This window comes from Hibiscus syriacus, unplaced genomic scaffold, assembly GCF_006381635.1.
Source record: "Hibiscus syriacus cultivar Baekdansim isolate YM2019G1 unplaced genomic scaffold, ASM638163v2 tig00110356_pilon, whole genome shotgun sequence".
In the NCBI taxonomy this organism is placed as follows: domain Eukaryota; kingdom Viridiplantae; phylum Streptophyta; class Magnoliopsida; order Malvales; family Malvaceae; genus Hibiscus; species Hibiscus syriacus.
Window position 1 is genome coordinate 124577 of NW_024062700.1, and position 69749 is coordinate 194325.

Below are 69749 nucleotides of genomic sequence, written 5' to 3' on the forward strand. Positions count from 1 at the left end.
CTTTTCCCCCCAATGACAGTAATAAACAAATATGTATTCGAGTAAAAATGGTGATTAATCCATTAAAACATGAAAATGGATCATGCTTGAAAATCATATACAGAAATACGGTAATCAGATGTCGGTAACCATTATTCAGAAATCAGATATCATGTATCATGTCATAACAATATTTTGAATAATCACCATTCTGAAATAATTCAAATAATATTTTAAAACAGTAAAACAACACTGTCAGGAAACACACCTGTCACAATCTGAGAAATCGGATAGGGAATCCTACTATTGGGTTTGTCGATCACTTTCTGCTGCAGCGATAGATCATACGAATTAGAAAAATCCATATTGGAACCCTAATATAAATAATCTAAATATTATTTAAATAATATACGGAAACCTACGGGTAATTCTCATAGTACGCGGTTCAGGCTGATCTAACGAACGGATAATACCGGACCTAATTGATCCTTGCTCAGGTGAAACACGAGTACCTTCATAAAATATTTTATTGAGTAAATCCTTGACCAAATCTCATTTAAATAATCAAAATATTAAAATATTAAGCCTTTTGGGTTTACAAGCTCGATTCGGGAATTTCGGGTCAGAATTTGGCAAAACGGACTTCGAAATAAAATTCAGGACGTCGAAAAATATAAAGTATGACCTTCCGAAATTTCGAATTCTTGGTCAAAATTAAAGTCAATGGGGTTGACTGACGATTTGGAGACTTTCGGGTTTGAATTTAGCAAAACGGACCCCAAAAACGGATTCGGAACGTCGAAAACTATCAGGATAGGTATTCTTGGTCGAAAACAAAGGTCGTTTAATAGTTGGTCAAAACCGGTCAAAGTTTTGGTCAAAGGAGGTCAACAAACTGTCAAACATTTTACACAAATAGCACCCTTTTAAAAAAAATTACCAAAATAGCACCCATTTCGAATTAATTCCAAAATAGCACCAAAACTGAATTAATTCCCATAATAGCACCGGTCAACGGGTCGGGTCGGGTCAACGGGTCGTGACCGGTCAAAACCGGTTTCCAGCGTTCACTCGCCTGCGGCGGCGCGTGCGACGTCCTCCGGGGCTCTAAAAATCACGGAAAAATTTCTAAAAATTATTTTGAGTGATTTCGAGATACTTACAAAGATCGGTTCAAATTTTTGAACGGCGGAGAGCTCGATTTCAACTCGGCCGAATCTTTGACTGATCCACCTCCCAACGCGCCGGCGTAAACGGAGATCGAGGATGACACCGGCGGACTCGGAACGGCACAAGGAACACGATGGTGTGGGAGGTGTCGTAAAAGGAGCAACGATCGGCGATGAATTTAGGATTTTCTAGGCGATTGAGCTTAAAAAAAAGTCGATGCTTTGACTTGAAATTCACGACGTTTGGCAGCGTTTCGCTTCAATTAAATTGAGGGGATTGTTCCTGACTCGATAACGAACACAATGGTACTTTCAAAACGACGATCGGAATTCGGACGGTGTCAGAATCGTCGTCGAAAGTTGAGGTTGGGAGAGGGAATTTGGGAGGAATTGGGTTCTGATTTTCAGAACCCAATTCACGCATATATCATATATATATATATATATATATATAAACCAAATACCTAATTTTTTTGGGGTAAATTCAGGGCTTGGTCCCTGAATTTTCTTTAACTCTAAAACAAGCTACAAGTTTTAAAAACTTCCAATTTAGTCCCCAAAATCCACCAATTTTTACAATTAAAACCTCAATTCCCAATTAAATATTATTTTGAAATTTTCGGGTTGTTACACATATGTCACTTAACGGGGAAAACTAATGTCGTTTATCGCTCGGACACCTATAAAGGTAACGTTAGACACTTGGATAAGCCAAAAAAATAATATAGGCACCTATTCGGCATAAAAAGTATAGTTTGGGGACTTATTTGGGCATTAATCCATAAATAAATAAAAGAAAAAATGAGTAATTTATTTATAGAGGGCTTTATTATTTCCTTAGATTGGAAATCTCTGCAACAATCTTAAGGACTTATAGCATTATTCAGGTATTCCCAAACTCCATAGCTTCGTTGGATTTTCTCTCTCGTAATCAAAAGTTTCGATGATGTTCTTGTTAATTGTGTATTTGTAGGGTTTAGCTTTACTTTCATGAATTGAATTTCAAAAGATAAGAAAAGAATCATGGCTAATTTATTCGAATTCAAGCTCTCCAATCTATTGTTGATATTCCGAAGTTGAAAATTAAATATATTTAAACAATCATAAAGAAACACATTTGACGGTGGATTTTGCAACGAATCTCTGAAAATTAGCAATTATTATATTTTTTTGAATGAATGGTACTTACTTTCTTATGGGCGAAAACTGTTGTATTTCTTGGATTTTTTTTAATAATCTGTGTAGAACAGGTATGATTGATTCAGCCAAGTGATATTTGCCATTGGTGATTGGACAGATAACTCTATGTACTAATCTAAATATATTTATATGCATGTGTGAGTGAACAGTTGTTTTACAACAGTGAATGTCATTCAAATCTGTAGAATTCAAATAATCTTCATCTGGCCTTATGAAGATAATGTTTTGTGTTCCATACATAATAAGAGATACCTGCACCTGTTTTATTTTGGTTGATGTTGTCATCGATTGTACGCTCCTTCCTTACCATCCCTTATAGATGGAAAGTATTTCTGATTTAAGATGGCTTTAGAGAAGCCTTCCTGCTTATAGATTACAACTCTTGGTTTATGGTAGGAATTTAGGGACAGGGATCAGAACTCTGAGTGTAGGATGCCAGAGAAAGGCTGAAATTTTCTGAGGCAGTGGAATGACAACAAATAAACTCATGGTTTTGCTCTTCTGCTGTGAATTGTACCTTGAGGCATCATAGTAGTAGTAGAGAGAACAGAACAAAGTAGAAATAAGAGAATGGAGTTTCCACGATTTTGCTAAGGTAAACTCAAGTCGACATAAAAGCCTTAATTATTTGTCTAGAAAAACAAAGATTACCAAAAGTCCCTTGGACACCAAAAGCTCTGGTTATTTTGATAAGTTCCTTTCCTAATACCTAGTTAGTTAACATCTTTACTTGGACCAAAATGATTTCTTCATTTATGTGCATCTAAGGATTGTGATATTATCCCTTTGTTTGCAAATAGGATGTACTTTATATAGCCAAGCCATTGATGTGCTAGAAGCTTCATTTTTATTTTGGATTGTTGGAATTGACAGCTTTGATCGAGAAGCTGCAGAAAAGGGGAAAAGGGGAAAAGGGGAAAAGGGAAAATTGTAAAATTGTTATTGGAATATTTAATGTGAAATTCAAGTTAGGGCTAGTTCCTCCTGAATCTTTTCGTTAGGCTTCTGAATCTTCCTGTGATGATTACTACCTTTTTTGCTGGATGCAATTCCCAGACTTCCCATGACTGGTATATGACTTCAATTTGTTCCAAAGGAACCTACCCCATATTCTGAGTTTAGCTTGTGGAATATAAATTTTGGAAGATAGCTGGATATAGTGATAGATAGAGAAAGCCTTATTTTGAATTGGACAAGAGGTTGACTACTTATACTTTTGAGCTACAGTTATATTGACATGGAAACAAACAAGTGATTCCTATTGCTGTTGGCCAGGCTTAGTACTTTAGTGTAGATAAGGATCCTTTTACTGTACGTTATGAGCTTTGATATTCTCTTTATGGCACTTTTTCTTATTTACACGATTGGTTGTTTGGTAAATGACTGCCGTGGATCAACTTTATATCTAATATTCTGGACATTGTGATGATATAATGCTCTTTCAACTTCAAATTTGCACGAGTGAAATGTAATGAACTAGGATCTTGCAAAGGAGGAATCACTTTGATGATAAGTCTAACTTTAATTGTTTACTGAAGTCTTATACTACATGTTCCATAATGTTTTGTCTTTTGAGTTTAGGCTCAATTGTTTTGCTTTATTTATTGCTCCTTGACTGTGTTGTGTTGCATGTATGAACAAAAGTCCCAAAGCATTGCATCAATATTTAATTGTTTTTCATGTCACATGATGCATGAGTAGTTTTCAAGTTTCTTTATGAAATCAAATCAAAGTGGGGACATGTCAGTGCTCTTAGAACTTATAGGTCATATTTTTTTCCTCAGGTCATACAGTAGCAACGGAAAATGGGAAGTAAAGGTCAAATTCCACCCCCTCATATGAGGCATCCTCTCCCTGGCCCTGGCATGGTACATTCTGACCCATTTGGTCTAGGAATTCCACCCCGTCCAGTTCCTTTTCCACATTTTGATATGTTGCCACCTCCAGAAATCATGGAACAAAAGCTTGCTGCACAGCATGTGGAGATGCAGAAACTTGGTACAGAAAACCAGAGAATCGCTGCTACCCATGGGACATTGAGACAGGAACTTGCTGCTGCACAGCATGAATTGCAGATTTTGCATGCTCAGATAGGAGCCGTAACATCTGAAAGAGAACAACAAATGAAGAGCCTTACGGATAAAATAGCTAAGATGGAAGCTGAATTGAAGGCAGCTGAGCCTGTTAAGACAGAGTTGCAGCAGGCACATTCTGAAGCTCAGAATTTGGTTTTAGCTAGGGAAGAACTTTTGTCCAAAGTGCATCAATTAAATCAAGAAGTTCAGAGAGCTCATGTAGATGTGCAACAGATACCAGCTTTGATGGCAGAACTTGAAAGCCTCAGACAGGAATATCTGCATTGCAGGTTTTTGTTGTGCTCTTATCTATAGGTGTTTTTGGAGCAAAGTTGAGAAAAATTAAAGTACAGCGACTGGTATTGAACAGAAAATTAATAATAAAACATTTTTGTATTGTTTGGAAGTCCGCTGTAGTTTTTTTTTTTTAATTTTTTTTGGAGCTAAGTTAAAGTTCTTTCAATCTTTTCTTTTTGGAGATGTTTAAGTTCCATGTGTCACAATTATGTGATAACCTATTCTTGATCATGCAGGGCTACATTTGACTATGAGAAGAAACTTTACAACGATCACCTTGAATCACTTCAGGTGATGGAGAAAAATTATATGACCATGACAAGGGAAGTGGAGAAGCTTAGAGCGGAGCTGACGAATGCTTCTAATGTTGAGAAAAGAATCGGTATCCTTTCTTCTGATATTTTCTTTTTGATATTTTTATCCCCCCCCCCCCCAACCCAAACAATTACCAATGTAGATGGCTCATATATGGAACCAAATGCAGTTGGGCAATATGGCAGTGCTGCAGGAAACAATGAGAATGATGCTTATGGACATCCTGTGGGACAAAATGCATATGAAGATGGTTATGGTATTGACCAGGTGTGTAATCTTCTTCCATGATGGCATAAATCTTTCTTTGCTGAAGTATGAATGGGTTATGAGTATGGGTTCAACTGCTAGTATAAATTTCATTAAATCAAAGTTCATACTTATTTATATAAACATGGATTAATTAGCATTTTTTAAAGTATGAAACAGTAACTGCACAAACAGCAGTAGAGTTCCTCTTACTATGCCTTTGTGGTTGCTAATTCCAATGCATCTTTGATTCAATGTATTGAGAATTATGTTTCTTCTGCTAATTCTTCCATCTTGTAGTTTAATGGCATTCTTCTCATTCTGCATTACAGAGACATGGCTCTCTACCACCTGCTGCTATGGGTGCAAATGTAGGTGCGAGTTATGTTTATGCTGGAAGTCAATCCGGGTCAGGACCTGCACCTACAAGGCCCGGGTACGAGATGTCTAGAGGACGTGCCAATGATTTTTCGAGAACGACTGATTATGAATCACAAAGGGTGCCAGTTTATGATGTACAGAAAGGACCTGGTTACGACGGTCAAAGAGCCCATGTCTATGATCAACAAAAAGAAGCTGGCTATGACACCCAAAGAAGCTCTGTAAATGATCCATCCAGTGGTGCAACCTATGATGCAGCAGCAAGAAGCTTTGCAGTGCCACGCGGTCAAGGAGCACCCCAGAATAACGGACCTTATGGATCTGCAACACCTCCTGGTCGAGCTGGAAACGCATACGGTGGAAATCCTGCTAGGAGGTGAGAATAATATCATTCAAATTTTTCACAGGGATGGTAGATGGCATGAATCTGATATCATTTTCTTTCTTCTTTAGCCATTATTATAATCATGTTTGTATGGAACAAAGTACGCAAGTGTCCACTGACCCTGTCTATTAAAGCTTAACCGAGTCTTGTAAGACAATGAACTAGTTTCATGCTTCTTTCGGCCTTATAAAGAATGATATTAGAAAAACGTTATTCGAATCCGGGGCACATAATGCAACTTGACAGCAAATAACTGCCCAAGCAGTTTAGTTGAGTTTTAGTTCAGACACGATTCATGCTCTTTTGCCTCCTATGTTTGTTGTGATAACTACCAAAAGAGCAGTTCAAATGTTGTTTTGTTTAAGTGACCACATCAAAACAAAGCATTTACAATAATCTTTTTTTATGGACAGCTTTTGGCGATGACATTTGTTTTGGGTACCTTTCGTGAGGATATGTATATAATTAAAGCACGATGTCCCATCATTGAAACATCATATTAATGTGGCCAAAATTGCCAAATCATGGCCTCATGTAATGCACATTTCCCCCCATCCTCCGAGTCATAATGTTGCATTGAAAAAGCAGTCTCCTAGGTCTCGTCATTTGTTCTTTGGATGCTGCCTTTTCATATTGTTCAAAATGTATATCTTAGCTTCTGACCCAACACTGACCCAGAAGGTTTGTGGAAAATTAGCATCATCCCATTACACGATGCAGAGCTTTTGCTTTTAACATTGTAACATCCTTCCATAGCCATTGAGGGTTTGTATTTCAAGCTCACCACCATTCTTCCTCCTGTTGATTAGAAAAACAGAAATCCATCAGAGGAGAGAAAGACCCAAAAGGAGTGGGAGGAATTTACCTCAAGAAAAATGAAAAGGAAGGGGAGAGTATGTGCAATTTGAGAGGTAAGAAGGCACACCACGCATTTCTTAACGTCTCCTTTCTTCTTTATATATCATGTGGAGAGTATTGCTGGCACTTAGGACAATGCCAACTGAAGATTCATGCCCACTGCCCTCACTGTCCTCTTCTCACAAAATTAATATGGCTCGTACCAACCTTGATATTTGTTGTGTGGGGCTTCAACTTTACTTATTGGGCTTTCAATTAGTGTGAATTTTGCAACCGTGAGTTAGAATTAGAGATTGCATCTGGTCGATTTAAGTCAAATTTTTGGTCAATTCAATCTGATCCAAAAAATGCATAACTTACATCCAAATTTGATCTAATTCAAAAGATATATATCCTACATCTAATTTGATTCGAAGAGTATATTTTCTCTATCCGAATCGGATTCAACCCAAAATTTTAAAGTATAAACTCGATTTGACCCAACATAAAATAAGAATCTAATTAAAATAACTATATATAGAGGGAGTATTATAGTAATTTTTTTATCAATTTATATGAGAAATTACACCATTACTTTTGGGTACATGTTTTTCGTCCTCCACTTAACCTGATTTCACCCTATATGAAATCTGACTCAAATTTTATTTGTTAAAACTATTTTATCAAGCCGAATGATATCAAAATCTATTGATTTAAGTTAAATTATCATCCTAATTAAAAATCAGCATAATTAGACCCCCAAAAAAACTCATGTCACTTGTAAGTGAATGAGATTGGGGCATGCCATATAAATGATAGGGAATTATACCATTAATCACTAACATTATTTATCATTCCGTTAATAATGATTGTTATATGAATTATAAAAGTCTAGTGTAATACTTTTAAAACAAGACTGTAAGATATTTGAGCGTTTTTAAATGATTGAAAATTTTATTAATATGGGTTAAGTATAAGATAATATCTATTTAAATATAACGCTCAGACATTTGACATTGAATGCTCTTCTGACATTCCTAGTGTTCGAATTCAAGACTTTCAAGAATAAAAAACAATTTTTTTTCTATTGAAGTTTCATAATTGTGAGATGATTTTAAATATGAATCTAATAATTTTACTAATTATGAACTAATTTAATATATTATATTAAAATTTAAAATTTTAAAATTAGAAGAAATAAATATAGAGGATAATCGATAAGAGTTATCAATATAAAATTTATAAAAGAATAATTGATAAGAAAACTTAAAAGCAAGAACCAAGTGGCTAACATGTGAAAACCGTGTTGATAGAGGGAGAAGACGAAGCATAGCAGAAATCAAGGAATAAGTGTCTACTCTCTTACCTCTTAAGCATTCACAATCAATGTTCCTTCCTTTGCCCTCTAATCGACTTTTATCAATTTATTTATTTATAAACAATTTTGGATAATTTCATAAGAAAATTTGGAATGTTAGACGATTAGGAATCATATCAAACCCTTGTTCATCGTCTTCACCTTAACTTGGGATACAAACCAACCTTGTTTGGATTTGATATTGTTCTTGAAAGACGTAGCCTGCAAGCCAAGTCCCTTAAACCCTCCAGCATTATATATATATATATATATATATATATATATATATATATATATATATATATATATAAAAGTTGAGTTTCCCTGTCGATCATTAGAGTTCGCCAAACAGAAAATTAGAGAGGGGTCAAACTACCCCCTATTCCCGCCCACTTTCCATCCAAATTTATGTTGAAAAAACTCACCAAGCCCTTTAAAAGGCCTCATAAACCCCCAACACCAGCACCAGCACCTCCTTCTCCTCCGCCGTTATCTCCGCCCATGGCTCCTCCTCATATTCCCCAAAAAATCCAACCTTTCCTCTTCCCCAGCGTCCAATCCTCCGTTCTCCCTGACCCTTCACGTTTCTTCTCCCCGAAGCTCCTCTCGTCCCCTCTCCCCACGAATTCCTTCTTCCAGAACTTCACTCTCAAAAATGGCGACCAACCCGAATACATCCACCCTTATCTCATCAAATCGGCCGACTCTTCCCTTTCCATCTCCTACTCATCTCAGTTCCACAACCCTTCTTTCATTTACAAAATTTTCGTCCCAGATCTTACCGTCTCTGCTGCTGATAAAACCGGCCCTGCCCATGTGATCTCAGTGTTACTTTGGATTTCCCCTATTCGAACCTCCGGTTCTTTCTCGTCCGAGGTAGTCCCTTTTTGACCTGCGCTGTAACGGGGAATACTCCTGTATCGATATCTACTGTTCATGCGGTACTCTCGTTTTCTTCGAACAGTTCGCTCACCAAGCACACCGTTCAGCTCAACAACGGTAAAACTTGGCTTATATATACTTCTTCGTCTCTCAGTTTGAATCATGATCTTTCTTCTATCGGTTCCGGTGGGTTTTCGGGTATAATTCGGATTACTGTGCTGCCCAGTTCTGATCCGATGTATGAATCCGTCCTTGACCAGTTCAGTTCCTGCTACCCGACCTCAGGTGACGCGGTTTTGAATAAACCGCTTTGTTTGGAATATAAATGGGAAAAGAAGGGATGGGGTGATTTGCTTATGCTTGCGCACTCGCTTCATCTTGATATTTTAGCCGGTGATTTTTGTGATGTTAAGGTTTTAGAGAATTTTAAGTATAAAAGTATTGATGGGGAGCTCGTTGGTGTTGTTGGTGATTAGTGGGTGTTGAAACCGCAACAGGTTTCGGTTACTTGGCTTTCGATTAAAGGGGTTGACGAATAATCGAATGCCGAGATTGTGACTGCTCTTGTGAAGGACGTTGAGGCGTTGGATACGTCAGCGATATCGACGACATCGTCTTATTTTTATGGGAAGTTGATTGCCAGAGCAGCGAGATTGGCGTTGATTGCTGAAGAAGTAAGCTATATTGATGTGATTCCTGCGATAAGGAAGTTCTTGAAGGATACAATTGAGCCATGGCTGGATGGAACTTTCAATGGGAATGGTTTCCTGTATGAATCGAAATGGGGTGGCATTGTGACTTAACAAGGCTCGGCTGATTCCGGGGCGGATTTCGGTTTCGGTGTTTACAACGATCACCATTATCACATCGGTTACTTCCTTTACGGAATAGCTGTCTTGGCCAAGATTGATCCGGCTTGGGGAAGGAGGTATAAGCCACAAGCTTACTCACTTGTGGCAGCTTTCATGAACCTAGGCAGGCGAGCGAATTCAAATTATCCTCGTTTGAGGTGTTTCGATTTGTACAAACTGCATTCATGGGCCGGAGGGTTGACTGAATTCGCGGATGGTAGGAACCAAGAAAGCACTAGTGAAGCAGTGAATGCATATTACTCTGATGCACTAATGGGGTTAGCCTACGGTGACAGCCATCTTGTTGCAACCGGATCGGCACTCATGGCATTCGAGATTCAAGCGGCGCAAACATGGTGGCATGTGAAGGAGGGAGATAATCTGTACGTAGACGAATTCAGAAGGGAGAACCGAGTCGTGGGAGTGTTATGGGCCAACAAGAGGGATAGTGCCCTTTGGTTTGCTCCACCTGACTGGAGAGAATGCCGGCTCGGGATCCAATTGCTACCCATATTGCCTATCAGCGAGGTGCTGTTCTCCGATATCGAGTTCACGAGAGAGCTTGTGAACTGGACCTTACCGGAACTGGGAAGGGATGGCGTGGGAGAGGGATGGAAAGGGTTTGTGTATGCGTTGGAAGCAATTTATGACAAAGAGAGTGCTGTGGAGAAGATAAAGAAGCTGAATGGTCATGATGATGGGAATTCACTCACTAATCTCCTGTGGTGGGTTCACAGCAGAGGCAACGAACACGAAATTGAACATGGTGCAGGGGGGAAATATTGCTGGTTTACCCCCTACTGTGGTTGATTTCATCTGTGTTATATATTTGATTTCATTTGAATAAACCAGCAAATGTTGCTTAATACTACGTAAGATGCTTGCACAAAATGATCTTCTCCCTATATACGAAAATACATAGAACTCTCCGATCAAGTTAATCAGCCAACACATATCTGTTCATCAAATGTGATTCAATATGTTTTAAAAGCATCAAATTAGTCGTTTCCAAATAATAGACATGGTTGACGTGTCCCTTATAAGACCAAAATAATGAAGTAATCACGATTAGCCATCTTCTCCTCTGCCAGACCTTTTCGGAAGGGTTGACAAATCGAGCAGAAACGCCTGACACATGTTCTTTTAATACGCTCGCATTATTCAGATATTGTACGTGTCCCAAGTTAAAGTAATCATTTTATTTTGCCCAACTCAGATCTCTATCCGTATAAAGCTCACAGGAAACTCAGTGTCCCTGTGAATTGAGATTTAATTTGTTTGACTTTACTGTCTGTTTAAAGCTGTGGGTAGCAGTTGAGATGTACATATAAAAACATATATCTGCAGCTACATATATTAAAAGAATATAGTTGAGATTTTTAGGCCAATTTTCGGGAAGCTTTTTGTTTTACCCATTGCTTCAAGTTTATCTTATGTAATTATTTTTTTAGGGTCGAGTCTTAAGTTATCACTTAATTTTAACTTTATTTTTGTTTTGATCACTAATACATTAACCTCTTGTTAATATTAATATCCGTTAAAATCAGAGAAAAAAACTGAAGAATTCATCTGATTTATTCAATTATAACAACATTTCATGTACAAATATATACAAGCTCATTATGATTACCTCTGCTAACTAAAGCTGTTAGTGACTAACTAAAAACTGTTACAACAATATTGAACAACTAATGCTAACCAACTCGTAACAATATCATATTGCACGTGTGATTTTAGTGATAAATTAAAATGTTAGAAGTATGAGCGTTCAATATCAAAGAATTAAGAATTATTTTTAAAGAGATAATACCTTATATATTATATCTCAGCGCTGAGAGGTTACAATTGAATTGGAAAATAAGTGCGTTTTGATTGTTTTTATTACTAGCTAGAGTTATATCGGAAATTTCTTTTTAACCTTTTTAGCGTCTCGCTTGCTTCCTTTTATCACACTTCGTTAATAGGCAACCGCACCGGTTTTAGGGCCGATAGTCAGCCGCCGTTTTTCTTTACTTTGTTTTTATAATTTAGTTTTTAATAACATATATTTATGACACATGTTTTTCTGTTTTTATAACATATTTTTTATGTATTTAGGTATGTTTTTGATTTTTTTATACGTGGTTTGACCATCCTTTTAATTTGATTTTTTTAGATGAGATTTGATATCGTCTCGATTGATCAAGAAGATGTTTATTTATTATCTTGTTGATATTTTTTGATTTGGACCCTAGGACTGGTTTTAAATACGCGGTTTGGGTAAGAAGATAGTTTCTCACGATGTTCAATTCTGATTTTTTTATTATCATTAGTCTTTCAATAGTTTCATCCACTGTTGTGGTTCGTTTATCGATACAGTCATCTATATTTGTATCAATCTTTTATTCGAGTTTTTAACTTTTTTTAATGTTATTCTTATATGATCTTAAGTGTCTAGTTTCTTATGTAATAGCTATAGACAAATATCCTAATTATGCATTTAATTCATGCTTATGGATATTTCCTATTTTAATAAGACTAACTACTTCTATTTGCATAAAAAAAAGTTGCAATTGAAATCTTATTTGTCTCCACTTTTGTGTTAAAACTCCATGCAAGGATGAACACATAATTTTCCAGTGTGAATTTCTAAAAGTTTAGGAAGTGACGAGCTTATAAAAGTTTAGTAGGATAAAAATATATTTTAAGTAGAAAATACATAAAAAAATTATCTAAAAGATCTAATAATTTTAAATTTTTAGGAGACAACTACGATAGCGTCGATCCATTCCTCTTGCACGTGAAGTAGCTCGGAAAATTGTGAAACCTGAAAGCCCAAATAAATATTTCATATACGTGTGTTGACGAACCGCGACATGATCAATAAATCCATTATTCTGACTGCACTTACTTACTACCCTCGTGACTGTAACTAATCTTCTCCACCTACCCCACAACACTTTCTCACTTTTCATATAAAATCCTCAGGGCCTTGTCAATAGCTTGAAGAACCAGAAAATGAAGATGGAAGTAGAGGTGGCAACACCGCCACAGTTGGTGCCCATTTCAGGGCAAGAGCAAAAGTGTGTCGGGAATGTATTTCGTTGTAGTTTTATTGCAGGAGAGAAGAAGCTCATATGTGTTACAAGTGGCAACTCTTACTTGGGTTCTTGCGTTGTCAAGGAGCTATTGTCTCATGGTTACCTTGTTCGAGTCACCATTCAACACCAAGTCAATTTTATTTAACCCTATTCTTCAATTTCAAATAAGACAAGGTTCGAGTGTGAATATGCTGTCAATTAACTAAAATATTTATTAACAGATACCATTAAAGTTGTTGACATTGAATTGCGGTTGTTTGAGCAATGGAATTGGAAGAACTGAAAGATGTGGTTGGGGAAGAAGAGTTGAACCTATTGGAGAGTGTGGTTATAACCAAGATGGGAGATTTACAAAGCCTTTGTGATGCTTTTAGAGGCTGCCATGCTGTCTTTCATACATCTTCCTTCATCGATCCGCATGGGATCTCTGGTTATTCAGTAAGTCCATCTTCCTTCAATTGAAAAAATTGAAAGTTCGGTGAGTGAAATAAAAGAGAGTAAAGTTCAGTGAATAAGCATATAATTTACCCTAATTAGTTTTAGAAAATCACAATTAAAAACATATTAAATTTGATTAACAATTAAAGAAAGCAAGCAAAATCATTTCGTCAATCTAATACTCTCACCTTTTTTGTCACCACCGATGCATGACCACCGTCAACGCTGCGAAACTGCAAGAGCTAGTAATATTTTTTTGAATGTTAGGGGCTTAAATTTCAGGTTCCCCGGCTACATCTTTGCAATCTTCGGTATCTACCAGCAACAGCAGTTCCGCCGGAAACCGGAAAGTATGGAGAGGCAAATGTCTTTTACCCGGGACATCGGCCATGCGGCCGCCGAGACTTATCTTATTACGCGGCTTACCTTCACTCTCCTCAGATATCTCGGGTATATAATATAATATAATATAATATAATATCAATTGCATTCTTTTTTGTTCGTTAAAAAAGTGTGATTTTATAGTTCAGTTTTCCGAGGAAGTGGCACTTTTATGAGAATCGAGTTTCTTTTTTCAGTTTAATATTTGCGAATATAGGCTGTCTTTACGTAGACAGTTGAAGGAAAGAAGAGAACCAAATTGAAATAACATAATTTTTCTGAATGGATGATTGGGAGTTTTGAGAAAGTAGGTTGAGTTCCAACGAAGGATCTACGTGTCTATTAGGTTGGACAAATTTCACCCGCTTTATGATTTAATGGAAATGTTGTTACCATTCTGAACCTTGTTCTACCATATTTGAGCTTGGTCGTTCTCAAATTTCCTTGCTGCGTGTGTTGTTGATAATCTTTTTGGTACATTTTACCATGTTACTTGACTCCGGTGTGAATTGTATATAAATATGTGGATCCTGACATAAGCATGTTTAATTTTTGTCAAGTTTTTTCATGCATGTTGAGGGTCCTTAGAGGGTCATATCAAACATATGAGTTGAACACAGATATTAGCCTCGGATACTTCAAGAAATATGAGGAGTTTGAGCAAGGTATATTTTTAGAGAGAGAATTAATTAACAACAAAAATGGTTCACTTTTTATCTTTTTCATATATATATTGGATTTTCAGAGAGAGAAGCAGTGGACAACAAAAATAATTCAACACGCATATATGTATATATGTTATTGTCCATAAATTTATTTTGTATTGCTTTCAATTTTATTAATATATATTGATTTAATCATACATTTGCATTCAGGGTAGGCTACCGGTGGTATACAAGATTAGTTGCTCTTGCTTGTTATGCTTTGCTTCTTATGCCTGGTTTTCTTCAAGGTATTTTCTATATTATTGGTTGATTAAATTTTCTGCACAAACTTGCAAACTTGTTATTAAGAATCGTTTACTTCTCTTTTTACATGAAAATAGTAGGTTATGGTTAAAGTTAAAGTTGAACAAATGGTTGCCTCTTGTAAATCTTCTAAGAAGCAAAAAAAGGTAAATATAAGAATGAGGAAAAGGGAAATGGAAATCAAGGTGTTAGAAACTTGGTATATTTCACATAGATTTATTATTCTTTTTTAATCCTGTGGCATGTCTCATATATATATATATATATATATAAACTTGTTATAATTTCTATAGTTTTCATGTGTGTGTGACCAACACGATCTTTTGTAAAAATTAATTGAATAATTGACTGATATTTCTTTCACAGTGGGTTCATTTTAGAATATTCATTAACAATATATGATTCTAGAGCTTTTTGAATGTTTTGTGACCAAGTGACATCATTGGCTCAGCTGTAACTCTACCCCTATGTGTTTTGGTTCTCCCTCTAATTCAATTCATGGTGACAAGTATCAGTGTGTGATGGGAGTTTCTATCAAGGTTGTGAAAATTGTGATCACACAGCTGTTTGCATGGGAATAAACGACGACGACACAATGTTTGCCTTCATGCTTTGGCAGTTTAGAGATGGTTATATTGTTAAGATTGTAATCATACAGCTGTTTGCATGAGAATAAATTATAGATCTTTCCTATGTCGTTTGCTATGCCAGAAATAGGTATATTTGTAGGTTGCTTTCAAATATCTTCAGATTGATGGAAAATAATTACTTAAGCATTACTTGTTAATCTTCTACAGTTGCATATTATTATTTTTTCTCAAGTCAAGTGCGACGGAGTATTATTTATGGAAATCAACCAAGGAATAGGTATGTGGACATGTGACACAAGTACTTATGGAGTCAGGCCAACAACCATGTATGTTGTTGGTAGAATGTTGGTTGCTTCATTCTAGTGACCAAGGAATCAAACTTGGCACATCAAATGACAAGTAGTTATATTCTATGGCTTGCTTTTCACAGGTTATAGATTAACATTGCTCTTTTCTCTCCTTTGACGATGATTTGACAGATTGGATTTATACTTGCCAGCAAACAGTAATGGCCCAAAGCCAGTTGTGGTATTTGTGACTGGTGGAGCCTGGATAATTGGGTGAGTGACATGACATGAAATTTATTCATGGTGTATCTGTCACATTTTAATGTATGAATGTGGATTAAAATTTAAATATGAAATACATAATATAGCCTTAAAGTTCCTTAATATTTCATTAGGGGGTTCTGCATCAGATTGTCTATTCTTGTAGTGGTCTGTGCTTAGGAATTAGCTAATCATAGATTGAAATATTTTATACGAGCCTATGAGGTCTCTATAAACCTAAAGAAAGTTTAAGGCTAAAAGTGCTCATTCACTTTCAGTGGATTTGAATGATCAGTGTATCAACCACTTCCATATCTAGCTGAGCATTAAATATTTACTGTAAGTATATAACATCATTCATTTTTTCTGTTGATTTAGGTATAAGGCATGGGGTTCACTTCTAGGACTGCAATTGGTGGAAAGAGATGTCATTGTAGCTTGTATTGATTACAGGTATTAGTTTGGTTGATGCCATGACATGGTGTTCAGTTCACTTTTGCCAACAATGCATCCTACGTGTGAAATATTTTAAGGGTCAAATTAAGTACTTGTAACTTCATGAATGAAATACCATACCTCTTGAATGTTTTTGCCTCTATGTTCCATACAATTTATGAGGCCTGTTTCTTTTCTTCTACCGATAACTGTCTTTTCTCGATATTTGTATGCAGGAACTTCCCCCAGGGAACCATTAGTGACATGGTGAAAGATGTATCTCAAGGGGTCTCATTTGTCTGCAATCTCATTGGCAGATATGGAGGTGATCCTAATAGGTGACTGACTGGCTGACTGCTTTCTTTGACTTTGAATGCCTCTCATGCATCCATTTATCTGAATATGCACTGTTGTGGTTATTTTGAATAGAATCTATTTAATGGGGCAGTCAGCGGGGGCACATATTTCTGCTTGTGTTCTTTTGGAGCAGGCAATAAAAGAATCTAGAGGAGAAAGCACCACCTGGAGTGTCTCCCAAATCAAATCTTATTTTGGTTTATCTGGAGGGTAAACTTTTATCTGTTCTTCATTATGAGACTTGCATAAGATATGCTGAATGTGCAGACAGCTGTACTTTCCATTGTTTTGGGCTTAACTAGTACATTTAAGCATCAAGATTAATGCTCCACAAGGATTTTTATACAAGACTAACAAGTTCACATTGCTATATGAATTTTAGACTTTTTTAATACGTTTTGTAAACATTCATATCCTAATAATGAAGAAGCAACATGTTACTTTTTCCATTGCTTATGTAGGGTGCATGACTGTCACATTGAAATTCCGATAGAACATTAATGCTTCAGATAAAATCCAGCTGAAAGACATTTAGCTATATTTTTTCGTGAAAAGTGTTGTCAGTTTGTTTGAAATTTATTATCTTGAATCACAGCTTTTGTTTTGTTTTGTTGGTTGGTTTTAAGTTCATGATGTGCAAATAATTCTCTCAGTTTCCATGTGTTTTTTCGTTGTAGAACTTTATCTTTTGGGTCATAGTTTTCACTCTTTCTGATTTTCCTAGAGGTTGTTTTGCAAGAAAGTATTGCTGCAGTGGGAACAACTCTGTAAAATGCAGTTTGTTTTGTTTGCATCATGCTTCTCCTTTTTTACCTCCTTTTTTCCCCTTCTAAATTTTATTTCCCTCGCCAGTTTTCTTTTGTTATGTTATTTTATGAAGACATTCTATGGTGCACCTGAAAGAATTTTACCTTAGTTACTACACTGTACTTCTGCCTTCAAAATGAGAGAAACATCAATCAAAGTTAGTTAACTAGAATTTAGCAGTGATGCTTCATTTGGTTGTCAATTTACAAAAATAGGGTGTAAATATTTTATTTGACACTTTGCTGTGAGCATTTGCTACGGAAGAACTAGCCACTGAAAACCTATCAATCTTCTCTTTTTGGTTGGTGGAAATATTTCCTAAACTGATTCTAGAACATTAAGGCTTTCTTGAAATGTGAAGATATACATATGAGCAAGCCGCTTAAAGTGATATGCATCTCTTTATATGTTTCGTATGGGCTTGTTCTCCAGTTAAATTGTATAAACAGATTTGACAGTTGTAACCAAATACGTGCTTATTTCTTTTTAAATTGTGATTAGGTACAATTTATTTAATTTGGTTGATCATTTCCACAATCGAGGCCTTTATCGTTCCATCTTTTTAAGGTATTTTACCGATTATATTTTGCTACTAACCATCTGTATATGCTTTTCATTTTCCTTTTTATTATCCCGTGTATCATTTATAAACCGAATGAAGTTCCATTTCAATGTTACAGCACCATGGAAGGGGAAGAATCCTTTGAACAATTTTCTCCTGAAGTAAGAATAAAAAATCCAGGCAATAGAGAAGCTGCCTCTCTTCTTCCCCACGTTAAACTTTTCCATGGAACTTCAGATTTATCAATCCCATCAGATGCCAGGTTAGAACACCTGTTGGCCTAAATGTCAACCGTTTAATGTCTTTGTTTCCTTTCAAACTGCACAAACCAAACGACCTAAGTGGTTTAGGGATTTGTTGTTATCCCTTGAGATCCCGGGTTTGAGCACCGCAAATGCAGGGGTATAAGCATTCATTGTCAAAACAATATATTACTTTGAATTCACCCCAGATATATATAAAAGAAGTCACATTGCTATATTTTTATTCTGGAATCCTAAAATGTATTAAGTAATAATGATTGCAATTGGAATAATTTGAGTACATTGTTCTCAGTAATGATGTATGGTGATGTGGAGACGTACCTCTGCAGTGGATTTGCTGCAATTTTTCACAGAAAAGAAGTCACATTGCTATATTTTTATTCTGGAATCCTAAAATGTATTAAGTAATAATGATTGCAATTGGAATAATTTGAGTACATTGTTCTCAGTAATGATGTATGGTGATGTGGAGACGTACCTCTGCAGTGGATTTGCTGCAATTTTTCACAGAAACTGCTATTCTTGATACTGATTTTTTTGGTGCAGTATAAACCTTGTAGAAGCTCTTAAAGGGGCAGGGGCCGAGGCAGAAGTGATTTTATATGATGGAAAATCCCATACAGATCTGTTTTTACAGGTTAGTGGTTATTTCTGATGCAGATCTGTTTTTACAGGTTAGTGGTTATTACTAACTTTTTTAAATGTCATTATGGGTTTAATATACTTGTTTCGCTGCAGTCTGGTCATCCTAAAATTTTCACATTTCATATTCATTTATATGTCTGCTTGGGATCCTTTTAATCTACGTATAAACTGGGATGACGATGTCAAACGTGCGTTTAGTTTAACAGGGAAACGAATCATCTCCCAGAGATCTTTGTGAATTTAGCTCGAACTGCTTCAAGCTTTGCCGTGAAATAGTAAAGTCAATAGTAGTTATCCTAATAGTATTAGCCACTAGCTTATTGTTTCTGCACTTGAAGGTTTCTTCCAGTTCCTTAGGAAATTAAACTTGTGAAAAAATCGATATGGCATCGACAAACTCTTATTTCCACCCCTAAAATTGAGTACAGGATCCGTTAAGAGGTGGAAAGGATGATCTATTTGATCATATGGTTTCAGTCATACATGCCAGTGATGAGGAAGCTCTTGCCAAGGATGCCTTGGCGCCTCCGAGAAAACGCCTTGTACCCGAGATTTTGTTAAGGTTGGCTCATCATATCAGCCCATTCTAATATTTCTACGTTTCTCAATGTTTGATCAGGCACAACCTTGTTATGCTATTTTTTTTTTATAATAATGCCTTGTGATATCTCCAATTCTTTCTCCATTGGTATTCATTGTAGCACCCCTTGGGTTCTTGATTCTTGTAGGAGCAATATTGTATCAGCCTGCCATGAAAAAGGGCAGCGTTTGGTGTCATTCTAATACATTATTCATGTATTATGGTTTAATCCTCATTTTATTGTACAATTTTAAAACAATACGAATAAATAATATTTTAATTTTAGAACATAAATCGTAAATAATGTCAAGTGTATGATACCTATATTATTTTTGTTAGAATAAAATAAAAGTTTAAGTCGTTTTGGCGTGATAGTCATGTCAACAATCATTAGTCATATTACTGTAATGTCAATCCAATGATATAATTGAAATAAAAATCAAAATTCAGTGGTATAATTAATAATTTTGGAAGGTGTAAACGATATTATGCTTAAGTTTAATGGATGTATAGTGTAGTTTATCTTTTTAATTAAAATATTCTATTGTAATTTATTAATATAAAAGTATATACGCACGTATTCTACCAATAAAGAACTTATAAAATCATTCTTTTGTCAATATTTTTTTATTAATATGAGATAAGTACAAGACAGTATATGTTTAACGATAAGTCTCAATCTTTGAACATTGAACACTCACACCCCTGACATATATGGTGCTCAAACTCGGATCTTCAAGGAACAATAACATTTCCTTTACCACGTATGTCACTTAGTTCGTGCTTATTTAACAATATTAACTATTAAAGTCCCGGTCTTTTTCTTGACTATTTACAAATCAATCAGTATTATATAACTTTGAATTAAAATTATGAATTTGGAAATAGAAATAGAAGGACAATCCAAAGGTTGAAAAAATTGATGTCAAAATTAGATTGTCGGTTCCTTGTAGATACCTGAAAAAAGAGTTGCAATGTGAAAAATGTATGGCATTTTCTGATATTAAACTCAGGACCGCCTAACAGCTTTCCTTTTTGAATGATCAAATGAGAAAAGGAAACAATGACTAACACAAGTTTGATGGCAGTGTTTGAATGAATGAAATGCCAATTTATTTGACATTTAATACGTAAGAGAGTAGACAACGACCAAAACCACCCAACTCTCCGATGGTTGCATATTCACCAAGCGTCGGCTGCTCCTGCCCTGCTGCAGTTCGCCGCCGCCGCATGGTTTTTGGTTCTAAGGGCAGTTTCCTCCACATCATGGTTTCTGCCACATACCACTACACGCCTTCGAAGAAACCCTCTCCACTTGGTACTGCTGCTCTTTTTGTTGGGGTGGTTATCATTAACATCTGCATCGATCTTCAATAGCTCATGGTAAAATTTGATCCCACTCAACTCGATAAGCTGATCGAGTCTCTTCGAAATGATTTCGATCTCGTATGGATCGAGGAGAGAAGTATGTATGGGGACCGAATCCGATCCCTTCATCTCCACGCTGTTGTTATTGTTGTTTCTCATGGCTTCCAACTTGTAGCGCGAAGGCCCCGGAGCTCGTTCCGATCGTTTTGCATCGGATACTGGGATCGGCATGGGCTTGGCTTCGGAGCTTGAGCCGCGCTGGTGCCATGCCCATGCAGCTGCTTTCACAAGGTCCAAATCGTCGTTGGAGCAAGCTTTGGCCATGATGTGGTTTTTGTGATTTGATAGTGTTCCTGTTTTTGGTTTAAGGAAACAGAAGGGGTTGGGATTGCTTCGTTGTTAGAATTGAATTTGGGGGGGGGGGGGGGCATTAAATGAGAAATGGAAAGGAAGGGGTTGAAAGGTAAGGGTAGTAGTCCATGTATGTCCTTGGAACTAATTTTCACGGTCATAAATGGGACGTTGAGACGATGACATTTGCTTTTCAATTTGGAACCAGACATTGTCTCTTGTTAGTTATGTATGCGTATGGTCACTTGTTCCTCCCCCCCCCCCCCCCGTAGATGCATACCCCTTCCACATTTCCCATTATTATTATCAGTAGGGATTGTACGAACAACAACTACTTCAATTATATTTTTCAAGTTAAATATCTAAATTACTTATTATACTTAAAACTATTATTTATAATCAGTTTAAGTCCCATTTACTCTTTTAACTGTGTCCCTGGAATCTCTTCCAACTATTCTTCATATCCCGCTCGAAACTTGGCCTCGCGTATGCACTGCAATGCAAAGAAATGAAAAGACAAGAAATTCCGATATCCCACCTCTGCATATCTCTGAGGGTGGCCTGCCTTAGCTTTTACGCCTCCTCGGCCGAGAAATATCATGCTCGACTCGCCTGACTTCATCTTTCAGCTCCTGCAATGTTGTTTCTCTGTATTGCGTTGCGCCTTCAGCTTCTAACAAACTTGACAGGTGCTTCACTTAAGAGAGATACTCGGTCTTTGCTTCCACGGAATCAGTGATTAACTTTCCGGTTACCAACTGCATTGAGCAGATTAAAAACAATTGACGTTCTTGCAACAACAATGTGATTCCCGATTTAAGCTTTCTATTCCAACGAGTTCATCAAGATTTTAATCCAAACATGTACCTCTTTGTGGGCAGAAATGCATTCAAAATTTGCATTTTTGGCTTCAATAGTAGATGACTTTTCCTGTATCCCAATGGAATCATAGTTAATTATTAGTACAATGTTTAAAGGGCAGTTTGATATGCATAAAGCCTAAACCACCTATTATGTCACACCATCAAGAGCCAAATGAGCAGAACATTATCTCGGAGCGTGTTTCTATCATCAAACAAGATTACTTTAGGTGAAGAAAAACACATTTGATGTACATTATTGAACTTGAAAAAGAAAAAAAATACCAAAAGATCGTAGGACAAGCATGATGGTATTTGTTTTCAACTGAGAATATCATATGTAAGGCCCAAACTATAAGTGAGACTTGGGAATTTTAGTAACTAAAAGGGTTTAGAAGAAGGGTTATTATCAATTTATCATTAGTAAGGCCTGGGGCCATGCAAATTGAACAGACACCAATTAGAAAACTATCTTCTGATATTAATGTGATACCTACACATTTGAACCAGAACCACAACAATCAAGGTTTCTATTTGGCACCCAAAGCTGAAAACTAAGCAGTTAGGTTCTCAAACTTCGCTTCTTTTTATTAAAATCAATTTTCACATGAGACTAAGCACAGGAGAGAAAGAGAGAGAATGGTGGGGAAAGGGGATCACCGGTTCATTAGTTTCTAGGACAAGGCAAGAAATTAAAATAAACTTTGTTAATGGTAGCCCATAACAAAAATATGAATGCAATGGTCAATAAAACATTCCTTCTTTTATCAGGTCTTGGTAATGAAGCAGAAATAAATATAAGAGCAGAAGAATAAACAAAAGACAATGGTTGGGAAATATAGTCGTCTCATTCTGGCCATTATCAATCTAAGGATCCAAGCTCATGAAACAATATCATTTTATTATCATATTCCCTTCATCCTCATTTTTCGAGTAGAATCTTAAAACATCTATATAAAAGAAGCTGACACATAATCTAGTATTCACAAGGAACTAACCAGTATGTTCAATGCTACATGGCCTTCATGCCCAGTTTCTCCAGAAACTCCATAACCTTGCTTCTTGCTTTGTGTTTTCAATTTGTCAACAACTTGCCATGCTATCCTATCACGTAAAGAGAAATGACTAAGACATATTTGTACAGATCTATGATAAATTGCAATTTAACCTATGTCCATCATCATCAACTAAATTGAAGGGTGAAAAGTGGAAAAAGATAGGTCGTAGGCCCCCCTTTTTCTTTTGCTGGTAATTAACACGAGGAAAAAATGCAGGCCTAATTGACTAAAATTCAATTTTAGTTTGGTGAATGATTTGATCCATGCAGTTCCAAGTGTCACCATACCAAGTTGTCAATTACTAAAATCATTTTGTGCTTAAATTTGTCAAGTAGTTTTCTCACAGAAGAGTCGAGCATCGGGATATTCAATGGTCTAATTTGCAAACTGGGTGCCTCTACCTAGAAGAAAGAATATCTTTAAAGAAACTAGTGGTAGCAAAGGACATGTATGCCTTTGAGTCAGCACATTAAAAGGCCACCTCTACACTGGTCAGCAACAGGACTTATACAGCATTTAAGAATATATACTTTGTAAAGTGAAGACTGTAGTTTATTGCTACACACTGCATGCAAGAGTTCAATTAGGAACCTAGATGTAATGAAACAGCACCAACCTTATTGCATTGTTTAAAAGACCTTTTGCCTTGTCAAGCTCAGCAATTGCATCAGAAATATTTGTCTTCCTATGTTGAATGGAATTAAGCATTGCAACCCTAGCAATGCGAAGCATATTGGCTCCAATCTGTCCACGGAGAAAAGAAAGGTGATCCCTTCTTGGTAGTCCTTTTCTACTCATCTTTTTTCAATTATTGTATAGAAAAGTTTATGTCAAACTGGAAAATGGCATAAAAATAGAGAAGAAATCAAATATTTTAGATTTGTTTTTGGCAATGTTTGTACTCAATTCAACATACAAATTCAAAAGAGATTATCGAATGAATAAAGTTAGTGAATATATGAAACATTGAAACTTCTTTCATAAACATAAATAAGCGTGAGAGACTTCCAATTCATTAATATATGAAACATTGGAACATTCATAAACATGAAGGAGCATAGAGAGCAGTGCATCAAAAGTAAAAGTGGAAGAAGCAATCATGAATTATACGCAGTACATTGAGTCAATGATAACCATTTAACTATTATTTTTTTTTTCAAATTCATCCACCTCCTTGATGTTATTAAAAGTAAAATAATGTGAAACAAAAAATAAAAAAAGGCAAACTCGCATGACATACAGACAACAAACGTGTTGACTTAAAAGGAAACCATTGTAACAAATTAAATTAGGGTCAATTACACGTTTGACAACTGAATTTTACCATCTCTCATATTTCAATCATTTTACTTTCAATGTTTTCAAATTAATCATTAGACATTATACATTAAAGTTTTTAAACCCTCGATCCTTTTCTCATTAACAATTTGATTATGCAGCGTATTTTAATATTATAAGCTGGCACGATATATACAATTTAATAATATAAAATAAGAAATGACATGACATTTTATTTGAGGAGTTCGGTTTGAAAAATGAAACAGATAATGAAACTATGGATAAAACAATTTCTCCGCCATTAACATGAACAACTTAGATGATGATTGATTCTTTGTTTTGAGTATTCAAGAAGTATACTGTGTAAGATGTGTAGAGAATGAAAATAAAAAAGATGGAAGAAATGACACTTCGAGGAAGTCCAGGAAACGATGAATTGTTTTTTCAAGTTTTAATTCCCTGAGTAGTTGTCTTCAACCTTTGAATTGTCTTTCATGGTCATTGAGGGTTTAAAAAAAGTTGAATTTCACGGTTTTGATGGTAATGAAAAATTTAACTGGATTTCAAGCTCTAACTCTTTTAACTCTGATAAATCAAATAAGCCTTCTCTCTATAGAAAAGTTGGGACAAAATCTGTCTAGATCAGTTTGGATCTTAGAAATGAGTCTGACAACAAATAGAAGAAATATGTTGATCTTACACATTCCTCGCTCAATCCTATTGGGGCTTCCTGAACGTTTGTACCTTGCAGATAACTTTATTCGGTAAATCTTGTGCACTATTGTTCGTTTATACTTGAACTGTTAGAACAATGATGGTGTCGGACGGTGGTTATAACGACGATCGACGTGATGATCGAGATCTGGGTTCTTTCATGTTGAGAACTGAAAATAGAGAGAAGTGAAATTAGAAGGAAGAAGAAAAAAAGAGAGGAGAAAATGAAAAAATAAAAGAAATATAATTTTTTATTTAAATAAAACAACTTCATTTTAATCTAAATTTATCTTTTTAAATATCCAAAATTAAATCGTCTTAGTATAAGTTATCATGTCATAACATCGTTAAATAATTAACGGCGGAATGACAAAAAATCCAATATATAAAATTTATTAATTAAATTAAAAAAATAAACGTAAAGTCAAATCTCTGTTAGTGCTTGAAAATTCAATGAGATGAAATTTTGCTACTGGTTTCTTCCTTCTTACATCAGACTTTTGGATGCTTACACTAAAACTTAATGCTCCTTACATGCATTTTTCTTCTTTATAAATTGGATAAAGTAACACATACCTCCCTGCCAAGTATCTTGCCCTAATAAGCCTTTCCTTTGGTTAGATTTTACTAATTGACTTGGAAAACTTAAAATCATGATTTTTTTGCATATTTTTTCATAGCTGAGTTGCATATTGTGATATGAGTTTCAAATTGCTTTTGTGCCTTTTGGACTTTATAATTTTCTATGTATGGCCTTCTAACTTCTTTATGCGCCTCTTCTACACCGAGCTGGTCTTCTTTCTTGCAGCTTAAATTGATATCTAGTTATGATAAATAAGTGACATTTACTTTGATTGAATATCCTGGATTGCTTCTCTTACCTCTTGTCCGAGAGCGCCCTTAATTTACATTCTTTATAAACTGTTCTTTTACCAATTCTTCTGCAGGTTGGGACCATTACATTTCTTACCTTAATAGGATTGCTTGTTTTTATGCTTTTCTTTCTAGCTGCAACTGTCAATACTATCATCATCTCTTTCCTCATCGCTCTGTCTGCTGCAGGAGGCTTCTTGGTTATTTTCTTTGCCTGTGTAACGGTTATTTACATTGGGGCCTTGTCAGTTGCTGCTTTTGTTATTTCTACTGCAACAATTTCAGCAATTATAGCTGCTCTTGTAGCTACAGGTATATCTTTCTCAGAATCTATTTTTAGTTTTTACTTTGTTTCATTCTTATAAATTTTGCCGGAACCTACGTCCCTAAATGAATTTCAGTCCTATAGAGTTGCCGAGGGTTATTTTAGATGATAACCCAAATGAAATTTCAACATTTATGCATACAGCATGTTTGGGTAAATCATTGCCATTATTTTCTACCCAACGTGTGGGGTGTCCTTCAGTGTCGCAGAGGCAAAAATCAGTAGAAAAGAATTATGATGGAAGACTAGTTTGTGCGAGATTGGAAAACAAAATTTGGCACAGCCTATAAAGGGGATTTGGATTAGGTTTTTTTTACTCTGCTGTGACCAATATTCATTTTACCAGCCAAGTTTGCTAAGCAATGTGAGTGATTGAGTTTTTGTGTGCTAGTTTGGATGCCCTGATTCACATTTGTTGCTGTATTTTTCTTCTTTTGGCATTTAGATTTCATGCTGTTCTGTGCCCTCAAATTTGGAATGAATGGGATACAATGTTTCAGTGCCAAAGTTGATATTCTTCCTAGTGCACATTAAAGTAGTTTTTCTTTAGAATGTATCTACAATGTTTTCTGCCGCTATTGCTTGAAGTGATGTCTCTTTTGTGGCATGGTTAGCAATTTTTATACCACTTCAATAGGTATAAGTAATTATGGTGTTTCGTGTCCTCGTAATTGCTATCTCAAACTGTCTGGACCTGAAGCTTGAAATTCTTCGTAGCGAAAATCATGGTAGGCATTTTATTAGGCAGCTTTAATTTTCTGGAGTAGTACATTTAAGTCGATGTTTCCATGTGAATCAGGGTACCAAGAAAAGCATGGACCTGGCAAAGCCCTCGTTCACCATGACTGGCATCTTATTCTTCTGCTCAGCATGTTCTTCGCTACCAGGAGCTGAACAAAGTTTCGGACTGAAACGCTTCGGTGAACGTAAAACCCCACTCCACACTCATTCAGCATGAGAAAATGTGTTTTGAGTTTCGGCAGTCAGCAGCGATATAGTCGATGTTCGGTTCATTTTACGGGTGAATGGTGTTTGTATTTCTCATCCCCTAGAATTTAAATGGATGGATGATTAGCTTTTAGCCAGGAACTAGAAAGAGCTTCACGTGATCAGTGCTATATTATTGTTATATTTTATAAAGGATGAAAAAAATATATATGTTATGTAAAAACATATTTATAAAACCGTTAAATAATTATTGATGGAGTGGTAATAAATTTTTGTGTAAACTACTCAAATGGTCACTATTGTTTGGATAAATATTCGTTTTCACCACTGATGTTTGAAAAGTCATAAATTGGTCACTAACGATATCGTTTCTTTTAATTTATTGAACACCATTAATGATTTTATTTTAATTTATTGGAATTTGAAAACGTAAATAAATTCAAAAGGTTACGTTATGAAGCCTACAATTGAAAATATTCGTCGAATTTGGTTACATCAACGTAGTTAAATTCTGATTCTTAAACAAAATTTAAGATGTAATCCTTGAAATCATAATTTATTTAATTCTCCAATTATTATTATCACTTATATAAAAATATATTTGTAAAAAGTATTTAACAATAAAGGCCATGGTTTACATATAAATACATTACATAATCTTCTTATTCAATCATTAAATAGTATTTTTAATTATTTCATTTAAAAATATAAAAAAACATATTTACTAGATTATAGTGTTTTAACAGACAAACGGAAGTACCGTGAGATTGATTCAATTGGCGCGGCGATTGATTAATGGCTTAATGCCCAAATAAGTGCCCAAGTTATACCTTTTATGTCAAATAAGTGCCTATATTTTTTTGTCTATCCGAGTGTCTAATGTTACAAACATAGCATTTTAGGTGTCCGGACCATCAACGGCGTTAGTTTTTCTTGTTAAGTGACACGTCTCACAAACAGATAATTTTAAATTTTTTATATAAAATAAAAAAAAATTATATATTTACAAAAACACATAACCCTTAAACTTTAAAAACCTCCATTTCAACCCTTAAAGTCACGCCGACCGCCACCCTTTGTTGTCACAAGAAGCTCCACTCGACCGCCCTTCCCCCGGCGACCAAAACCCCAATGAAATCATGACCGGTTAACAACCGATCAACGAAAAATTGACTTTTTAAGTCCCGCGAACTCTAGGATGAAAATCACTATCTCACACGATTCCAATGGTGAATCGGCAACAACTACGACGACATATAACTAGGATGATGGCAAGGAATACGTCGACGACGATGGTCATGGCCGGAGAGGGGGACGACGGTTGATTAAGATTAGGATTTGGGATTTTGGGATTGTTTTTATAGTATAAGAAAAGTTAGGATTTTCTTATAAATATAATAATATTTTTAATATATTTTAAAAAAATTCAAAATATATTTAACGAGAAGAATTAACGCCGTTGACGGTTTGGACACCTAAAGTGTTAACGTTTGTAACGTTAGGCACCCCGATGACAAAAAAATGTATGCACTTATTTGACACAAAAGATATAGTTTGGGCACTTATTTAGGTATTAAACCTTTAATTAATTCCCAGGCGGTAGAAGAAATGTGTCTAAATTCCGAACAACAACCGGTTGGGCGGTCAATATCGTTGGTTCGGTTAGCCACGGAAGGTGCCGACCGTGGAGTGCTTCTCACTCTTTACTCTTTTACTTTTACTACAGACACTAGCTGCTACTAAATAAACCTCTCCTCTCTCTTTCTCTCTATATAATAGATTAAAAAGGGTTTCTTTTCCCTCTCACTCCTTTTTCACTGCTGAGGAAGATGGAGAGAATAACGGCCTGTTTGGTTGCCATGGCCGTTGTCACCTTTTGCGCCGTACCGCAGGTCAGATCCAGTTCTTCCGATCATCGTTATAAAGCTGGAGATGATGTTCCTCTCTATGCTAATAAAGTGGGTCCCTACCACAATCCGAGGTATTCATCCATCTTGCTTTTCCATCTCAACTCAAATCAACTCTCAATTTTTAGCTTTCAATCTGACTTTTGCTTTGATTCACAGTGAGACCTACCGTTATTTCGATTTCCCGTTCTGTTCCTCAGGTTTGATCTCATTTCGCGTCTATTTCTATTTTTTAGTTTTAAATCTGTTTTTTGAGAGTTCTAAATTGAGTAATTTGAGGGTTTGCTCTGCACTTTCAGCACCCGTGAAGGAGAAGAAGGAAGCTTTGGGTGAAGTCTTGAATGGCGATCGCCTAGTGAGTGCCCCTTACAAACTCGTGTTTTTGACCGAGAAAGAGGCTGAGATTGCCTGCAAAAGGAAGCTTACTAAGAAAGAAGTCGCCAAGTTTCGAGCTGCCATCTCAAAAGACTATTACTTCCAAATGTACTACGACGACCTTCCCATTTGGGGTTTCTTAGGGAAAGTTGATAAGGAAGGCAAGGCCGACCCATCCGACTACAAATATCATCTCTTTAAGCATCTCATTTTTTAGATCCATTACAACAAGGATCGTGTCATTGAGGTTACTGTTCGATCTGATCCCAACGCACTTGTGGACCTAACGGAAGATGAACCGATTGATGTAGATTTCATGTACACCGTTAAATGGAAGGAAACCAACACTCCTTTCGAGAATAGAATGGACAAGTACTCGCTGTCTTCTTCCTTGCCACGCCATCTCGAAATCCACTGGTTCTCCATCATCAATTCATGTGTCACCGTTTTGTTATTGACTGGTTTCCTGGCCACCATCTTATGCGAGTTCTTAAGAACGATTTCGTCAAGTACGATTCATTTCCATCTGTATTTGATGCATGATAATCCATATCTAATTCTTAAGTATACTTGGTTTTGTTTTTAAATAGGTATGCACATGATGACGAATCTGCGGATGACCAGGAGGAGTCTGGGTGGAAGTATATTCATGGTGATGTGTTCAGGTTCCCCAAGAACAAGTCTATGTTTGCGGCAGCTCTTGGTTGCGGCACCCAGCTCTTTACTCTGTGAGTATCATCCACCGAAGCTACTTGTCTTTTTGTTTCCGAGCAATCTGTTGACTGTTATTCATTTGCTTCCTTTTCCAGTACAATTTTCATTTTTATCCTTGCTTTAGTTGGGGCCTTTTATCCATATAACCGAGGAGCTCTTTTCACTGCTCTGGTGGTCATTTATGCCCTTACATCTGGAATTGCTGGCTACACTGCAGCGTCTTTCTACAGTCAGCTAGAAGGAACAAATTGGGTGTGTAGTACTGGTCTCTCTCACTGTTTCCTCTATGTGAAAACGTGTTGCAAAAATTTGAATTTCTTTTCGGTCATTTCTGATGACTGTTCGTACCCTTCTTCATGACAGGTGAGAAACTTATTACTGACTGGAAGCTTGTTTTGCGGGCCTCTTTTTGTCACATTTTGTTTTCTGAATACCGTCGCAATTGCTTATAAAGCCACGGCAGCATTGCCGTTTAGAACCATTGTGCTGATTCTTCTCATATGGGCTCTAGTCACATCACCTTTGTTAGTAATAGGAGGTATTGCTGGGAAGAATAGGAAGGAAGAGTTTCAAGCCCCTTGTCGCACTACAAAATATCCTAGAGAGATCCCACCATTACCTTGGTACCGAAAAACTCTTCCACAAATTGCAATGGCAGGGTTCTTGCCATTCAGTGCGATCTATATTGAACTTTACTACATATTTGCCAGTGTGTGGGGACATAGGATCTACACCATATACAGCATCCTGTTTATTATCTTTATCATTCTTTTGATTGTCACTGCATTTATTACCGTGGCTTTGACTTACTTTCAACTTGCTGCTGAAGACCATGAATGGTGGTGGAGGTATGTTGTTTTTAGCCTTCTGATATGCATAAATGCATGCATTCATAAGATCTCACAGAAAACATGTGTTGACATATAGACCCAGTGCTGCTTGACGAATATTTTAACTTTTCTCATATTATTCTTGTAGTTTACTATCTGTATGTATGTTTGTTGTTTGTTGCATGGTGTGGCATGGCAATCTTTGACTTTGCATAACTTCTTGTTATATAGATGGATTTCCGATATCATATGTTGTAATAGTTCTCTCCTCCAGAATTCAGAATCACAATCTCAATTTGTATTGTTTCATAGCCAAAATATGAGAAACCTGACCCAGTTTTCTGTCTATCTTGGATCATTTGTGGAATTGTTTATATGAATCATTTTATGACTAACCAACATTCAGATACCATCTCGAGTGCGTCTTGTGGGGGTAATCAGCCGATCTTAACTGATATTTTATTTGGTCTATCAGGTCCTTCCTTTGTGGTGAGTCTACCGGGTTGTTCATATACGCATACTGTTTGTATTACTACGTAGCCCGGTCAGACATGTCAGGCTTCATGCAAACCTCATTCTTCTTTGGTTATATGGCTTGCATTTGCTATGGCTTCTTCCTCATGCTTGGGGCCACTGGCTTCCGTGCATCTCTGCTCTTTGTCCGACACGTCTACCGTTCTATCAAGTGTGAGTAGGAAATGGGATGGTCTCCCTCTCTTGCTTGATCGGAACCAAGTTGAATAGTTAGTTTATCAAAAGATTATACAATGATTATGAAAATGCAGACCGGAAACTCATGCATGCAAGCTTGGGGTGTTATTGCCGCGTTGTATGAAATATGGATCATCTAAACCTTACTTGATGCCAACAAAAACTTGTATTTCTCACTTCACTCATTCCCTTCTTGTTATTGGGATACACAGTTTAGGAAGAACTTCTGTTAATGCGATGCTTTAAGAACAATAACAAATGTCTTCATTTTGCAGTCTTGTGTCCGCGTATTGTGCTGGCGACTGATTAACAATGAGCACTTTACTTTCTCTCTTATTTCAATTATTATACTTTCAATTTTTTTAATTTACTCACTGAACTTTCGAATTGTTCTTGTTTTGGTCACTACAAATTATTTTATTATTATTTTAGTATGATGTGGCATTTTTTATTATTAAAATATAAAAATAATTTAAAATAAATAATAAAATAATATTTTCACTTCTCCATCATTGACCACCGTTCTCAGAACCAATTATCGTTTGATCTCAAATTGTACAGAGAGACTCGCTTTGACATGCCGAGCTTGAATTTTGATGGTCATTTCATCGAAAAATATCCCAAAACCCGTGAATCTCAATTGAAACATTTCGATTTTCTTATTTTTCATCTCAGGGGATCAAGGTGAAGTGACTCATGAAATCTGAGACCGAGCAATCACCATCTAAGAACGATGGTTGATGTTTTAGTTTTCTCACTTTTGATCGAATTTGGAGCATGTTCCGACAAAATGAAGGTCGAATTTAGACTTAGGAGGTTGAGAAAAAGTGATTGATGAAATCTAGGACCGAACGACCACCATCTACGACATCGATGGCGGCGTCCAATGCCCGTGAACAGTGGACGACCATCTTCTATTTTTATTTTAAATTATTCTTATATTCAATAATAATAATAAAAATTTATGGCATACCAAAATAATAATAAAAAAAATTTAGAGTAACCAAAACATTTGAAAGTTAACTGAATAAATTGGAAAATTTAAAACATATTGAGTGAAATAAAAAAAAATCAGTAAAAAAACGATATAGTTTAACCAAAACAAAAATATAAATCAATAAACCAAAATCAAAGCTTAGAACATGTACATAAACTCTAATCTTATATTTAGGGTTTGAATGTTTCTTATCCAATGATATCTTGACACTTAAGGATTACGAAATCTTAGCTTTAAAGCGATAATGAATATATAATTGGATCTTTGAGACTCAAGTTTAATTTTCCCTTTATTTAAATATTTTTAATATATTTTCTCATCACACACACTTTTTTATATTTAAAGATTTTGTTTAGCATGTTTTTATACCATATACTTTTCATTTTCAAAACATTTAAAATATTTATGTTGCGTAAAATTTTAATTAAATTGATATCATAAATTAATTGAACTCTAATTCATTTAATAGTATATAGAGAATTCAGTGATATATAATTTATTCAAAACCATTTGAAGATTAATTTTGTTATATAATTGTATATTATTTTTTGAAGAACATTTTTATTATTTAAAACCAAATATGGTTATGGCTCAAGTGGTAAGAGATAAATAATAAAATATTTTAAAATATTAAAATCTTTGAAAGCTAATTTCCATGTTCTAAATTAATAAAGTTGATTAAAATAGTTCTATTTAAAAGTACTAATTTAAAGATAAAAATAACTATTTCATATTATCAAGATAAGATCATTTGTTTCTGTTAAGAATTCAAGTATTGTATTAATAGATTAAAGGTTTAAACATTTTGTTAATAGATTAAACAATTGTTAATTTATATTTTCAATTAAATTTAAATAAATTTATATAATTGCATTAAATGGAAATTCATGATATCATCTCTAACGACTTACTTTGATTTTCTTAAACGGCGGTGGGAGAACATTATCCAACAAGATAAAGTATTAAAACAACAAGGGTAAGCTATGCAAATATTCCCCTTATGTTTTCGGTAATGATGAACTTTAATCATTAATTTAAAAATTAAGGGAGAGTGATACTTAAAGTTATAGATTAGTTCGATTTTAGTCTTTAATATTATCGATTCATTCGATATTAGTCTCTCAGTAATTAAATCTCGTTCGATTTCAGTTCCTAAGCCATGTTAGAGACTTAAATAAAAGGGGTTAACGAAAATTAATGGCTGACGGATTAAAATCGAATGGATGGATAATGTTAGAGACAATTTTCTCTGAATTTTTAAAATTGGTGATCAAAATCGGACAGACCCTAAACATAGGGGATCATCCGCCTAATTTGCCCAAACAACAAATCAATGTATTATGATGATAATAATAATAATATCTCGAGCTACGGTTGTACAATTCCTTTCAGGTTGTTGTCTTTGATGCCAGGGTAATGAAGGGGAAATGTAAATAAAGAAAAAAAATCACAGAAAATGTTTCTGTAGTTTGGAGAAATTCCCAGATCTGTGATTGAAGAGAGCAAACGGAAAAGGATGAAAAGTTGATAGTGTTTATGATGTTAGGAGCGGTGCAATTGGGAGCAGCGGCGGCGTGCGTGGTGGTTTTAATCCCGATGGGAATGGCCGGTTGGCATTTGAGCCGAAACAAGGTGCTCTTTTTCAGCGGCGCCCTTTTCATTTCTCTAGCCATTTGCGTCCATTTGACTCCCTATTTCCCTTCGCTCCCCGAATTCGTCAACTCCGTTTCTTCCGTCGTAGTCTTCGATCCCCGCACTTCGTGCACCAATTTGGTCAACGACATTTCTTGGCAAGTCAACCCCAAAAACGCTTCTTCCCGTTTTCACATCAACGCCACCGACGATCTCGATTTGTACGATAAGCGCTGGGACTGGTCCGGTTCCCACAAGCTCAAAGCTTGCGACTTTCAGAAATTGTCTAGATCCGATGCTTCCGATTTGTTAAACGGATCCTGGGTGATCGTCGCCGGTGATTCGCAAGCTCGATTGTTCGCCCTCTCTTTGTTGAGTCTGGTTTTTGGGTCCGAATTCCAACGCATGGATTCGGTCAGAGCCGATTTGTTCAAGAGGCGTAGTGATTACAGCATTTTAGTTGACGAAATCGGTATGAAAATGGATTTCGTTTGGGCGCCTTACGTTGTGAATTTGACCGATTTGATCACTGATTACAAAACCCAAAAGAGCTGCCCTGATGTTATGGTCATGGGGGCTGGTCTTTGGGACATGCTTCATTTCAACAATACATCAGATTATGAGTTTGCCTTGCGGATGTTGAAAAGTAAAGTAGTTTCTTTGTTGCCATTGTCGACTGAGTTGCCCATGAATGAACCAGTAGTTGGTTCAGTCCCCATCAAGTCATCCTCCCATTTGTTTTGGCTCGGCATGCCGGTGCTGATCAATGGGATGTTGAATACAGAGGAGAAGAGGGAGAAGATGAGCGATGCAGTGTGGCATGCTTACGATCGAGCACTCGGCGATAGTAAGCTATTACGCCAAACCGGCGGCCCTCTGCATTTGCTGGATTCCCAGTCATTGACTTGGAATTGTGGTCCGCGTTGTACATCCGATGGTATGCATTATGATGGAGCTATCTATGAAGCTACCGTTCAGATAATGCTAAATACATTGCTTATTGAATCTCATCAGAGGCTTTGATTATACCTATGATTTCCCAGGTTTTCTCCCCTGCTTTGGATTAACACACAAGTAAGCTTTTTGTATGGCAAAAATTCTTTTCCTTTCATATTTTTGAAAACCGAATATACATTTGTTTATATACTATAGATTGATTAATACACTTTGTACGATTCACCTCTAATTTTGTTTTGTCCAAACTTGATGGTTGTACCATCTTGGATACATTTTTTATAGTAGCAGCGACCGAGTAGATCGACATTGGCTTATATAGTGTTTGTGCATTTATGTAAAGAAGGATTAGTGATGAAGACATGATTACAGTAGGTGAAGCATTACTAGTAGCCGAGTGGTTCAAGTACCTAGGGGCAATATAATTCAGAAAGATAGAGAGTGATGTAGAATTGTGACAAGAGTTTTGTGTAATCGAAATCTACCTATGAGTTTTAAGGTAAAGAGCTATAGGAAAATTTTGAGGGACCTACTTTGCTATATGGTACAGGATATTGGGGTAACAAGAAGCGACATATACGAGTGTAACCGAGACACGGATGTTAAGATGGGTGTATGGCAATAATTAAGGAGATAGTTAGAAATGAGGATCTCTATCTCAAAGTGGTTTGGCGTCGCAAGGACGTGGTCACATTCTAGTGAGTAATTTTGGGATCGGTACCCAGACTAGTACCAATATTACGAGGGAGAAGTATCAATACCAAGGTAGGGGTATCGATACTAAATTCCTCATATACTTTTAAATATTGGTTTTCATTAAATAAAATACACTAACAGTTATTAAATATATCTAAATAGTCATTTTGATTATTAAAATTTTAAAAGTTATGAAATATTATTAATTTTATCAAATTGTTATAAAATACTCATTATTTTTTGTTATGATGAGTGTAAAATTATAACATTTCTAATGATTATTAATAAAAATTTAATAAAATTTAATAAATTATTCATTTAGTACTTAAACTATCAGTTTTGGTCAATCTTAGTACCTAAATTTTTAATTTTTTCAAAATCACACCTAACGTTTATTTTTCATTTCCTTTTAGTACCACGCCGTTAAAAAACTTAAAGCTGTAGCACTTAAACTATCAATTTTTGTCTGTTTTAGTACCTAAATTTGCACTTTTTAAAAACAAAACTTAATATTAAATTTTGAACGAGGTACTAAAATGAAACAAAAACTAAACTTTAAGTATGATTTTGAAAAAAATGAAAGTTTATGCATTAAAATGGATAAAAATTAATAGTTTAAGTACTAAACGTGTAATTTACCCTAATTTGTAATAAACTAATAAAATTTAATGATTATTTTATAATAATTTTATAATTTCAATGATTATCTTACGACTTAAAAAAAATTAACGAACAAAACAGTTTCTTAAGTATAGTTTAATGATATACCTATCATTTTTTTTATTTGTGAACATAACTGATTTAGGTAGTTGTATATTTATTAGCAAAAATCAAGATTAAAATCTTACCAACTATCCAATTTTATCTCATTAAGATAAATAATTCACTCTGATTAAATAAAAAAAACAATACTGTTTATTTCATATATATTCCTTTTAGTTTACTTCATGAGAAAAACAAGTACTTTAATAGGTCGCCGCCGGCTGGAACATCTCGCTTTATTTTCAAAACCCCAAAAGCTCTGAGGTAATCTCTTTCCTTGTATTTCAGTCACTTTTGTCATGACTAGTTCACTTTTTTACCGCCACTCTGCCCCTTTTCAATCAGAATAATTGAGGATGAAGATATTTTGCTTTTGTGTCTACTTGGGTGTGTGAACTGCACAAACACTCGGGTCCTTTTCACCTTCTTGACTTTTGTTTTTTGGGTTCTTTGGCATTTTTTGGATATATTTTTGATGTTACTGTCCAAAACCCAGTTATTTTCTGTATCTTTTCTGTGTGTTTGTGGTTAGTTTATGTCCCATGGCTTCCTGGAACTCGGCTTTTCTTTTATGGTTTAAGAATTTCAGGAGTATTTTTCAGGTTAGTGGAATTTATAATCGTTGACTTGAAATTTTCATCTTATGGTCGTGATAAATATATTACTTTGTATATAGCTGATAATGTTCATTCAATGGGTTTCCCCCTTTTTTCACAGCTATCATGTTCTTAGTCTACTGTTTCTGCTTGATCTGGTTGTTTCCTCGTATTTCCATTTTTCCTATATAATTGGTTTATGCCTTTAGATTTGCAGAACATTAGTCCTTATGAATCATTGTGATTTGTGAGTGATTATGTTATGTTTTCTAGTTTCTCTTATTGGCATCTAAACCTTGGAATCTGGACTGTGTTCGAACTGTTTGTGAGAGTATTTCATCATGTTCGAAGTGTTATATTATACCTTCTGAAACTAAAGAACGGTGATTTTCTAATTCATACAAGTTTTAGTACCTATTACCATAAGTTTCACCGCACTAAGTTTTTGGAATGAAATTGGAATTTAATTATAACTTACAATAACTTCGTCATAATTTCTGAATCCTGACCTAATTTTCACCGTCTTTCGCAAAGGTTATCAGTTGTTAGATTCTGATAATTTGATGGAGCATTATATGGGTTTTGGGCTTTTGTTTTGTTGACAGAAATTGATGGTTGAGGTTAATTATTCAATTCTTGGCAGTAAGTTTTTTGTTTTTTTGCATTCAAATTTCAGTTAGTTTTCTCTGTTCAGCTAAGACTGAAGAATTCTTTGGTTGAAATGCATATCAATATCAATCATTTCTAAGATCTTCTCTTAAGATTGACTAAAGGTTGGACGTGACCTTTTTTGAAAAATTAGAATCGTCTTTGATGCTGACATATTACTTTGTGTCTATGTATGCCGGAGATCCTAGGATAAGTGATGGTTTAGCTGGTTATTTACTATGAGAATTTTGTTATTGATTGTTTCATGGTATGTTCAAGCCATATTGAATTGGGAATTTCGATATCGTCTTTCATACGTAGAAGCCATCCATCTCATGAGTTTTATGCTTTCTGTGTTAATTAGGGAATGGGAAAGTATGGTTGGACTATTGGGTTGAGTTAAAATAGTCCCCATTCTTTATATTTTTCATCTATCGTGTTGATGGCTGCTATTCTAGTGCCTCAAACATAAATTTATTATTTTTATAGGTTTTTGCTTGCCAACTAAAGAGATAAAATCTGAATAAATGTAATATTTACCGCTTGATGTTTACTTATTGATTTTTCTATCCCTGGATTGAATTCTGGGTTATAAGAAAAAGTGTTCTTTAAAAATTTCATACTATCTTCTCTTAGGCTCAAGAATCATTGAAAAGTTAGAAACAGGAAATATAAACCCGAACACCACCTTTCCTAATTCAAGGTGTAAAGGGGCAGGGTATCTTGTGTGTTTGGGGTTGGAGGGGGTTGGGTGGGGAGGGTGGTTCATATTTCATCCCTGAAGACTGGATGGTTTGTTGGCTAGGATTTATCAAGCAAGAGGGTGGAGAATTCTGCAAGTGCTGGTAATTGTTTGTCATCCCTTGATCTTCCATTGATAGAACAGAGGAAGGAAGAGGTATCACTTTTTTTTCTTTTACATTTGGATAAATGTGATTTTTCTTTGACCTTAACATATTAGAATATTCAAGCAAGCAGATCTAATAGGTTATAGGTGTATACTGGCTGTAAATGTCCCTTCCAGAAGAGAGTTATGACAATTAGGCATCTTTGTTTGAACTGAATGTAGTTGTGAATATTGAGATGGCAATGGCCTGATGTGTTGATTTTTGTCTTCATCTTGTATGCTGGAATTGAAATGTTCAACCGACTTTCCTTGACATGCTTTTCATCAACCCTTTTCTTGAGAATGGGGTGCAGTGTATAAACCGGAAGTTATCAAGCTAAGGTCGTATTCCTGTGAAATTTCTATGATGAAGCATATAAAGATGTCAAGAACTTTTTTGAACTGAAGTAGTTGTGAATATTGAGATGGCAATGGCCTGATGTGTTGATTTTTGTCTTCATCTTGTATGCTGGAATTGAAATGTTCAACCGACTTTCCTTGACATGCTTTTCATCAACCCTTTTCTTGAGAATGGGGTGCAGTGTATAAACCGGAAGTTATCAAGCTAAGGTCGTATTCCTGTGAAATTTCTATGATGAAGCATATAAAGATGTCAAGAACTTTTTTGTTGCTTATGCTTCTTCTGTATTATCCCTTGAGAAAAATGTATCGCCTATCAATCCTTGGCTAAAACTAGTAATGTCAAATTCAAATTGGTTGGTTATCTGAGCTAATCATGTTCTTATCTCAGGAGTTCATCTTCCCAGCTTTAAATCGGCATTCATTATTTCTAGTGGAATTTAAGTTTTGTTATTTTTCATGTTTACTGGGGGATTTTGCATCATGCGTCGATTGTAGCCAATTTCCATATTGTGCATCAGAACCTACAATACATAGTCTGACAGTGCTCTATTCATGTTTGTTAAACAGTACAAAATGCAAGAAATCCATCTTGGTTCACATACTATAAGGTCCCATGGCCTCGCCGTTGCAAGGACACACATGCATGATTGGCTTATTCTTCTGTTGCTTGGGGTGATAGAGGTTATCCTTTATATTATTCATCCATTTTATCGCTTTGTTGGGAAGGATATGATGGAAGATCTTAGATACCCCTTTAAAAGTAATACGGTTCCTGTTTGGGCTGTGCCGGTAATTTTTGTTTGTCTTGCTTTTAGATTGAAGTCCTTATTTTCTGTATAAGTTACCCCCCTTCCCCCTTCTCACTCACTCTTTTCCTTACTTGCCCCCGATATTTAGATGTATGCAATGCTGTTGCCAATGCTGATTTTTCTCATTGTGTACATCCGTAGGAGGGATGTTTATGATCTTCATCATGCTGTACTAGGTAAGTGTAACATTTGGATATTTCTCTGTTTTATCAACAAAATTTTCTTCAGCGTGGTTTAAAAGGAGTATCATAACTTTAAAGTGATTACTAAAATTAGTTTGCTAATGCAGGCCTCTTATTCTCCGTTCTAGTGACGGCTGTTCTTACTGATTCGATAAAAAATGCTGTTGGAAGGCCTCGGCCAGACTTCTTTTGGCGCTGTTTTCCAGATGGAAAGGATGTATGCCTCTCTAGACCTGCCATTCTGGGAATATAAATTTTCACTACTACTACCTTGACTTTTTTGTAACGTCAATGTTTATTGAAAGAAACTCAACTTAGTTGCTTCACAGGCTTATGATAAATGGGGAAATGTCATATGTCATGGCAATAAAAATGTCATTAAGGAAGGGCATAAAAGCTTTCCAAGTGGGCACACCTCTTGTAAGTTCCTCTTATACTGTTGATTAATGTTCATATTTGTTGAGATAATGAATATTTTCAGATTGTTATAAACTTATAATACTCTTCAATTCTTCGTCTAGTCATTTTCACTCTGTAATCTCTGGAGGATTTTTGGATTCATTTTGTAGGGTCCTTTGCTGGGTTGGGTTTTCTTTCACTTTACTTGTCTGGAAAAATCAAAGTATTTGACCGCAGAGGACATGTTGCAAAACTATGCGTTGTTTTTCTCCCTTTATTGGTTGCATCGCTTGTGGGGTCTCTTAGGTCAGTATTGCTCATACTAAGGAGTTGTTTTCATTCACGACCTGCTCTATTTACCTTCTTAAGATTATCCTTTGTAGGGCTCGTAGTGTCTACATTTTGCTATTTGCAGTTCTTCCCACCACCATATGATGCCAATGGTACGCTCCCAAACTCTTTTCTTTTCTTCCTTATTATAAAGTTGATTCTACAATGGTTGTACCATCTCCTTTAGGAGTAAAAGGGGAACACATTGCCTTGTGAGTCTCAGACCCTGAGTTCTTCAATATATAAGTACCAGGAAAAGTATTAAAAAGTTGAGCTTACCCGTGTTAGATGCGAACCGATATCTGATACTCACCTGATTCTGTGTAACATGGCGTGTCACTCTTGACATCAATGATTGATGCATTGTTCCCAGATATATTAGTAATCTAAATTTATCTGAACTGTTGCTGAAAATTGTTTAAGGTTGGGGGACTTATGCATATTTTCGAGTATTGGAGGAGTCAATTGCAAATACGACAAACACAGCCAATGCTGGGAATCCGCACAATGCAATTTCAGGGGAGATTCAGATTGCGAACCAACAGGAAGGACGTCATGATAATGGATTTATGGGAATGCATTTAGCACGCGATGCCGATTCAACGATGGGAGATATGGAATCAGGGAAGAGCTAGCTCGGTGAGTTTGATGTATGTAAATGAGGAATAGGTATATATGCACACCTCCTGAGCTGGATAGGTATATACAGGCTCATCTCGTGAGTAGTTATGGGTTCTACTGCTATACCTTTTTATAGCTAATAACGGTAAAGTAGCAGAGATTGACTAGATGTGAGTACTGAACACAGTGAAAAAAATTAAAAATAAATAAAAGTTCCCCGTTATGCCTGTTGTGTTGTTATCGAACTGACTGGACCGATTTTGTTTCAAACCAAAATTCTCAATGAATAACAATAATTTCTTAACCAGTTTGAACCTTATTTGTGATTCCCCAATTGGGTTACCAGCTTGAACCTAAACCCCCAACTCCCAAGAATCCAACAAAACCTTCAGAAACAGTTAAAAACAATGGTGTATCTCAACATCAACCTAAACACAGCTAAACTCCAGATTTTGATGTCACATTCAAGCTGATACACATCATGAAAGATGAAGCATCAGTAGTTAGAAACTCAAGAAATCATTCAAGTCCGTACCATGGCTTTATTAGAAACCCAACATGCCTTTTCACTCTTTTAAGGACAAATATTCTAAAGCAAGGCAGTTGGATGTTCTTATTCCTTTCTCTACTCCCCTTGTGCTTTAATACTTCGATTTAAACCCTTTTTACTTTTTGTTAATTATCTCGGTCTTGGATTTATGTATGCGATGAATGATTAGTTGATGAAATGTTCGATTTAATTTTGAATTTGATACGTTTTAATTTTGAGCGTCTGCTGTGACATCTTTAACTCAATTTACGATTGAGTCAAATTATGCTACGTAACTTCAATTTCTCTCTCACTAATTGTATACACACACTTATACAAATAATCAAGATTATCCTCCTTTTATGGAGAAACTACTTTTTAACTATGATGAAAATACCTTGAAATTATAAGGAAGAATCTAAAAATAACTCATTTATTTTTTTCTAAAATCATCAAAGTGCACAAGCTACCTAATTAGAAAAAAATGATCATACTAAAAAATATTAAAATCTAAATAAATGTCGTCAACACTAACAAAAAAGTATATATAATAATGATGGTTTGTAAACAAACTGTCAACAATACAACTCAACTGTGATATGTTTTTTGTGTTTGTAAGTATCGATCAATATCCAATATGAGGAACCAAAGTATGAATAGTTCAACAAAATAATTAAATAAACATCAAATAGAGTAATAAATATATAAAAAAAAATACATACTACAAGAACATACAAAAAAATATATACTACAAGAACATATAAAATCATCCACCATTTTCATATAAAAATCAAGTAAACAAAAATAATAATAATATAATTATAATCATAGGAAAGGGAAGAGAAGAGAAAGGAAAGAAAAAACCAACGATCTATAATCAGTTTAAGATTGATACTGTCATCGATGTTGAAAAAATATAATAAATTAGAAGAAAAATGACATAAAAAAAGAGAGTGAACAGTTATATATTTTTTATTATGACCTATTGTTTTAAATAAATTGTTGAAATTTAGTGCGAACCAAACGATCTCAGTGGTTAAAAGGATGATTATCATTTCTAGAAGTCTTGGATTCGAACACGTCGTCTGCAATGGTGTACGAACGGTTATTATCAAATGATTAAAAGTCTTTCAAATAGATATTATCTTATAATCACCTCGTATTAATAAAAAAAAGGCTTAAGGGTCACCTTTTCTCCTTCGTCCTTATCGTATTTTCGTATCAATTTAGCCCTCGAAATTGCATCATTCTATATCTTATCCCTATCTTAAAACCCTGAATCCTAACTTAAGGTTTATAATTTAAGGTTTTAAGTTAGGAGTAGAGTATAGAATGGAGCAATTAGACAATTTTAAGGGTTAAATTGATGCGGAAATCAATAGAGGCGAAAGTGATAAATTGAGTCTACTACGATTGCAAAAATTACCCGCCCAAACAAAAATATTGTATTCTACCAGCCAAGATGACTAACCAGTATATTCTCCGCTAGTAACACATATAAATTTAAGGGAGGAATCTGCTACTTGAGAACCGTATCTGGTGGATATTAAGACAACTGAACTCCCAATGGCCAACATTACATGCACCATTCTAATTTCTACAAGAATCTTTTCATTTTGGCTCCATACATTCCTACTTTATTAGAATCTTCAATCACTCATTTCTTACTAAATCGTGAATAATATAACCCCAAAATGATTCTCGTGGCATCCTTTTCTACTTAAAATATGGGTTTGTTGTTGGAAGCCATGGACGCAAGAATTGACCAACCAACGTCTTCTCTCAACAAAATCGTTTTCACTTCATTAAATACAACACCATATGATACCGACGCCTCAATTGTCATTAATTAATTGATTAATATGATAATAATCATGCAACAAAACCAACAATAAGTTGGTCTAGTAGAATAAGACACTAATTTTTTTTAAGTAAGATCATTGAGTTGAGAGAAACGTCCCCAATCTAAGTTAGTCGGTCAATAAATCTAATACCGATGATTAACACTCGTGATTACTACCTTGTCATTGTGATTAGTTTAGAAGAAACTCATCCCAAAATATTATTTATTAAAATATGGGGAAATATAACAGTAGTGGTTGTTGGTTATATAACAAGATATATTAGGCGACATATATTTGATTGGAGAGGTCCATGGTTAGTTAAAGTTGTGAAATGGAAGCAACAAAGTTTAATAATTATTAATCTTACCTAAATATCACTTCACGAAAAGCATCCTAATGTTAGCTAGTAGATAAACTAGCAACTCAAAATGATTATACAACATTAGAAAGAAAATTGATATTAATGTATAGTTGGCCAAGAATTTTATTCAAATAATAGTAGAATTATGATAAACACACATATTATAAATTTAAGAATTAGAAAATATGGCCACTTCTCATCGTTTTAATCCCTTGCTATTATTTTAACTTCATTTATGAAAAGTTCATTAATAATAATTAAAATATTAAATTTAAGAATATATATATATATATATATATATATATATATATATATATATGCGCGAATCTCTCAGTTTATATAACATAGATTGTTATAAATTGTTAGTGTTTAACTTTTAATTTTGGGTTCACCTGTATAACTAATTTTAGGGTTTAACTTTTAATTTTTATAAAAAGATGATGAGATGAATCTATAATATAGTTGAACTTAAAACCAAAGTTTATCGTATTCAATTATGGATCTAAAATTAGAAATCGAAGAACGAGATCTAAAGTTTTAATTTCTTTTAAAATAATGGGTACGTAAATTTTTTTATTTAACACATCAAACTAAATTTAATTATTTTTTAAAAAATAATTAGATGCACTTGACCCTACGAAGGCTTAGTGCATCCGCCCCTGATCATATTAATTCATATTCAGCGATACTTTTGATAAATAAAAAATTAATGATATCTAATATTGTTCATCATGTATATTTGTCTATTTGAACAGTCGGGAGTAATCACATGATAATATTTATTTAAAAGAATTTAACCTATTGATAATATATATGCGTATGTTATTTTAACCTAATTCTCTTTAGAATTTGTTATTAAAATCATTTTATAAAGTTTTTTAAAATATATATTCTCAATAACGCTAAATTTAATATTAATATGTTAGTACGGATTAAGAAGACACAAAAATACAGGAATTATCGAATAAAAGAAAAATCCTGCCACCATATTTTCTCCAACTCACATTCTTTCATGCCACGCCAAACATTCCCTCCAACCTAACACCTTTTACCCCACTCACATCTGCTCTAAAATTCCCATATAAATATGTCTTTTTATTTTTATCCGTATTATTTCTCACCTTTTCTTCCTTCTACGCCAACTGCTAATTAGTTGACAGTTCTTTATTTAAGACCAGTAACGGTTTCGTAAGCCTCCTTGTCGGGAGCCAATTTTTCAAAGTCTTCATCATGGAGAAACCAACTTCTCCGTCTTCCGATCTAAACACCAACTCTGCCGTTGCCACCGCCCCAGTAGAGAACCGAAACTACGTATCGCGACCGCCGTCTCCTCTTCGATATCATTATGACCAAGATCTGACCACCGACTTCTCTTCGATGTACAACTTCATTTTCTCACCAAATTCTGCTCTCCCTCACTCCCTTTCCTTCACCCCTTCCTCTTCCTCATCCTCCGATGACCTGAAACTCGCATCGGACAATTTAGCCACCGAACTCCGCCTCAACCACGCTCGTCTCATCCTCGAGTGTCAGCAACTGAGTGACCACTTCGACCATTGCTTCTCTCGCCTAGAGGCTCTCATGGGAGAGCTTGAAAAGCTGCGTAAAGAGAACATAGATCTTAAGGTGGGCAATACTGAGTTGATCAAGTTATTGAACCTGTCGTCCCAAGCCTCCATGAATAACAGAAACCTTCAATGCGAAAAACTGCCGGATCTGAAGAAGAGTTCACTTCCGAAGAGTGATTCATTCAGGTCACGTAGTTATCTTCAGGTCAACCCAAGGCAAAGAGTCGTCACTCCCTCAGTGACGGTGAGTCTCTCTTGTATTTTCTAGGATGAATTTATCTCAAATAAATCTTTAAAATCTTGGAATATATGCAGCCACGAGTTAGTGTTGAATTAGTGGAAAGAAGGGAGAAGGGAATTGAAGTGGAGGTATACAATCAAGGGATGGTGAAGACGGAGATATGCAACAAATGGCAAGAGATAGGCTCGTGTCCTTACGGAGACCATTGCCAGTTTGCCCATGGTATCGCCGAGCTACGTCCGGTTATCAGGCATCCGAGGTACAAGACCCAGGTTTGCCGGATGGTTCTTTCGGGCGAGGCCTGTCCGTACGGTCATAGGTGCCACTTCCGTCATTCTCTTACGAACAAGAGCAACTATTAGTTTCGCCCTAATTCTTATTCTTCAACTACAAGGTTAACGTAAATATCTTGGAGGATTTCATACTGTCGTAACCGTTTTTCGGTTGGGCCCCGAAATTGGGTTTCGACTTGAAAAATATGGATTGGAGTCGCCACCGACCACTTTAAAACGAATTTAGGTGGGTCGGACACCATCTTACCTGATCTGCGTTGTACCAGAAACGTGTCGGGTTCGGGAGTCGGTTACGGCCAAGGAAGGATTAGCACTCTTGAACCGCCCTTTCGGTACCAATTAATTTACCAGTTGTCTTAATTGCGAAAAATTTAAAATTAAATTTAAAACCCGATTCGAAGTACTTACCTTTGATCGAATGAAATTTCTCTAAAAAATCAAAAATGTTAGACAAAAAATAATAAATTAATGTTAAATAAATAAAAATAAAAATAATAAAAACATAAATAATAATAATAATAAATAAAAAAATGAAATCACAGAAAAAAAATATAAATACGTATATAAAAATAAATTAAAGAGAAACAAAAGAAATAAAATACAAAATAAAAATATATAAGAAGGGTAAATAAAAATAATAATAAATAAAGAGTACAAATGAAATGGTGGCTGGCCATTTTGGTCCTGTTAGTCAATGTTTTAACGTTGAATTAGCACACAAGATTAGGATAATGTTTACAGCAGCCGCTAATGTAGCCTCTGATCTTGCATATTGACTGAAGTCCAACTCACGAATTTTCTCAAAAAAAATAAAATAAATAAAAAGTTAAAACAAAGATAATAATAAAAAAAATCGGGGACTAAATAATAAATAAATAAATAAATAAAAAGGGATTAAAATGTGAACATGTTAAATTTGGAATCCACATTGAAATGCAAATTAAACTCAATGACGAAATTATAAATATTACAAAACTTGAGTACTGCAGAGGAGGTTTACCCATAATATTTGAAGGATCAATGGGAGAGTTTACCCAAAGTTCAAAATCACTTGGGCATTTGCTTAATATCACGCAACAAAAAGCAAAAACAATGGCTTTTCTATTTATTTGCTTCGATGGCTTCTGCTTTCTCCCAACTCTTCCTTCATCGCTCAAGTAGTGGCCAACACGGCCGATCCTCCGATGAGCCGAAGCAAGCCACGCCTCGGCCACCCTATATGGGTGGGCATCCGACTCCAATCGCAACTCCGTTCGCAGCCATCGTCGTTGGAGCGGGTTATCAACAAACCCGCGAGCTTTGGGCTAGCAAATCTGGCCCTTCCGCCACCATGTTCGGCTATTCATGGATGTGGTAAGGCATATCTTCTCCGGGGAAGCACGACTGGCTTGGGTCGCGGATGGGCAACGCCGATTGACCGTGAAACCTTCCCCAGTCGGTTCTGATTTGGGTTTTACCGTCGTTTTCGTGTGGTGGCCTTCCGTTTAGGGCTCCGGCAAGGCCGAGAGTGTCTAGGGGCCACTGTCTTTTCCTTCTGATTCCCTTTTGTTTTTTAGTGTTTCCCCTCCGTTTTTTCAACCCGAAATCACCTTGCGTATTCGTGTGATTTTTGCCCAATCCCCCTTTTGAGTGTTCTAGTTACATGGAATTTATAGCCTAGGATTTTAGAGTTTGATCCCTATTAGAATTCTAACTCGGTTGTTTGTTGGTTTGTTATCTCCATGAAATCCTTACGCCGGAGAAATCGGAGTGGTTGAAGATGGGATATGCATCCGTGAAATCCGGGCTTGGGAAGTTCCATGCGGCGCTGCTTGTTAGGGTTCCTGGAAACCTTGATCTGAGTTGGTTTGTTGGGCATGTGGTGCCTGTTAGGCCTCGTGATTTTTTGTAGGGGCTGCAAATGTAACAAAAACAATAAATAAATAAATAAATAATATAACACATATATATATATATATATATATAATATGTTTTATATTAAATATTATAATGGGACAAAATTTGGTGTCTACAGCTGCCCCTCTTTGCTCATTATCGTGTAACGAAAATAGAGCAAAGATTAAAAGACACAAATTTCAGTCATATCGAATATCCTCTGTCCTAGAGTTGAAATCCGATATGGAAATTGGTTTGTCAATATGAATCACGAGATGACCCCCTTGTCGTGAGGTTGAGTCAAAACTGGAAAATTCTGAGCCTGAATCATTCGTCGTAAAAGTTGAAAACGAGTTAGAGATGGATGTTGCTTGTGTACACGATTCCCTTCATCGTGAAGTTGAAATCGCGGGTGACCCCTTCGTCGTGAAGTTGAGCCTGGAATTGGATATCCTTCGTCGTGAAGTTGAAATCCAGTATGCTGTTTCAAGGCCAATATCCTCCGTCGTGAAGTTGAAATTGGATCCGAAATTGGGAAATTGTTTATTGACAACCAGCGGTCCCTTCGTCGTGAAGTTGAACTTGCGTTGTCTGGAGTCCATTATCCTTCGTTGTGAAGTTGAAATTGGCTCTGAAATTGAGAAGTTGTTTGTTGACAACCAGCGGTCCCTTCGTCGTGAAGTTGAACTTGCGTTGTCTGGAGTCCAATATCCTTCGCTGTGAAGTTGAAATTGGCTCTGAAATTGAGAAGTTCTTAGCCAGCGGCCCCTTCGTTTTGAAGTTGAACTTGTGCTGTCTCGAGTCCAATATCCTTAGCCGTGAAGTTGAAATTGGATCCGAAATTGGGAAATTGTTTATTGACAACCAGCGGTCCCTTCGTCGTGAAGTTGAACTTGCGTTGTCTGGAGTCCAATATCCTTCGTTGTGAAGTTGAAATTGGCTCTAAAATTGGGAAGTTGTTTATTGACAACCAGCGGTCCCTTCGTCGTGAAGTTGAACTTGCGTTGTCTTGAGTGGAACGATATCCTCCGTCGTGGAGTTGAAATCGCGGATGGCCCCTTCGTCGTGAAGTTGAGCCTTGACTTGAATATCCTTCGCCGTGAAGTTGAAATCCAAGTATTGTATGTTACGGGTGGACACGATTCCCTTCGCCGTGAAGTTGAAACCGTGGAGACCTCTTTACTATGAAGTTTGGCTCCGAGTTAGATATCCTCCGTCGTGAAGTTGAAATCTACTCTCGAGCAAATTGTGTTGTTTCAAGAGAAACTTTCAATCTGTCAAGTTGGTCGAAGTGTAGCTTCTTGCTGCTGAGTTAAGCAACCAACATGAATCTTTAAAGGTGATTTTGAATCGAGTATCCTTCGTCTTGAAGTCGAAACTTGACTCTAAAAGCTGCAAAAAATTATGTATGTGGAAAATGATAAATATGATGCTCTAAAATGTATGCATAAGATGCATGTAACATGAATTGGTTATATTTTATCTCCTGAAAAAGGTCTGATAATTTGCATTAGGATGTTGAATCCCCAAATGATGCCCAATATTTGATGTTGAATCTTCAAAGATTCCCCAAATGTTCCTCATTTCTTGCTTCAACATTGATTCTGAGCATGAGTTTTGTGTCAAAGAGTCACATGTCATTTACCAAGATCCACTCTAGAGAGACTGTCTTGTTTGAAAAAATTTTTAATATCAATTACAAGAGTTTTAAAAAATGTTTGATCCAAAGTTTTGAAAATATTGTCACTTTCACGGTTTTACAATTGAGACGAATCATAAAACTAGAGTTCATCGGATATCAAAGAATTAATTATACTGTTAATCCTTCAATGAATTATAGCTATTTGACAAGTGCCAAGATCAAAGCTATTTTTGGGAAGTGGTTAAGTAAGGAAATGATTAAAAAAAAAACTCAGGTCATTATGTTTGGTGAAAGGTTTGACATTTTTGTTCATTTGATGCTTAATGGTTTGATGGGGTAGCTTGTATGCTCCTCTACTGGAAGTGTTCTCCGACTCCCAGCTTTCATGGTCACATTTGGATTGTGCGATGCCTTATCAAGAAATTTGTGTGATCGTCTCAGTTGCACAATTTTTATATTCGAGCCGCCTTTTCAGGTTTTCAACTCGAATCCTCCTTTAGTTTCAAGACGTTATTCAGGATTTACGTCTTGAACCCCTCTTTATTTTTTTCTCTACCATGCATTAATTATATTGTTTTTTTGCAAACAAAGATTAATCCTGATGGGCGGGATGAAATTTGAAGATATGATCTTCGAGTGAAGTGATTCAGTGATTCGGGAATGTTTGTGCTTGATCAATCTCATAGTTTGAAGCTTGATGTGCCATTTGTCTTTAGGGAATCTTTGTATGTGCTTTTTGTCCCTTTTTCTTTTGATTTTTGGTTCTTTTCTTTTTTGTTCTTGATTCTTTTTTTTATTTATTTTTGCTTCTTTGCTTTTTTGTTCTTGATTGGATCTTCGCACTTGCCATTTGGTCCACCTTTTGGTATCTCCTTTGGATTGATGCCTTCAGTCATGTGAGTAGATTTCTCTCACCTTGCCCCAGTATGGAGGGTGATCCTTGGTTAGGGTTGAATCAGAAGAAAAATACTATAGGCTCAAAAGGGGACACAAAGGATATATTTTCTCCTGTTGTGAAGGGATAAAGAAAGAAAACCGTTCATCATTTCATACATGTAAGTCTTCACAGAAGAGGTATCCCCAGGGGGATAGATTTTCAGGATTAATTCTATTCGCATGAAAATAATGTAGTTAATGCATGATATTTCGAATGATTTTTTTTTCTCGAGATGTCTCAATGTTCAGGCTCAATGCCTTGGGTTTAATGGTATTAAAATGTCAATTTTGAGTCTAAAAAGACAATGGTGTGACTTATTTGACTCAAGAGATGTATGGGTGTATCAAAAAGATAAAGGCAATGTTCAAGAATTTCAAAGGGAGGTAATGTCAAAATTTGGTTTTTGGTAATGACCATGGGTTATTTTGGGTAAAGAATCGAGGTATTTTATCTTGGGGTTTGAGACAGGATAAGAAAGGTCTAATCTTGTCATATTACAAAAATCTATAATTCTTGAAGAATTAAAAGGATCCTTAATTCATTTAATATTCGAAGAACTAAAGATTAAGATTTGTTCAATTGCTCCACCTTAGAAAGTAGCATAAATTCAATCCTTTAAAAGACTAAGAAAATATGAAAGATCGAAGACGTGTTCAAACAAAAAGATCCTCTAAGTGCAAATGGTATATGCCATGCCCCCTTATTCGGCAAGCGCCTTACAATTTTTAGAGGAATGTTTGGGGTTTCTTATGTGGTAACAACTAACAGCTTCAACATCGTAGCCCTTAGGATATGGGGATTCTTTTCTTAGATCATCCTGGCAGGCTTTGTCCTACAATCAGCTGATCAGGCTCCCACTGTATTGTTTTCAGTTTTTTCTTTAAGGTTACAATCTTGTCTCCATGTGGTTAAATCCACTTCATCGTATCCTTCATGACTTAATTTCATGAAAATGCTTAAAAATGAAAAGTAGATGCAAAATGCAAAATGCAAAATGCATGAAATGTTCGAGACATTGATCCAAAAACATGTCTGTTATTATGAATAATCCTTATTGGGGACAAAAGTGTTTTATCTTTTAAGAGACAAAAATATCATGACAGCTTTTGACATGTTGACTAGTCTTCTGCCTTCGTCTGTCATCGGTTGAATACCCTGTCGAACCTTTCAGGCTCCTTTGGCCAAAATGTCCAAGTGACAAGCTGTTTGCCCCAAAAAAAGGTCTCGAATGACTGCATCTTCAACTTTCACTCTCTGTCGAGCTTGTTTCTAACGAAAGTGTCATTGAAGTCCTCAATCCGAAGCTTATCGACTTGTTTCTAGAATTCATCTTGTTCTCGTAGTTTTCAAGAGGAATCTCCGGGTCAGTAACTTTTTCCTCGTCTTGCCCCTTCAACCTTTGCCTCTCAAAAATTTGACTTTAGTGTGCTCGGTGTAAATTCTGGTCCATTCGGAGTCCTTTACAATGTAGCAAAGTGACATATTCTTCGATTGCGGGTACCATGCCTTCTGGATTGAATGTGACACATTATCGCCCTGTAGACTGTCCTCTGTATTTTCATCTCTTGTATTACAACCCCTTTGTCCATTAATGCAGATTATTCATGTTTAACAAACACTTTTTTTTGGTGGATCAACACCTCTTTTAAATGATGCATATGATGTAAATAAAAATAAAAGAGAAAAAATGAAAAGAGTTAGTAAGGTAAATCAAAATAATAAAATAAAAAATCCTACCCCACATGATATCTACACGAACATGCTTAGTATTCCTACTCGAACATGATCTCTATCCCGCATGCTAATTTAAAACAAATCCTAACCGCATATTTGTCTAGTTCGCATGCTTTGAACAGAAAGTAAAGCATGAAATAATTTTGGCATCCTAGGGTTTGAAATAAGGTTTTGGGGTAGGCTCTATTTCTCCATAGTCTCCCGGTTTAGGTTCTAAAAAACGGTACCCGAGTTCTCCTTGCTGGTACCCCCTTGGGCTTGCCAGACCCTTAGTCCTAAACCCATCACAGGCTTGTGTGGACTAAGTTAAACTCGAGAGGAAACATTCCCTTATGCCCATACGGAGAATAAATTCACACGAAGACATAAGGTATATGAATCCCGAAGGTTACTTGCTAGGCCCATACGGAGAATAAATTCACACGAAGGCGTCGCTTTCACCCCCACTTAAATAGGGTTCGGAGCTCGGGTATAGAGCCTTTAGATGAAAAATATTTAAGGGCTTAAATCATTAAAAAACGGTCAGTATAACTATTTACTCGAAAATATAATCAAAGATAAATAATTGGAATCGAATAAATAAATTTAAATTTAAATTTAAAATTTTCGCATAAAAAGGACAACCGAAAATTAATTTTGGCCTGACTCACTTACCTGTCCCCAGCAGAGTCGCCAAGCTGTCGTAACCGTTTTTCGGTTGGGCCCCGAAATTGGGCTTCGACTTGAAAAATATGGATTGGAGTCGCCACCGACCACTTTAAAACGAATTTAGGTGGGTCGGACACCATCTTACCTGATCTGCGTTGTTCCAGAAACGTGTCGGGTTCGGGAGTCGGTTACGGCCAATGAAGGATTAGCACTCTTGAACCGCCCTTTCGGTATCAATTAATTTACCAGTTGTCTTAATTGCGAAAAATTTAAAATTAAATTTAAAACCCGATTCGAAGTACTTACCTTTGATCGAATGAAATTTCTCTAAAAAATCAAAAATGTTAGACAAAAAATAATAAATTAATGTTAAATAATAATAATAATAATAATAATAATAACATAAATAATAATAATAATAAAAAAAAATGAAATCACAAAAAAAATATAAATACGTATATAAAAATAAATTAAAGAGAAACAAAAGAAATAAAATACAAAATAAAAATATATAAGAAGGGTAAATAAAAATAATAATAAATAAAGAGTACAAATGAAATGGTGGCTGGCCATTTTGGTCCTGTTAGTCAATGTTTTAGCGTTGAATTAGCACACAAGATTAAGATAATGTTTACAGCAGCCGCTAATGTAGCCTCTGATCTTGCATATTGACTGAAGTCCAACTCACGAATTTTCTCAAAAAAATAAAATAAATAAAAAGTTAAAACAAAGATAATAATAAAAAAATCGGGGACTAAATAATAAATAAATAAATAAAAAGGGATTAAAATGTGAACATGTTAAATTTGGAATCCACATTGAAATGCAAATTAAACTCAATGACGAAATTATAAATATTACAAAACTTGAGTACTGCAGAGGAGGTTTACCCATAATATTTGAAGGATCAATGGGAGAGTTTACCCAAAGTTCAAAATCACTTGGGCATTTGCTTAATATCACGCAACAAAAAGCCAAAACAATGGCTTTTCTATTTATTTGCTTCGATGGCTTCTGCTTTCTCCCAACTCTTCCTTCCTCGCTCAAGTAGTGGCCAACACGGCCGATCCTCCGATGAGCCGAAGCAAGCCACGCCTCGGCCACCCTATATGGGTGGGCATCCGACTCCAATCGCAACTCCGTTCGCAGCCATCGCCGTTGGAGCGGGTTATCAACAAACCCGCGAGCTTTGGGCTAGCAAACCCGGCCCTTCCGCCACCATGTTCGGCTATTCATGGCTGTGGTAAGGCATATCTTCTCCGGGGAAGCACAACTGGCTTGGGTCGTGGATGGGCAACGTCGGTTGACCGTGAAACCTTCCCCAGTCGGTTCTGATTTGGGTTTTGCCGCCGTTTTCGTGTGGTGGCCTTTCGTTTAGGGCTTCGGCAAGGCCGAGAGTGTCTAGGGGCCACTGTCTTTTCCTTCTGATTCCCTTTTGTTTTTTAGTGTTTCCCCTCCGTTTTTTCAACCCGAAATCACCTTGCGTATTCGTGTGATTTTTGCCCAATCCCCCTTTTGAGTGTTCTAGTTACATGGAATTTATAGCCTAGGATTTTAGAGTTTGATCCCTATTAGAATTCTAACTCGGTTGTTTGTTGGTTTGTTATCTCCATGAAATCCTTACGCCGGAGAAATCGGAGTGGTTGAAGATGGGATATGCATCCGTGAAATCCGGGCTTGGGAAGTTTCGTGCGGCGCTGCTTGTTAGGGTTCCTGAAAACCTTGATCTGAGTTGGTTTGTTGGGCATGTGGTGCCTGTTGGGCCTCGTGTTTTTTTGTAGGGCCTGTAAATGTAACAAAAACAATAAATAAATAAATAATATAACACATAATATATATATATAATATATTTTATATTAAATATTATAATGGGACAAAATTTGGTGTCTACACATACCATGAGAAAACAATAAGTCTGCAATGTCGTAATTATAGTAAAATAATATTTAGGTGATGGGTAGAATTTATGTGTGAAGGGAACTGTTTTATTTGTTTTACGTTATGCAAGGGACTTGTTTATAAGAGATTTGATCTGTAAAACATGCGAACAAAAATAAAATAAAATATTCATTTTGTATAATTATATATGTAATATGTTTCTCCAATTATTATAATATAGTGAAACGCATAGGTTGGAATAGTAAAGTGGCGGCATAAATATTTTTTTAAGATATGTACATATATGTTAATGATATAAAATTTTTGAACGAGATAAACATAATTAAAATATTAAAGTGGACATCGTCAATAAAATAAATTATAATTGAAGAAAACTCATATTTTAGGTGGACACAATAAATTTTCAAGGTGAACATCATCAATAAAATATATAATTAATCGAAAAAAAATTAAATTTCAGGATGACACGTGAACACCTAGTCCCTTAATGCATCCGCCGCTGAGTAGGAAGCTGAAATGCATGGGTTGTTATCATTGATATGGAGATTTACAGCGATATTATGATGGGATTTTGCCTTTTTTCCAGAAACTACGTAAAATAAGAAGAAAACGACTTGTAATGGTTACAAGATTGTTAGAATAAGATGATGAGTGCTCCCACTGTTCAACTTTCACATCTAGTTTAAGTTGTAATATTATGTTAAAATTTTGGGTAAACCACGGATTCGATATCTAACGTTTAATTTTTATTTCATTTTAGTACCACACTATTAAAAACTTAACGGACAAACTGAAGTGGCATAGCTTCGGTGGATGGACGATCAATCCGAACGATGGACCACGAGAGAATGACGAGTCGACCAACATTGTCTAGTTTCAGGACCATCAGATGGTGGATCATGAAGATCGGAGGATGAGCAAATTGAAAAGTTCATCGTCGATTTGAGGAGATTGAGGTGCTAAAATGAAACAAAGACTAAATTTTAGGTACTAAAATAGACTAAAGCTTATAGTTTAAATATTAAATGTATAGTTTACCCTAAAATTTTCAAATATGGTATTGCGACGTTGTAAAGAAATGTTGTGTGGCCTAATTCCTTTTCTAAATTCATGATCAATAACGAAATGCCGGGTGAAAATGTCCAACACAGCTGCATCCCATGACTCGGATGTTGTTTTTGTATGATGTGTTTGGTGTTTTTCGGTTAGCGTTCATTATGACTGCTTATATAACCCATCGAGCACTTGTAATCTTCTATGCGCAAAACTTTATATCTAATAAAACTGTTTCTTAGGTCCCTCTATTATATAGATTGATTCAAATAAATCCTTTTATTATTTAACAGATCAATTTAATCTCTATACAATTAACAATAAATTATTAGCTCCACTAAACAGTAAATGGCTTATTTTTAATAGTAAATATTATCTCTATTTTTTATATCAATTCTATTAAAATTGAGTTCAGAGTTTAGGATTTAGGGTTTTTATAGTTCCCTGATTTATTGAAAAACAAAAATATTCAGGTGTAGTATAAAAATAATTTGTGAAATTTTATAATTATTTGAACCGGGAAAAAGGTTAACGGGCATAATCAGATCAGGCCCAATCGGATTGTAGACAACTGGGCCGTAACCCAGCCTGTTATATAGTGGTACAAAATGGTCATCGTCTTTGTTAAACCCTAATTTGATAGATTGCCGTCTCATCTGAGTTGTGGAATTCTTTCCCCTTATAAATAAGAGAGGCAAAGAAGAAGAAGATAATAGAATGATAAGAGGAGGAGGAAAGGAAGATGAAATTTCTGGTAATCATAAGAATGGCGTCTTTGGGAAGAACGATGATACGCCATAAACTCTTCCCAAGGCCTCCAGTTCCGATGATTTCCAGAAGCTCTTCCCTTTCCTTACAATTCATCTCTCTTGCTTAGATTCATATATACGGAAGAAGGTATTAGATTCTGGTTTCTTTTGATTAGTTCTGGCTTATGTTGTTATTGTTTGATTAGCTGATTTTCATCTCAGATTTGTTTTACTAGAATATAAGGAAAACAGTCATCTTGAAGGGGAGTGTTGATCTACGTCCATGAATATATTGATTTTCATACTCAAACTAAATTGATGAAATTTGTTAGCGTTAAAAACTAAATACATAAATACACAGAGTCAAATTGATAGCATTTGCAAATGAAATTAAATTTGTTGAATTATTTAGAATTAGGACTAACTTGATAGAATTTATAAGTACTAAATACAGAATTATACTAATTGAAACCTTTGGGTTGTTGAAGGGCTTTTAACGAGCCCGCCTTTCTTTTAAAAAAATTAATGGTCAGCGATTAAATCGAAGATAAAGTGTAACATTAGTGACTAATTTTGCAAGATTTTTAATTTTGTAACCAAAACAGAATACCCTAACGGTTTGGTGACTAATGGGTTAGTTTACCCTTTTTATTATCATTGAGCTATTACTTTTTTTGGATGATATTATTGACCTATTACTTTTTAAAATTTCGTGTTAAGTCCCTAACATAAAATTTTACACACATGTAAGCTGGCTTCTTCATTTGCAATAAGAGAATCACATACTATTAGGAAACCTTTTTTCCCCCTCAAAAGTGACCATAGATTATTGGGTTTAAGGGTGGACAAAAAGATGTCAACTTCATACTTTATAAACATGGTGATTAGTAGGTTTTATAACTAAGCACAAAAAGATGTCACTTAATGCTCCTTTTCAAGCTAATAGTCCGTAGGAAACTTTCTCCTCACACATTCTCTCTTGTGCCTTGCTTGCCTGCAACATCCATAGCAAAATCTCACTCAGTTTAACGGTAGCATCCGAATGCACATAAAAGGAGTGTAAAATACAAACCTGTTTTTGCCAATTGGTGAAACTTGTAACTAAACCAAGCAGAAGTAATTGTAAAGAAGATCCTGTCAATATTCCAATCCAAAGTCCCTTTCCTCTCAAATGCAGACCAAAACACGACAGAACTGAAACTGGGATTCCAGCAAGGTAGTATGCCCCAAGGTTCACATACGCTCCGATGTACTGCCACCCGGTTCCTCTTGCAAAGCCTGTCACATGCAAGAATCTCGAGTTATACATTGTCGAAAACCATGAAGAGTCCTTGATCACATGAACCGATCAAATTGGAGACTCACCTGTAATAACTGCTAGTAAACTGTCCACAATGACAGATAAAGAAATGAACGGAATCATTTGCCGAACATAGTCGATGACCTCCAGCTTGTTGCTGTATAGATATCCGAAAACATAGCGGCAGCTGAACAGAGTAATGCTCACTATCATTGCCTCTCCAATCTATGGTTACGAACCGTCAAAAACACTTGTTTCCAAAGAAGAAAATTCATTTCATTAAGAACAATGTTAACCTTCTTGTTGGTGAACGTCTTCGCACTTCTCGCAAACTCCATTGACAGAATTCTGCCCAAGACTGCTGGTATTCATCTTCAACTCAAAAGATACTTCAAGAAAAACACACAAGCAAGAAAGACTCGAGACAGAGAAGTTAGAAACCCTAAGATAACATCGAAAGATTAGAATTCTCCAAGAACTATAGCGATTGATACCATATTAAGAAACACAAAGACAATGATATTGGCAAGATTTTAATGATCAGAAGAAGCTGACTTTATTGAAGAAATGTACACGCTTTATATACAAGGACTACGTAGGTTAACCAAGTTTGTTAAACTGATAACAAAGATAACAACCCTCCTTACTGTTTAACTGCTCAGGTACAACTAGAGTTCATTTACTATGCTCAATAGTAGACAACTTTCCTCGTCATTGTTTATTATTTGATGTAACTTGGTAAATAATATTTATTTTGGAGTAAACCATTAATATTTTCGAAAATGTGATAAAAATGGAGGGTTTTGCTTAAATTCCATTGCTAAGGACCAAGAGAATAATTTGTCCATTCATAGGAAACAAATCTGATTTGAGGTTTGTTTTACGAGGGAAATATGAGCAAAAGAATGAGCCATTAAGTTGGCATCAACTCTTTGCATACTCAAGTTCACTTTCATCTTCTCTTCTTCCATTTTTCAAAGCAAAAAACCTTAATCAAAAGGTTTCATCTTTTTGGTGTAAACCACTCATCTGGATTAGATTGGGATAAAAATCATTTTCACCACCCTTAAAGCTCCAAAACAAGTTCACCGTCACTTTGGTTGATGGTGTGAAGCTATTGAAGGATTTAAGGGAGTTTTATGGTGTAGAGATAACCATTTTACATCATTATCTCTTTTTTGCATCTTGGATTAGTTTTTTTTTTTTTGTTCTCGTAATCATTTTAGTAAATTGAACTTTGAATAAAACCAGGCACTAAGAAATTCAAAGATAGAAAAACTGGTTGAAAGAGTACCCTTAGAAATTTAAGAAGATAAGATATGAACTAGAATTGAGTTACTGTAACTAAAAGTGTTTTCTTTACATAAGTTTGGGTAACAAACGCTCTAATGAAAAGAACTAAAAACTAAGCATTTGAAAACTTCAAAGATTGTGAAACTTATGAGAAAATGCAGTAGGTTGTCCTATGTCTAATCAACAAGTAATCACTAGATGAGTAGAACAAGCCACATGTAATTTCCATCAAGCGAAGATTGTTATAGGGAAGTTATAATGCACATGCAAGTTAATTTATAAACTCTAGTAACGGCTTAATTATAAAATAAGTGTCCACACTATACTACTTGTCATGAATAGGCACTGAAATTATTTTTTGAATAATCTTGATGTCTAACATTACAAACATTATCACTTTAGGTTAGGGGCCATTAATTTTCACAATATGGTAATTTTAAATTTTTTATTTAAAATTAAAAAACAAAATTATATTTTTAAAAATAAAAAATATAGAAATTACAAAATAACCCCAAAACTTTGAAAACCTTCATTTCAACCCCAAACCCATGTCGCTCGTTGCCCTTTGCCATCGATGAAGCTTCACTCTGCCTCACCTCCCTTGGCAACCAAAACCCCTATAAAACCGTGACTGATAGATGACAAATTGACGTTTTATTCCCCGCAAACCCTAGGATGAAAATCGTGATCCATGCAATTTCGACAACCAATTGGCGACAACTACAACGATGTATGACTAAGAGGATGGCAGAGACTACGTCGGCGATGGTGCTCACGACCAAAAAGGACGCGATGGCGAGTTAGGGTTAGGATTTGAGAATTTTAAAGATTTTGGGATTTTTTTTATAAATATAATAATATTTTCAATATTCTTTTAAAAATAAATTTCAAAATTATCAGATTGTGGTACGCGTCACTTAACAGAATAAATTAACGTTATTGGCGGTTCAGACAATTAAAGTAATAACGTTTGTAACCTCAGACACTATGATCATTCAAAAAATAGTTTAGATACTTGTTCATGAAAACCCTATAATTTAAACAATTATTTTATGTTTAAGCCTTTATTAATAGAGAAAATAACCTCAGTGACAAAAAATGTCTTATAATATACGATTTTAACCAACTTTTTTTGGATTTGCCAAAATGACCAACTAAATCGCAATGCGATCGATAATTCACAACGCGATCTCCGGTATCGCAAATCAGTTTCCAGATTTGCAACGCGAACTTCGACTATCGCATTGCGATTTACATATTCGCATTGCGATAGTCGAAGTTCGCGTTGCGATTTATTCTAAATTCGTTGCGAGTCGAAGTTCGCGTTGCGATTTATTCTAAATTCGTTGCGATAGTCCAAAATCGCAACGACGATATTGCATTTGTTTCTTAAGAATTTTCTCTAAAAAAATAGTATTCGCGCGGACGAGACGAGACGGACGGCGGCGGCGGCGGCGGCGCGCGAGAGTCCTCTTTGTTCTCTATCACTCAACAAGGAAGTGGGAAAGCCAAGCCTTAAATACCATTCCCAATAGTGTTTCCAATACTATGTGGGATTGAGCATTACCAACACTTGTTCCCAATACTATGTGGGATTGAGCCTTAAATAGTGATATTATTTTTGAATGTTTTGCTTAAAATTGCAATAATCGCGATTGATTATAGATTGACTTTTAATTATGACATATTTAATCGTATAATACTAATGCAATTGGTTGCTGATTCAGTTGTTTTAAGGTGCATGATTGTTAATTGTTTCCTGAATAATCACATTGTATTGGAAACAAGTGTTGGTAATGCTCAATCCCATATAGTATTGGAAACACTATTGGGAATGGTATTTAAGGCTTGACTTTCCCACTTCCTTGTTGAGTGATAGAGAACAAGGGGGACTCTCGCGCACCGCCGCCGCCATCGTCCTTCTCGTCTCGTCTCGGGTCGGGTCGTGGTCGTGGTAATACGTGTCTTCGACACGTCCGCGCGAATACTATCTTTTTAGAGAAAATTCTTAAGAAATAAATACAATACCACCAGTCGTTGCGATTTTGGACTATCACAACGAATTTGGAATAAATCGCAACGAATTTGGAATAAATCGCAACGCGAACTTCGACTATCGCAATGCGAACTTGGATTATCGCAATGCGAATATGTAAATCGCAATGCGATAGTCGAAGTTCGCGTTGCGAATCTGGAAACTGATTTGCGATACCGGAGATCGCGTTGCGAATTATCGATCGCATTGCGATTTAATTGGTCATTTTGGCAAATCCAAAATAAGTTAGTTAAAATCGTATATTATAAGGCATTTTTTGTCACTGAGGTTATTTAAGATTATTAATAAGCCAAAATACCAAACATATTTTTTTGGGATAAATTACACCGTTCCTCACAAAATTATACCATCTCTCCTATTTTTCTCACACAACTTTTAATTTACTCAATTTGCTCACTGAACTTATGGATTGAATCATTTTGCTCACTTCCCCCGTTTTCTCTCTAACGTCTAGATGATGTGGTATTTTTTTTATTTTTTAATATAAAAAATTAAAAATATTAAATAAAAACAGAAGGTGGATGGATGCCACTGTCGATCGTCGTAGATAGTGGTCGTTCACAGGTCAGTTCACCTCAACACCTTGAGTCCGAATACGACCTCCATTTTGTCGGAACTTGCTTTGAAGTCCACGAATTTGAGATTGAAAATGAGGAAGTCGAAACATTTTAGTACAAATTCACGGGTTTTGGGATATTTTTCGGTAAAACAACCACCAGATTTGGACTCAGGAGTTGACACAATCCGACCCATTAAAATTGACACCGAACGACCACCCTTAACGATGGTGGTCGGAATGAAAAGGACGTGGAGGTCGACGGAGAGAAAATGAAAATGACGTGGTGGTCGTACTTTCAATATAGGATTCAAAACGATATCGTTTTGGTGTATATTTGAGTTTTTCTAAACGAAATTGTTTTGATGCTTGTGTCATGTCATAACGCCGTTAACTATTTAACGGCAAAGTGAGCAAAATGTTCTAATCTGTAAAGTTCAGAGAACAAATTGAAATTTGGTGAGTAAAATAGGAGAGATAGTAAAGTTTTGTGAGGAATGATATAATTTTTTTTTACCCAATTGCCCTAAACCCCACCCCAAAACACACGCAGATTTCTTCTAGGGTTTAAAAAATGGCAAATAACAGCAACAAAGAAGAACCGAGCACTGCTCCGAAGCCTAATCGATGGTACAATATAAGTTTAGGGTCTTCCTTCAAGGACCAACAGCAACATTCTTCCAAATTCTGCACTTTACGCTGTAAGCAATCAGTCCCCCTTTCAATATTCCAGGGTTCTGTTTGGTAACCCAGAAAACATCTTTTAACCTTCTTCCATATGTATATTTGATCTTTCAATACATTATACCTATTTCGACAAAAAATAAAATAGGAAGTTTTAATTGAATATACAAAATTTGATGATCTTCGAATTCAATTTTGAAAAAAAAAATGAAATTAGAGAGATTGTTACAGCAGTATATACAATAAAATTATAGAGAGTAGGGTAAAAGATTTTTTTTCTGATAGTATGTAGATTGATTTGCTTTCCTTTTCCATGATTTTTATATTTGATTAGCAATACAATGAATCGCTTTGATTAGCAATGGTTTGTTTCAATGGGATAACTTCATATATTATTTTCCTATCTGTATCAAGGATTAATATTCAATTGGAATAGCTTAATATGTTCTTTTTTATGAGTCGAAAATCATTTAGGCCTTTAGCTTTGTTTTTGCAGTCCTTTACAAATATGAAAATCATTGAGATTTGAATTGAATATTCTTGGTTTTGGTCTCCAGTACCGAATCTCCAGCACTGAATCTCCAGCTATGAGATGTCTGGTTTGGATATTGAGAGTTGCATTTGATGTTTACACGAGAGATAAGTCAGATAATATCATTTGCTTGGAAGTATGCTTTTATCAGCCTTTTTCTTTTCACAATTTTTGGTTATCAGTCTAGTGAAGGGGTTCTATTCGACTGATATATTAATTTCTTTCTGTATCTGAAAATTATTCAGCAGCGCAAAAATGTAAGTGTTACATCTTTTGTTTGGTTCTGTTTCAGATGAATTTAAGCCAGCATCAATTGATAAAAGCCAACCAGGATCATTCCACAAGACGAAGGATAATCGAGTTAAGGTAGAATTTGAAAACAACAAACAGGGAAAACCCAAGGTGACATTTGAAGGGACATGTGAAGATTACAAGGACAATGATGCAGTTTTGTTCTTCGATGGTGAGACCTTTCGGTTGGAGCGGTTACACCGAGCTGTGAAGCGGTTGAGGCATGTACGCCAGCCTGGTGAATCCACAGCCATGCCTTCTTCAGCTGGCCCTGCTACAGAGTCTTATTCGCCCATTATTGTTGTTAGTGTTGTCTAAAATAATATTATTTTTTCTGTTTGTGTTGTTTTCTATGTGACTTTACAGCTTCAGGTCGAACGTATTGACACCGGTGACTTTGAGAGTGGAGGTGAGATTCTCTTTGTTTGTTAGATGCTAATAAGGTTATGTTAGGCCTTCATCACCATGATTTTACCGGTCTAAATCCGGGTTCAAACTTGAAATAGAAGATGGTTATCTTTACTTATTGTCAGTAGGGCTGTAAACGAGTCAAGTTGAGCTCGAGTATTGCTGAACTCAATCCGACTCGATTAAAAAACTATAAAATGGAGCTTGACTCGGCTCGAAAACTTGCGAGCCTAAAATTTCAAGCTCGACTCGAACTTCAAACCATGAATTGAAGTTCGAAAAGGTTCGGAAAAAAATCATAAACTTAACTTGGTTAAAGCTTGAACTTGAACTCAAACATGAACCTTAAGTACATTAAATATTATACTGTATTTTTTTAAAAAAAGTCAACATATAAATGTTAATGTTATTAGTAATTTAATTTTTTTAAATAAAATTTTAATATATTGCAGAATCAAGAAAGCAGAACAACATAGAGCCCCCGTCATCTTCAGTTCCTAATAAACCAACCACGTCACCAGATCCGAAAAATTATGAATCAGAAGAACAGGTGGATGTTGTTGTTGTTGTTGATGATGATGATGATAATGATGGTTTGGGAACAGATAAGCAAGACAATGCCTCTGAAAAGTTGTCCTCCGGTTTCGGCATTGATATCAACCTACCACATCAAGTTGACACGGATGAAGAGATTGCTGATGTAGATTTAAGTGATGACGGCTATAAACCAGGACGCAGTGCTGCTGAAGCACTTAGAGATCAGGTGAACGCTGAAGAGAAAGAACAGTCTTTGAGCTCAAATAGTAGCAGTGGAAGTGATAATAGCGGGAGCGGGAGTGGGAGCAGTAGTAGTGATAGTGAAAGCAGCGATGGCGACTCGGCCATCTCTACTTAAGTGGTTAGATGCAGTTTAGGGTCTTCCAACAACAGCCTAGTACTGTTGTGCATGGATTATTAATTTGGTTTTGCTTTTGAAGTACATGTTGGATGATAATATATACAAACTGTATGTATATATATTCTTGTTACAGGAAGATGATACCAAAAGTCACAATATGGTAATGCTCCCAATCATGACCATGCAATGATGCAACCACAATCTGATGTCTATTTTCACACCACTAGCCAAAACTCTAGTAGGAACTGTTGGGAATCTAAAAGATGTCAGCAACAAATTTGACGTGTAGGAAGATAGTATTGCCGATGAATTTGATATTAATGAGGAAAAAACTCTATGATATTGGATCCGTTAACCCTATAATACGATATAGACGAGTGTGGAACTAATATTGAATTTAATGATTTTCAAGGCAAGGTGGATGTGATAGGAATAGGGATAAGAGTGAGTATTTGATTCAGCTGAATCAAAAAATTTAGATTAGATGAGTTGAGAGGTTTTATTTTATAACTCAAACTTTATTTAAAAAAATTCAAATCGATTTTACTCGAATTGTTTAATTTTATATTTAAATGCAATTGCAAATATTTATGATGTTATGATACTAATTAGCTTTAATTTAAACATTTTTGTAACTATATACAATATACATTTGTATTTCTTTATATTTTTTTCATATGATATATATATTTCATGCAGAATTAATGAACTCAACTCGCACTTGAAAATAAATCTAGTAATTATTAAAAAATTTGAGTCATTTGACTCCTATTTTGTAACTCAAACTTTATTTAATTTTTTCTAAGTCGAAAGTCGAGTGAAATCGAGTAACAAGAATATATTTATGATGAAGAAATTTATATCTCAATTCAGAGAGTTCATATGATATTTCTTGAATGGCATCTGAGAGTAAAATCATAAAATTATTGCTTGGATGTGAAAATAACTACTTTAATTTTATAATTGAAATAAATTATGTTCAAGAGGAATTCAATGTTGAACTAAAAGACAACTTGAAGAGAGAGGCTGTGTCAGAATATTTCAAGACTCAGATTTAACGCGCCATCTTCTTTCTTGTTTATTCGGCGCATCATGAACTCCAGATTTCTAATATGCAAATAAAAACAAGCAGATTTAGGGGCACAACGAGGTCCGATACAAACGTAAGTAGCATGTGTTCCTTTTTGTGATTTTCCAAGGAAAAAATGATGTAATCTTACATCACAAATCATCACAAAGGAGCAGCTTCTCTCTTTTCCTGCTCTGTGTCTCTTCCCTCATCACTTGCTTCACCTCCTTTATATCCATTCTGCAGCATTTTGTGTTCTGTAGGCAAATTCTTCTTGGCTTTCCTGCTCCCTTCCACTTTCCACAAATCCCACACACGGGTTTTCGGTGGTGGTGTTGCATCTGCAATCGGAGCTACTAACCCTGGCTTGCCATCGTCTATTACTCCGTCCACTAAACCATATTCCTTGGCTTCCCAAGGATTCATGAAATTGTCCCGGTCTGTATCTATTTCAACCTGCAGCATAATGGGTAGTAAAAACAAGACGACTCAAATACGAAAACAAATGCAAAGTGTAAGGGGAAAAAATAGATGACAAAGGAAGGTCGGAAGGCAATCAAACCTGCTCTTCAGGCTTTCCTGTAACTCTTGATAAGATCTTATTCAGTTTAATCTTATGGTACACCATTTCCCTTATTCGTATGCTCATCTCAGTTGCCTGTAATCATATATGAAACAGTCTAGTGTAGATAACAGAAACCACAGGAAATTAACTTGCCACAGACAATTATATCCTTCTAAAGCAACATCCGATTAAAACGAGCAACACAAATTACTAGTAGAGTTCAAGTCAGACTTGTTCTATTAAGTATAAACTTTTGCACCAAGCTCAATCTTTTTTCAATTAAAAACTCCAGTTTCCCTATGTTTAACATCATTTCATTTTGCAAGAAAGTCTACTTGAACAATACAAACTGCTTCTGAAGAACTAATCATGGACACATTTGATAAACCAATGTACATTATATATAATGATGAAATGAAGGACATCCAAATCATGAAAAGTGATCTACATGGTTTTCTTCTGACTCATTGCGTTCTTTGATTTCAAAGGCTCCCTTCAAGCACTAATATTTACTCGGGAAGCAGGGGGATAATAATTCAGTTCTGAATCACATTTGAATGTACACACACGTGATGATTGCAAAGAAAATTTGCAGTTTCAAATTGGAAAGCAAGCATGTCAAGTTTAATAACAAAAACAGCCAACAAATAAATAAAACTTTATGGTATAAATTTGAACATTATCGTGACATTTAATAATGAAAACAAACAATGAAGTTGATAGTGCCCAGGATTCCTTGAAGCGAAGATATAAATCTTATCTCAGAAGATCGATGTTCATAAAATTATGCAGGGAATCACACACTTACCTTGCCTCCAGCAGTTCCAAGGGGTTGATGAATCATCACTCTTGAATTGGGCATGCAGAACCTCTTCCCTTTCGTACCAGTAGCAAGGAGAAATGCACCCATTGATGCAGCAAGTCCCAGGCAAATAGTTGAAACATCTGCTTTACACATCTTCATGGCATCATATATTCCCATTCCTACATGCATCAATCAATGAGGGAAAGTTAATATAAACATTAAACCGTTTGCAGGCCTATGTGAATACCTTCTAATGGCCAATTAAACAATACTGACCAAGACCATTTGCTAACCATATGATTATGTTGAAGAAGCTAACCAAGCTAAGAACTTTAGACTACAAACAATTCTCTAAAACATACTGTTTTGAAACAGTTCCTTAAATTCCAAAGGCCATTCCAATGCTTATGAATAAAGGGAACAACAAGAGGATAAAAGCAAGGAATCAAACATATGGAAGAAGACCAATACACATACCAGCAGTGACAGAGCCACCGGGTGAATTGATGAACAATTTTATGTCTTTCTCGGAGTCTTCGGCATCTAGAAGTAACAGCTGACTTATAATCAAATCTGCTGTAATATCATCCACCTATTCAATATCAATGAAATAAATAAAAACACGGATTCAAATCGAAGAAACTTCAAACCCAAATAATCACCAAGACCTCTAACTTTGAAACCATAAAAAAAATTCAGAATTTCAATCCTTAACCAACAACAATACAGAAGAGAGAGAATCCCATTGCTGTATAATCCATAAGAAACATAAATCATACAAATAGATATTAATAAACAAACCACTCCAAACTGAATTATAAAGACTAAAATGAGAGATTGAAATTACAGAGAAAAATGACAATAAAAACAAACAAATTTGAAAATATTGAACCCTTTAAACCGAACCCAGTATCCCAATCGACATATAAGCTAAAAACAAAGTATAAAAACTGGAAGAAAAAAAGAAGAAGGAGAAGAAAAGAAACAACGCATTCAAAAAGAGAAAAATAAAACCTGAGAACCCAAAAAGATAATCCTTTGACGAAGAAGCATGTTGGTGGTGTCAAGCTCTTCAAATCTAGGAAGCCAAGCTGGAGCTGAAGTAAGAGGGGACACACCAGAGACATCCCAGTCGCTGGATACGGTTGCTTTTGGAAATGAACTCCTTGAAGCCTTAACACAAATGGTTTTCCCTCTTCTTTTATTTGGAAGCACAAAACTTTTGTTAACAAGACATGGCGGTGGTTTGGCTATGTGGGTTAAACTCATCTCCATCTTTTCTTTCAACAATATATCCTTCTCTTTTCTTTTTTCTTTGGGGATTTGTCCGCCGTATGGTTTTGCAGGTAGTCGTCGAGGAGACGCAAGAACAGATTGGGATATTTTGTTAGATAAATTACATCAATGACAATTAATGTTTCAGTAGATTTTCATTTTGATTATATACTTTTTAAAACTTATATTTTAGTCCTTCCAATTATAGAAAAAAATAATATATTCATGTTGTTATATCAACCTCTTTAAAATATTAATATCTGATTTGATTTATAAATTATAATTAAAATACCAGTTTAATCTTTTAATAAACTTTCAGGTACAACTATTTAAAGTTTATTTACATATTTTTAGATATTTTAATATTATTTTTAAAATATATAAAAATAATTATTTAAATTATTTATCTGTTAAGATATGAAAAATAAAAAAATGATTTCATAAAAGTTAAAAAATTAATTAAAATAAAATATACAATCAATTACCCAGCTTTTAAAGCATTGTTGATTTAAGTGATTTTTTCTAAATAATATTATTTCTTTCTTTTCTTTACAAAAATAACTTCTAAAAGATTTTATTTCTTATAATAACGCATATTTCTATCATTTAAAATGAAGACATTTTCATACTGTCGACACATATTTTCGTCCGAGCATGACATTCACGTGTTAATTTTTATAATATATAGTATATATACATTACATAATATATACATATATTATAATTATATAACATATATCACATACATATTTTTTCTCATCCATTTGCATTTATTACATTTTCAGGCCCAAATACAAATAAAGAACAAGCCCAGCAGACAACCCACACG

General features: G+C 35.4%; 9 protein-coding genes and 2 pseudogenes across 15 annotated transcripts; 8 read left to right on the forward strand and 3 right to left on the reverse strand.

Moving 5' to 3' along the window:
* Positions 1-1939: 1939 nt before the first annotated feature.
* On the forward strand, positions 1940-6057 carry LOC120120951 (protein FLX-like 2). Of its 4 annotated transcripts, XM_039140435.1 has the most exons (6): positions 2002-2035; positions 3350-3418; positions 4133-4713; positions 4957-5102; positions 5178-5302; positions 5614-6057. In XM_039140435.1, the coding sequence occupies exons 3-6, from the start codon at positions 4154-4156 to the stop codon at positions 6040-6042; spliced, it is 1260 nt and encodes a 419-aa protein (XP_038996366.1). In that variant the 5' UTR covers positions 2002-2035; positions 3350-3418; positions 4133-4153; the 3' UTR covers positions 6043-6057. The 4 variants fall into 4 exon arrangements, with proteins under 4 accessions (XP_038996365.1, XP_038996367.1, XP_038996369.1 ...); XM_039140434.1 differs by lacking the exon at positions 3350-3418 and having other exon boundaries at positions 1940-2035; XM_039140436.1 differs by lacking the exon at positions 3350-3418 and having other exon boundaries at positions 1940-2035; positions 5196-5302.
* A 2592-nt stretch (positions 6058-8649) lies between these two features.
* Positions 8650-10814, forward strand: LOC120121096 (annotated as a pseudogene).
* A 2880-nt stretch (positions 10815-13694) lies between these two features.
* Positions 13695-19689, forward strand: LOC120120953 (probable isoprenylcysteine alpha-carbonyl methylesterase ICMEL2). Of its 2 annotated transcripts, none has more exons than XM_039140439.1 (11): positions 13695-13942; positions 14749-14825; positions 15639-15708; positions 15911-15991; positions 16358-16432; positions 16651-16752; positions 16844-16981; positions 18080-18145; positions 18259-18402; positions 18950-19040; positions 19477-19689. In XM_039140439.1, the coding sequence occupies exons 1-11, from the start codon at positions 13698-13700 to the stop codon at positions 19636-19638; spliced, it is 1251 nt and encodes a 416-aa protein (XP_038996370.1). In that variant the 5' UTR covers positions 13695-13697; the 3' UTR covers positions 19639-19689. The 2 variants fall into 2 exon arrangements, with proteins under 2 accessions (XP_038996370.1, XP_038996371.1); XM_039140440.1 differs by having other exon boundaries at positions 13740-13942; positions 14754-14825.
* A 1037-nt stretch (positions 19690-20726) lies between these two features.
* On the reverse strand, positions 20727-21645 carry LOC120121097. The gene is made up of 2 exons (XM_039140560.1): positions 21602-21645; positions 20727-21303 (listed from the first exon to the last, which is right to left on the reverse strand). Exons 1-2 carry the CDS (start codon positions 21643-21645, stop codon positions 20811-20813), a joined length of 537 nt encoding a protein of 178 aa, XP_038996491.1. The 3' UTR covers positions 20727-20810.
* Positions 21646-29151: 7506 nt separating this feature from the next.
* Positions 29152-32003, forward strand: LOC120120952 (annotated as a pseudogene).
* Positions 32004-34334: 2331 nt separating this feature from the next.
* LOC120121063 lies at positions 34335-35630 on the forward strand. Its single transcript, XM_039140537.1, has one exon. It carries the CDS (start codon positions 34474-34476, stop codon positions 35590-35592), a length of 1119 nt encoding a protein of 372 aa, XP_038996468.1. The 5' UTR covers positions 34335-34473; the 3' UTR covers positions 35593-35630.
* Positions 35631-37393: 1763 nt separating this feature from the next.
* On the forward strand, positions 37394-42042 carry LOC120121052 (lipid phosphate phosphatase 2-like). Of its 3 annotated transcripts, none has more exons than XM_039140528.1 (8): positions 37394-37583; positions 39031-39123; positions 40042-40155; positions 40372-40459; positions 40573-40682; positions 40795-40885; positions 41035-41307; positions 41618-42042. In XM_039140528.1, the coding sequence occupies exons 1-8, from the start codon at positions 37524-37526 to the stop codon at positions 41827-41829; spliced, it is 1041 nt and encodes a 346-aa protein (XP_038996459.1). In that variant the 5' UTR covers positions 37394-37523; the 3' UTR covers positions 41830-42042. The 3 variants fall into 3 exon arrangements, with proteins under 3 accessions (XP_038996459.1, XP_038996457.1, XP_038996458.1); XM_039140526.1 differs by having other exon boundaries at positions 37398-37583; positions 40042-40263; XM_039140527.1 differs by lacking the exon at positions 39031-39123 and having other exon boundaries at positions 37401-37583; positions 40042-40263.
* A 3544-nt stretch (positions 42043-45586) lies between these two features.
* On the forward strand, positions 45587-46789 carry LOC120121082 (zinc finger CCCH domain-containing protein 14-like). The gene is made up of 2 exons (XM_039140552.1): positions 45587-46361; positions 46433-46789. The coding sequence occupies exons 1-2, from the start codon at positions 45780-45782 to the stop codon at positions 46718-46720; spliced, it is 870 nt and encodes a 289-aa protein (XP_038996483.1). The 5' UTR covers positions 45587-45779; the 3' UTR covers positions 46721-46789.
* An 11330-nt stretch (positions 46790-58119) lies between these two features.
* LOC120120946 (protein DETOXIFICATION 8-like) lies at positions 58120-58701 on the reverse strand. The gene is made up of 3 exons (XM_039140430.1): positions 58551-58701; positions 58261-58463; positions 58120-58182 (listed from the first exon to the last, which is right to left on the reverse strand). Exons 1-3 carry the CDS (start codon positions 58699-58701, stop codon positions 58123-58125), a joined length of 414 nt encoding a protein of 137 aa, XP_038996361.1. The 3' UTR covers positions 58120-58122.
* A 4244-nt stretch (positions 58702-62945) lies between these two features.
* On the forward strand, positions 62946-65337 carry LOC120121098 (ell-associated factor Eaf-like). The gene is made up of 4 exons (XM_039140561.1): positions 62946-63094; positions 63902-64200; positions 64231-64309; positions 64761-65337. Exons 1-4 carry the CDS (start codon positions 62968-62970, stop codon positions 65201-65203), a joined length of 948 nt encoding a protein of 315 aa, XP_038996492.1. The 5' UTR covers positions 62946-62967; the 3' UTR covers positions 65204-65337.
* An 896-nt stretch (positions 65338-66233) lies between these two features.
* Positions 66234-69007, reverse strand: LOC120120954 (ATP-dependent Clp protease proteolytic subunit 3, chloroplastic-like). The gene is made up of 5 exons (XM_039140441.1): positions 68660-69007; positions 68123-68237; positions 67649-67824; positions 66838-66933; positions 66234-66731 (listed from the first exon to the last, which is right to left on the reverse strand). The coding sequence occupies exons 1-5, from the start codon at positions 68918-68920 to the stop codon at positions 66438-66440; spliced, it is 942 nt and encodes a 313-aa protein (XP_038996372.1). The 5' UTR covers positions 68921-69007; the 3' UTR covers positions 66234-66437.
* Between the last annotated feature and the right edge of the window lie 742 nt (positions 69008-69749).

Coding starts and splice junctions, on each gene's coding strand:
- LOC120121063 (XM_039140537.1), top strand. CDS start 34,474: ATGATGTTAGGAGCGGTGCAATTGGGAGCAGCGGCGGCGTGCGTGGTG.
- LOC120120946 (XM_039140430.1), bottom strand. CDS start 58,701: ATGATAGTGAGCATTACTCTGTTCAGCTGCCGCTATGTTTTCGGATAT. Junction 58,464..58,550: donor ACTAGCAGTTATTACAGGTG/AGTCTCCAATTT, acceptor ATGTGACAGGCT/TTGCAAGAGGAACCGGGTGG. Junction 58,183..58,260: donor TCACCAATTGGCAAAAACAG/GTTTGTATTTTA, acceptor TGGATGTTGCAG/GCAAGCAAGGCACAAGAGAG.
- LOC120121097 (XM_039140560.1), bottom strand. CDS start 21,645: ATGGGAAATGTGGAAGGGGTATGCATCTACGGGGGGGGGGGGGG. Junction 21,304..21,601: donor ATCTACGGGGGGGGGGGGGG/GAGGAACAAGTG, acceptor CAAAGCTTGCTC/CAACGACGATTTGGACCTTG.
- LOC120120951 (XM_039140434.1), top strand. CDS start 4,154: ATGGGAAGTAAAGGTCAAATTCCACCCCCTCATATGAGGCATCCTCTC. Junction 4,714..4,956: donor CAGGAATATCTGCATTGCAG/GTTTTTGTTGTG, acceptor TTGATCATGCAG/GGCTACATTTGACTATGAGA. Junction 5,103..5,177: donor TAATGTTGAGAAAAGAATCG/GTATCCTTTCTT, acceptor TTACCAATGTAG/ATGGCTCATATATGGAACCA.
- LOC120121082 (XM_039140552.1), top strand. CDS start 45,780: ATGGAGAAACCAACTTCTCCGTCTTCCGATCTAAACACCAACTCTGCC. Junction 46,362..46,432: donor TCGTCACTCCCTCAGTGACG/GTGAGTCTCTCT, acceptor GAATATATGCAG/CCACGAGTTAGTGTTGAATT.
- LOC120121052 (XM_039140526.1), top strand. CDS start 37,524: ATGGCTTCCTGGAACTCGGCTTTTCTTTTATGGTTTAAGAATTTCAGG. Junction 40,886..41,034: donor TCCAAGTGGGCACACCTCTT/GTAAGTTCCTCT, acceptor TTCATTTTGTAG/GGTCCTTTGCTGGGTTGGGT. Junction 41,308..41,617: donor ACCACCATATGATGCCAATG/GTACGCTCCCAA, acceptor AAATTGTTTAAG/GTTGGGGGACTTATGCATAT.
- LOC120120954 (XM_039140441.1), bottom strand. CDS start 68,920: ATGGAGATGAGTTTAACCCACATAGCCAAACCACCGCCATGTCTTGTT. Junction 67,825..68,122: donor CGGTGGCTCTGTCACTGCTG/GTATGTGTATTG, acceptor TGATGCATGTAG/GAATGGGAATATATGATGCC. Junction 66,934..67,648: donor TTGGAACTGCTGGAGGCAAG/GTAAGTGTGTGA, acceptor ATATGATTACAG/GCAACTGAGATGAGCATACG.
- LOC120120953 (XM_039140439.1), top strand. CDS start 13,698: ATGCATGACCACCGTCAACGCTGCGAAACTGCAAGAGCTAGTAATATT. Junction 14,826..15,638: donor TATGCCTGGTTTTCTTCAAG/GTATTTTCTATA, acceptor AATCTTCTACAG/TTGCATATTATTATTTTTTC. Junction 19,041..19,476: donor ATACAGATCTGTTTTTACAG/GTTAGTGGTTAT, acceptor AATTGAGTACAG/GATCCGTTAAGAGGTGGAAA.
- LOC120121098 (XM_039140561.1), top strand. CDS start 62,968: ATGGCAAATAACAGCAACAAAGAAGAACCGAGCACTGCTCCGAAGCCT. Junction 64,201..64,230: donor AGTCTTATTCGCCCATTATT/GTTGTTAGTGTT, acceptor AATAATATTATT/TTTTCTGTTTGTGTTGTTTT. Junction 64,310..64,760: donor CGGTGACTTTGAGAGTGGAG/GTGAGATTCTCT, acceptor AATATATTGCAG/AATCAAGAAAGCAGAACAAC.